We start from the raw sequence: 50,555 nt of genomic DNA on the forward strand, positions 1-50,555 counted from the left end.
GGGGGTCTACAATTTACTTAAATCACCAAGTCATGAGTAATCAATTAACATGAATTTAAGTAATATAAATACATGTTTAAAGTCTCTTGTGCTACACAGCAAAAGTACAGAGATTCACAGAGGAGAATAGCTTCAAGTTCTCCATCTAGTGCACCCTTTCTCATTAATTGCCACTTAGAGTCTTAATAACTCACTCTAAGACATTAGTAGTCGAAAGAATCAAAACAGCAAACTAATAAACTGACTGCTTCCAACAGAATAAAGAAAAGGGAAAGAAAAAAAAAACTCAGAAGAGAGGTGGAACACTCCATGAATTCAGGAGCGAGAGGAAATAATTGGTTAGTGCTGGATAGGTATCTACCAGTCAAACAAATTGTACAGGCAGCATGCGAGGTTCCAATAAAACTCTAACAGATCTCAGAAAGACTTTTCACAGCACCTTAAGTCAATACTTTTGCATGGAAATCAGTTCAGAAATTTGTTCTAAAGTATTGTTCATCCAGGGTTGTGGGTTGCTTCCCAATAGGTCCCCTGGGATGGGTATAAATTGCCATCAGAAAATAGTACTGAGCGAGAGTCATCCCTGTCCAGTTTGTCTTTAACAAAAGTCTTGCATATTAAAAAGAAAAGGGATCCACTGCATATGTTCAGTCCAGCTCTGAATGACTTTTTTAAATGAATGAGCATACAAACTTTAGTGAAAATAATCTGTGCTTTAAAAATAGTCAGATTTGCTTCTGAATATATGTGCATAACATTGGGCTGCACACTATAGGGAGAGAGTCAGAATGTGACATTGGTAATTTGGAAGAGAAGGGTAACTGCCTTCTTAATTTGTCCTAACACAGAAATACTAAATATTTTTATCCCCTGGGGAGGGGCTAAGTCCTATTCTATCATGATCATCTTTTCAATGTATTTCCAATTTCCTCAAATTGTGAAAGGCTCCAGCCGGATGCTGGCTTTGTTTGAATGAAAGAGGACTAGAAACTTGTATTGTTTTTGTAACATGTGTGAGTGAACAGAGTGGTCACAGAGATAATCTGTGAATTTATTTGCAAAAATGCAAAGATGCTTCATGCATCAGCTCCTTTCTCTGAAACTCCCATGAATATTGTATCTCTATTTAATTTGTATTAAAAGGATACAGCTAATAATAAGACCACATTGCTTCCTACAGACTCTCCTACAAGTCACATGGTTCTCCTCTCCCCCGCACACTTTTTCCTTAACAGAACTATTCTCAGAAAGGTCAGCATGACATACCGTATTGGCTGTTATTGTTCTCTACAACAGTGGTTCCCAATATTGGGTAACCTAGGTACAGTATTCTTGGACTGCAGTTCCCAGAAACCTTCATCATCAGTTATGGTGCCTGGGGCTTCTGGGATTTGCAGTCCAAGAACACCTGGATTACCCAAGGCGGGAAACCACTACTCTACAACAACAACAGCTTATTCATGAGGCTGTCAGTCAATCTAGTGCAGGGGTCTCAAACTCAATTTACCTGACAGAGTCAGAGTCTGGGTGAGGCTGGGCCGCATCGGATTTTCCGCCAAGTGGAACAAGAGCCCAAGAAAGCCGCCCAGGAGCTTCTTTAGCCTGGCTGGGGCTCCGAGGAGGAGGAGGAGGAAGCACTGCTGGGTGCTGAGGTGGTCGCTGGCCGAGCTGGTGCTCGGGGTGCCAAGAGAGAAAGAGAGCCAGAGAACCACTTTCCTGGAAGAAGCGAGGTGAGGCTTTTTTTTTTTTTTTTTTTTTACTCTTGACAGCAGAGGACGTGTGGGTGCTTCAGGGGGGCAGGCAAGGCGGGGCCGCAAACTATCATCCGGCGGGCAAATCTTACACAAACACCAATAGGATTCCAAGATTATCAATGCACCCCTATGACTAGGTTGCAGTGTGGCAAAACAGTATGAAGGCCTGTCCTCTCTCCCTGCCACAAATGAATCAAGAGCACATATAAGGCAGGAATGCAAAGACAATCTGGGGTGGATTCACATTCCATTTCCTGTGCATTTAGGAAAAGGGGGGAACCCCCAGCTGTGAATTTATTGACTCTCCCTTAAGAAGCTGTGGAGCAGTAAATTCCACCTTCATGGTGCCTGCTAATTAGACATTTATTTAACTTTGTTGCTTTTTTTAATGACTCACTGCTGTTGTTTGAAGTTCGCTGTCTATTATTTGTAATAAAAACCTTTGTCACTTTTTCGCCTCATTATTCCTAACAAATAGTGCATTTCCCTGGCTGCTCCCCCCCCCACTTCCCTGCCGCCACCACCTCAGACTATGGCTCCCAGAGTTTCAAAGACCAGCTGTTATCATTTTGTCGACGGAGCGCTTTTGAGAAACTTCTGTCGCAGACTCAGGCGCAGCAGGGGCTGCTGAATAAAATATCAGGCCTTCAAAAGGGAATTAAGGCAAAGAAGAAAAGCCACCAGGAGAAGGAAAAGGTGAGAGGCGGCCCAGGCGAGGCTGCAGCTTCCCTCCTTCTCAGCCAGCTGTTTGAGACAGGGAACCCTTCAAGTAGCTCTGAGCTGAGGAAGTGTGTAGTCTTCTACCTCTAAGCGAGTCCTCTAAAAATCACTGGTCTTTACTTCCTTGTAAACATAGTAGGATAATGTTGTGAAATATATATCTTTTATTTTGACCTCTTCAGTGAACTCTTTTTATCTACTCCAAAGCAGCCTGCAATTCCCCCCACCCTTTGATATTGTTTCCTTAAGGCCTCATTGGAAGCTCGATATGTATGCATTTTCTTTCTTCAGAAGAGTAGTTTTAGACAGCCATTTATATTGCCAGTAGCCAGGATTACCACACTTGCTTAGTACTGAATCAGCCAACAGATAAAACAAACTTTCCCTATAACAGTGTATCTTTGTACCAGGAAAAACTGTATTAGTGTGATTTCATCTTCTCAACAGCTGGCAATGATATTGTCCACTATACACCACTGGCTATCCTCAGATGCAAGATGGCAGAGAAATGGCCCCTCTCAGGAGCTCATATTTGTGCCCACTCCATATACATCACCACTGAGGAAAAACAATGACAACAGGAAAAAGGATGCCAAGGTTTACATAGCACAGGACAGCCTAAATGTTGACAACTCCAATGGCAGCAGTCAATATGGTCTACAGGACACCATCGTGTGCTCACTACTATTCACAGAATGGCACCATGCAAGAGAAAATCCCAGAAACTGACTCCTTTTTTCATCAGTTAACCACTTCTCACCCCAAAACTCAGGTATGAGTGGTAGTTAGTGGTCCTGCCTGGCAGGGTCAAAAGTTCAGATCTTGCTTCCCAACTCTCAATGTTTTTGTTTGTGCTAGAACATTCATGTTTATAACCAGTTTATTAAAAAAGCCAGAAAATAAAAAAAATCCCCCTTTGAAATAGCTTTTTTCCCCCCAAAATCAGTATTACAACCCCTGATGCCTGGACTCCTTCCAAATTATTTTTTTTTGAAAAAGTGGCTAAAACTATCCATTTTCTTTTAAGATAAGTTTGTTCTTTTCAGTGTGTTTTAAATCTGCAGACAGAAAAAGTCTCTGGTGTCTATGTCAGGGGAACAGTTTCAATTTTTAAGAATCTTAACTCAAAAAGCATTTGCCAAAACCATCCCAAATTTGGCACAGAGGAAGAGTGGACTGTCCAGTTTCAAAGTTATGCCTCCAGTTTTAGAATTACTTTTTAAGATCCTGATTTGCGCTGTTGCACAATAATTAAATTTCATTTCCATGAAAATGATGGTGGAAAAATGGTAGAGTTGAGTAACTGACAGTTCACTTTCTAATCACAGGGCACTTTTTACCAAGGAGTATCCAACAACTGGGAGAGGGGTGGATTGTGACTCAATTTTTTAATCTTTTTCTGCTTCCTGTTCTAATTAATATGTGGAGAGTGCTTAGATATTAAGCACCACTTAAGTACTTTTAGGACCTCCTGATGCTTCCTGTAATCTGACCTTTTTATAATTTCCCTAGTTCCATCCATCCTTTAGTTCTTTTCTCCATATTTTCCTATAGAATGTATCTCCTTCAATTCAACTGTATTTTATTGGGTACTTGATTCCTATCCCTTCCCCTCAAATCAATGTTTTTCTTAGTATTATTTACCTCTATAGCAAGAATTTCCAAACTTTTCACTGTGATGCCACATAATATATTTTCCACATTGGTGAGGGCTGAAGTAACATGCACATGTGCATATGCACCCACACCAACTCACTCCCACATGCCCACACACACAGGCTGGGAAAAAAAGGCAAGGCGGGCCAGTTGTGGTCCGTGGGCCGTACTTTGGAGACCCCTGCTCTATAGTGTACAAACCTCTGTAAATCCCTGCTACATTCACCTGGGCCTCCTTAATGTACTGATAGGCAATTGAAACTAGTTTCCTAGAACATAAGGACTCAATCCAGTATTAATACAAACTGGGTTTTCTTTGAAACTTAACAGTGGGTTGAGCCACTATAAGATCAAATTTATAGTTCTCATAGAATAAATTTCCAAGCAATTTCTCAAAAGGTGGGGCTCAGTTAGTGACTGTAGCACAGCCATGTAGATGTAGAAACAACTGCAATTGTATTGGTAGTCTGAATAACTATCTTTGCTTGCCCTCCACCAAGGCCCTTAAGGGTGTGTGTGTCAGAGTGAAACGGAAAATGAACGTGAAAGAAATGAAATGAACTTGAAGAAACGGCTTATATGGAACAATTTCTGTCTGATGAGAGAGAGAAGAGATACAAGTACACAGGTAGGGCCACAATACGAACTAGTAGGTTTTGTAGTTACAGAAGAATGTATACTGAGAATTTTTGCTTCAGCCCTTGTCATTCTTCTTGGTTAAATCCTCTGCCCAGGACTTTCAAATGTTATACATTGGGGCAGCCAGTGTAAGTACAGTTTGTCACTACTGCAGATGCTTATGATACAGCTCTTCTTCTTGTGTACCCTGTAGTGTTGTGTTTAGGAGAAAAGTAACATTATTGCCATGCCATAATTTGTACTCCAATTTCCTTAACATTCTATTTCCCCAAGAAAATTCCATCCATTTTTCTGACTCATTCTTAGAGTTGTTTATGACTTCTTTTAGTTATGTTCCTGAGCATATCATAATCCTGCAGTGTTTCCAAGGGTGTTACACTTGGGGTTTTTTCTCTGTCTCTCTCTCTCTGACACCTCCCATTTTGCACAGTTTTCTTCGTTTCCCACCCTTCCTGATCTATAAAAGATAATAAGAATTGTTTGTCAACATTTCTGCCTGGGCTTTGCTTGAAGTGTCGGAAGCTAGGTAGACTGGGATGGATGGCTCCTAAAGAAACACATACCATGAAGAGGCAAGTCACATATGTACATTCTTGAACCACATCATAAACAAGGTAAACACAAGATTCCTGAGCCTTAGTCAGGAAAACCTTTTTCAAATTTCTTCTTTTCAATGGCATCTTCTTTCAAATTGAAAGAGAATATTTGAAATTCTCTGGGACAAATTTGTCACACTACTTTTTTTTTTATTTACTGATTTTCAAATTCACACTGATGAACAGTTTATGATAAAGGCAAGATATGAATTTTACAAATAGATTTTTCTATTGGGGCTACATGACAAGCACATTTCTTGGTTCTGACTCTCTATCAAAGAGAATGTGCCTGTTTACATGATGGCCTTTTCCAATATTTTCTTAGTCCTACAAGCACCAATGCAACACAGAGAGCCCCTACTGCAACTACAAGTATCCACTCCCGTTCTTTTGAGATGATAGGACTAATCCAGTTGGAACCTGCAAGAGAAGATGGTTAGCTTACCAAACTGTTGCATACCTATTTTTCTCTTGGTATTGTTGAGCAAAATATATAAATAGTTTTATAGATCATCTTGCAACCTTTCTGTATAATACCACTTGCCATAAATCAGTTTATCCACCAGTGGCATGCATCACACTTCACTCCATGTCAAGAATGAAGATAAAAGGGTAAATCAGCACAAGCTTTTTTTCCCATCCCACAATACATAAAATATAGCTGATACAGTCTGAACTTGGTGGTAGGCATTAGCCTTTTGGAGTAAGTTTCCTACAGCCAATGTAAAACTCGTCTGTATAACCATAACTAAGGCATTGTCCTTGAAATCTTGCTGCTTAGAAAGTAAAGGTCCATATGCTTTGTTATAGAGCTACACTAAAGATTGGGCATTCCAGTCTACTGTTTGTCCCTTAAATTATTCTTGGTTTTGTACAGCCTGTAGCGAGACACCAGACTAAATAGTTACAAAGGGCAACAGTAAAGATAGTCCTGGATCCAAAGACAATCTCAAAATCTTGCTGGATGACATTGGTAGTAGAATAAAAAGTCATTCAGAAACAGGTACTAGGCAAAGCTGTTTGCTCACAACAAAGAATAAATTAGAATCACAGAATAATTGATTTGGAAGGGGCCTATGAGGCCGTCGAGTCCAATGCCTTGCCTAATGCAGGAATCCAAGTCAAAGCAGATTTGACACATGGTTGTCCAATTTTCTCTTGAATGCCTCCAGTGTTGGAGCACTCAGCACCTCCCAAGATAATTGCTTCCTTTGTCATGCTGCTCTAACAGTTAAAATGTTTTTCATGATATTCATCCAAAATCTGGCTTCCTATAACTTGAGTCCATTATTATGTGTTCTCTACTCTGGGATGATAGAGAACAGATCCTGCCTTTTCTCTTTTTGACTACCTTTAAAGTATTTGAAAGGTGCTATCATATCTCCCCTCAGTCTTCTTGCCTCAAACATGGCCAGTTCCTTCAGTCTTTCCTTACAGGGCTTGGTTTTCTGTCACGTGATCATCCTTTTTTTCCCCTCCTCTGAACTTACTCCAGTTTGCTGGCATCCTTCTTAAAGTGCAATGTCTAGAACTGGACACTGCACCACAGAGGAGGCCTAACCAATGCTGAATGAAGGGGAACTAGTATTTCATGGGACATGCAGATTTCTGTTAATGCATCCTAAAATAAAATTTGCCATTCTTGCAACCAAATCATACTGTTGGCTCATATTTCGCTTTTGATCTACAACAATTCCAAGATCCTTCTCACATGTAGTATTACTGAGACAAGTTTCGCCCATCTTGTAACTGTACTTTTGTGTCCCCTCTCTAGTTGTAGAACTTTGCACTTATCTCTGTTAAATTTCATTCTATTGTTTTCTGCCCAGTGCTCAAGCCTATCAAGATACTTTTGATCTAATATTCCATGTATTCCATGGAAAGAATCATGATGCTTTTTATTCCATTGTAATAGCCAGCCTCACCCCTACTTACCCTTCTGCTCAACGTTGTTTTGTGCTTTACTCATCTGGAAGTCTACAGGTCCCTCTGCTATCACTAGACTCCTTGGAATATGCTCTAGGAACTGATTCTCAGGTGTTCTCTTGGCTGTCGGACAATAGAAGTTACTTTGTAGCTTTTGATACCACTGTCCCTGCTCATCATCTTTTCTAATCCATATAGTTCTCAGCCAGCACTGAGGCAATGAATAGCAATCATCAACAAATAGATTTCCAAAGAATCACTAGCTTACTGAACAGAGACATTAAACTGAACCTCCCACAAGTTAATTGCATAAAGACTAATTCACCATTCTGAGGGAACACTTCCCAATATTTATTTATTTATTGTTTTAATTTGTATGCCATTCTTGTCTCCAAAGAGACCCAGAACAATACACAACACAAAAACAATGCATACGAACATAAAATACTCCATAGAAACAATAGATTATAATAATACCTCGCTACAGCCTAAGCATCTACATACAAAAATGTATGTCATATAAGTAGTGTAACAGCAGTTCCTTGCCTCTGAAGGCCTGTTGAAACAACTCCGCCTTTCATCCACTCCTGAATCTGCAAGGACATCGTGCTTCACGTGGACTCAGGAAGAGAATTCCAGACCATGGAGGGAACAATATGGAAGGATCTTTTATTCTAAATACACTCAAACTGGACTACTTTGATGGCTGGAACCTTTAAAAGGGCAGTTTTGGATGACAGTTGGACAGGGGGTTCATAAAGCTGGTCTTGTAAGTATGTGGGTCGCAAGATGTATAAGACTTTAAAGGTAATAACCAATATCTACTTAGGATGTTTGTGTAAAATAGGATGTTTCACACAGGTGGCTTGTGTGCTTTAAAAGGGGGTATTCATATATGAATATGAATATCTCCACACAGTTGGAAATAACAAGGGTCCGGCCCCATGGGGCCAGACTGTCCATTCACGATTTCACCACTGCCGCTGGTTCCGCGGAGGCTTCCTATCGCATTGTTCTCCACAATGGATTAGCCACTCTCCGACCTAGAAGAGAGGCTTATCATCCCACTTCCTGCCAGGACTGGGTAATCGATTGTGGACAATGGCACAATAGGAAGATCCGACGAGCTCGCATCAGCGATGAAATTGTGAGTGAACAGTCCAGCCTCATGGGGCCAGACCCTCATTGTTTCCATCTGTGTGGGGCTATTCATATTTGTATATCCCCACACAGTTGTCTTCCTCTGTAATTACTGAATGAGGTTCCTCCTCAGCTTAGTCTTAGTCCATCAGCCATTACTGCTGTCTGAATTTGTGCCTTCATTATTGTGGTATTTAGAAATTAGTTATATAAAGAGAGCTGATGTCAATATTTAATAGAAATATAGACTTGGCAAGGGTGGTGAATCTTTGGCACTCAAGATCTTTAAGACTACAACTCCCACAGTATTTTATCATTAGCAATGCAGACTGGAAATTGTGGGAGTTACAGTCCAAAACATTGGAAGTCCCAAAGGTTCACCACCTCTGGACTACACTGTGATGCCCTGCCCTCATGTTACAAATCCACCTCTAACCAAATTCAGCAGTAGGTTTCATGGAAACTAGTCCTTCAGAAGGCCCAACCATTGTCCCATTCTCCCAAATTATTTTCCTTTTAAGCAATGTCTCAAAGAGAAGGAGGTTGCCTAGAAAAAAACTTCCTTTCCCTAAGTATTTAAACACCAATTTGTTAAAGAAGTGTAAGAAACTGCAGAGAAAACAGAGCCCACAGAGGGAAACAAAGAACATTTTCCATATCCCAACTCAACTCAACAAGAGGACATCCAAGGTATTTTATGTCTGTCAGGCCAGCTGGAAGAACAGAAAGGAAATACTAGTCATCATGTCCACCCAGTTCAGGTAATTAAGAAAGCAATTCTTTTTAAGTGCCACCTCTTAAGCAGTGAACATGTTCCTATTTGATTCAACATGTCCTGATGTTTACCAGGAGCTTTGTTTTCTCTGGAGATCCCATTTTCTTGTCATTTCCTCATCTCTGGTTCAACATTGACTGGTGATGACTTATTAAGCCTGCTAGGAGGCAAGCCAAGTAGTATTGTTATGCAATGAGAAAATTCTTCTCTCTCCTTTAAAAGTCTAAATTGGGGGGGGGAGAGAGACATGGGGCCAGAGTATTAGAAATAGAAGCTGAATAATGAGCAAACCATTACCTCTGATCCCAGGACAGTGAATCATACAAGATTCAGTTGCTGATGGAATGCAGGCAGCAGCACTACAGTGGAAATAAACCTGGCAAAATATAGTTAAGTTATACTTTGTACCACATCTATTAAAGTCCAACTATTACGGTTTTCTTTTTCTATGGAGCATCTTAATCCACTGGAACTCTGCCCCCACACCCACATCTAACACCGATAGGATGTTTCTAAATTAAAGAAATAATAGAGGGCTACTGTGACTTTAATAGTTTTGTGAAGGAGAAAAAAATCAGCAGCAGTACTTTCCATGACACACTGCATCTGCTAAGATTCACAACTGTATACTTTCACACTATTAATGGTAGAGGCTTCCTGTTTCCTCTCCCCCACCTCCACACACAACTTTCCAACGCACCTTTTTTGGATCTACTCTAATAGTAGATCCAAGGGTTTTCATTGTTGTGGTTTTTGACATGGTTTTGTTTGAGAGCTTCTCAATCTTTGGAGGAAAGCAGTCATCAAGGTTCCTTTCACTCGCCCCTGCCTTAACTTAGAGGTTGGTTGTCTACTGAAAGAAGAGTGCTAATTAAAGTATTTCATTTCCCATGACAACTTCATTACCTGGCTATTGACAACTTTCTGTCACGAATTGCTTCAGGGCAATCAGCTCAGATTCACTCAGCCAGGAATAGAGGCAGATATTTCCTCCAAGAAACAATGTTGGCTGAGTGCTGTGCTAAAAGTAAGAGATCTGTGTTTATTATTAGCATCATGCCTCAAGGAGGTGTGCTTTCTGGACTTTTTTTTAAATGAGGAACAAATATGCTGGATATGATGCAATTCCCTTTATTTGTCAAAAAAGCATTTATATTTCTGGTCCATCTCAACAGAGCATCCATTCTTCTCCTGCCATTAAAGAATCTCGGGGCGGGGGGGGGGGAAATGGTTACTCTGTTGAGACGTACCTACTACAGTGGACCCTCGACTTACAGACGGCTCAACTTACAGACTTTTCAAGTTACAGACTTCTCTGGCCGCAAAATGTAGATTCGACTTGCAGCCAGAGAATCGACCTACAGACCAGAAAAAAACCAAAATGGAACAAAGACAGCCAGTTACGGGATTAATCGGTTTTCAATGCATTGTATGTCAATGGAGCCTCGACCTACAGACTTTTCAACCTGCAACCACTGTTCCAGTACGGATTAATTCCGTAAGTAGAGGGTCCACTGTATATAGCAGTAAGAAGTTGAGCAGACAGAGTTCCCCTTTTCACCTTCATATTAGTGGAATCCCATGTTTCATTTGTGTGGCAGCTATTAAAGAGACTAAGAGCTGCCGTTCCAAATATAACAATTTATACCTGATCTGCAAAGCTAAAATGGAACTAGAGCAGTGGTTCCCGACCTTGGGTCACTAGATGTTCTTGGATTACAATTCCTAGAAAGCCTGATCAGACTAGCTAGTGTTGAAGGCTCCTGGGAGTTTTAGTCCAAGAACCTCTAGGGGTCCATGGTTGGGAACCAGTTGACTAGAAGCACAGAAGGAATGCAAAGTTGTATATGTTGAATGGACATATGGAATTAATTTAATGCATGGGGTTTTGGTTTTTTTAGATTTATACCCTTGATGGCCTTATAGGCCCTTTACAACCCAGTTATTCTAGGATTCAAGGATAGGGTCACAATAAATCATTCCAGACTTGGCAGCACATAAAAGCAAATGGTAATTCAAACAGGCATGTGTTCCAATGGTCACATAAGTCTATCCTAGGTTATGCAGATGATTTTTGTTCACTGGAAACCTTTGGATCTTGGTTCAAAGCTGAATCCTGAAATATACCCAGACTACTCTCTGAGGAGATTGCGTCATACTCCACCACAGACAGAATCTGCTTTCTTGATCTGCCTTTCAACAAACGAAATAACCTTTGTCTTCTCTAGATTAACTTCCAGTTTGTATTACCTCATCCAGACTATATCAAACATAAGACACTAGTTCTCAATCAGAACATCTTTCTTAGATTTAGATGAAATGGAGGAAGAGAGCAGTGGGTACCATCAGCATAACAGTGTCATCAAACCTCAAGAGGCCAAACAGTTTTTCCCAGTGGCTTCATGTATGTGTTAAATAACATGGGATAAAAGATAAAACCCTGAGGGATGCTACTGGCCAACAGTCATGGCATCAAGCAGGAGTTCTTCATTACCTCCTGAACTAGCCCCTTCTAGGGAAGTCTAAAACTGTTATTAAACAGTGCTTCCATGCTCCATGCATGCACACAAAAGCGCATAGAGTAATTCTGTATTTCTGGGTGAGGACACATACCAAAGATGATACAACACAAGAGGTCCTGCAACTCAAAAGTTTGCACTGGGTGTCATGGAAGGCAATGTGCTCATACTCAGGAACAGTTTTCTCCAGGAAATTTTTTAAGAGGAGATCTTGCTAATATGCATTATTTACATACAGATTACAAATCAAGCAACAGTAGGAGAGGGAGTGAGGGAACTCCCAGTGTTTACTAGAAATGGGGAAAAATGAGCAGTAGGAATTAGCTGTGGAAATATACAGTGTATACTCTAGGTAGCATGACCTGATAGAAAAAAGGGAAGGTGCTTCTGAATATGAACATGCATGTCTTCTTAAGTTATTTCTAAAGTAGAATTTAGAACTGTAAAGTCCCCTTCCAAGGTTATTATGATTTTTTTTTAAAAAAATGAAATAAGGAGGCAGAAAAACTGTTTAGATAAGAAAGGTCACAGTAGACATTCAGGGGAATAAGTCAATGTTGAGGGGAACAAATCTCTACTATGGTGCCTCAACAGTCAGATTGCCAAACTAAACCTGCATTTTCCTTTCAATGATTAATAACAGAAGACAAGTTGAATGTAAGCAAGGAGCATCACAAACAGAAACAAACAACAGGCCTGTTTCACCATTTGAGGGAGCATATCATCTAAGAAGAAGTCAATCAATGTTAGGTACTTTGCCCCAAAAGCTGGTTCAGTAATCTCATTTAGCTATTCTCCTGTACAGCTACAGCATCTGCACAAATCTTACCGGTCCAGTAAGTGCCTGTTGAGAATCAGAGTCCACAAAGGTGAAAGTGCTAACAACAAAGCGTTTATAATGAGAGGGAATTTGTAAGTCCGAATCTGCCCCAGTGAAGACAAACTGTGTCCGGTAGTTGTCACCCCCATACGGACAGCTGCAAAAGACAAAAACAATGCACTTAAACTATAGATCTTCAATAGAGTGGAAGTCCCGAGTTCTCTTGAAGGTCCTACCTTTTCACCAAAATAGGCCATTGTGGCTGCTGCAAAGGATTGGTGCTTGGTGTAGCCCAGCATTCATGAAGAACCAACACAAGGTTTGGGTCTGTTCGTTGCAGGACCCGAACTTCTAGAAAAACAGGATCCTTTAGGAGCTTGACTACAGGATAATCCCTACCAGCATAGTATTCATAGTAGTGTCCATCTGCAGATCAAGATTCCAAAAGGTTGCATGCTATTAAAAATTGTGATTCTCCATTATGGATCAAAGTACAGAAACAAGAAAAGAATGTACATGTTTATGCCCCGCTGTCAGATTTCACATCTGTGGCGTGATTATAGGCAGAATAGACAACATGGTCACCATCACCAGCTCTTAAAGTTGGCCTGCCAAGGCCTTGCAGTATTACTAACAAGCCTCTCTTCTAGTGTATTCTAGTCTGGTGTGGCTTTCCACACACTAGCCAGTGTATTTAATTTCCCCTGAGACAAATGACTTCAGAAGGTATCATGAAGACATGTTTACTGTGTACCACAAACTGTTCTTTTACTTGATTTGCAGAGTTACTTGAAGGAGGATTCACGCCTTTTCCAGTCCCTTTCTATTTTCATCCAGTCTTTGGATGTTATTTTCTCTTTTGGCTTGTTTACATGGATACAGGGAGTTCCTTGACTGTGATTTATATTTCAGAATAAAAATGTGATTGGAAAATAGATCCTACAGAAGACACAGGATTTTACATCATGGATATAGTGATACTTACCAGTGGCAACTCTTAACTCTAAATTCAGTGGACCATACCGAGTGACTGAAGGTGGAGGTGGCAGGGTGAAGACTTGAGCTGTAAGAGGGAGAAAGCCACCTGCTGAGTACCTGCAGCTGACATATAATCTAGTGAGCAGAAAAGAAATAGTTAGATATTTGGGCAGAAGGTGAAGATAACAGTGTGTGTCAGACACCATTACCTGAAAGTGCTGTCTCGTATGATGGATCCTGTGTTCCAGTTTTGGACATCATGGTATGCTACCAGTTCATTGGTATATATGCCTTGATCTTCAGCTCCCTGTTTTTCAGATGTAAGGGTTAGTTCTGAATAACGCAGTTTAGTGCCTTTGTGTGTTGGACAATGGCGAAATAAAACCTAACTAGTTTTAATAATACATGAAATGTGGACTCTTGGATCCTCTAGATTTAGAGGGTTTCAATTTCTCCTGTTTTTGGAAATCCATCAGAATTTCCATTTACTTAGGTACAGTTGCTTTGTAGAAGGTTGTGATCCATAAAAACAAGACAAGGTCCATTTGTGTGATCATGACCTATCTCCATATTGTGGGAGGTAACAGCCGCAGCTGGAAAGCATTAAATAAAAGGTCACTTGGTCACTAGATTATATGAAACTATATTGCATTGTTGTCAAGTTTGTTGTACTTTGTTCAAAAGGAAGATTTAACTGCAAAATACCCCACAACACACACACAGAAAAATTCAAGTAGAATCACATTATACTGGTGATATAGCCAAACAACCTCTGTATTGTACATTGCTGGGGGGTGGGGGCAAATGGTGTGCATAGTTTTAAAAAATAATTTTAATTTAAAGATAAATTATCTTCTGTCGCCACTGTCTGAACATACTTCCATTTGTACAGAAATGTTTTGGAGGGGTAGTCCATGGTAGTCCATTGCAGCAGAAATAGCAAAAAATACTTGTGGAACCTTCTGGATTGACCAGTTGTATTTGGCATAAGCTTTGTATGTATGAAGAATCTTTTCTGTCTTCAGCCTCTAGTACAGTTATGAATCTATAGAATTATTGGCCCACAGTGTTCTGTGAGATTTAGCCTTTCTAATTCCTTTCCCCAGGCCTCCCCATTCATCAAAATAGCCTCAGTTTCTTCCCATGCAATCTTGTGCATGTTTCCTTAGACACTGTGCTCTTCTCCTCCAATTCCCTTATCACCACCTACTGTCAATTGCAGGCTCTTAGGCAGACTAACACAACCCTTGGAAGGTGTCAGGTCCTGAAATTGACATCACTTGAAAAGCTAACATAATTGTTGAAATTGACAAGCATAAGAGAAAGTAATAAGAGCAGGAAAAAGATAAAAATATTGCAGATGAAAGTATTTGAGGACAACTGGTACATGACTGTTGAACTTAGTATTATACAGGAAATCAGCAAAGGGGGAAGGAGACAATGCTTATCATTTCTCCTTGCTGCTATTCCAGGAAATCTGTCTTCATGGGGGTCCAAGAGGCATTTTTTTGCTGGACTAAAAAACTGCCAGAAAAAAAGGATTGCCAAATACTTTTTACATATCTAGCCATTATTGCTTTAACATATATTGATACCTTACACACACCCATTGCTTCCCTCATTGAAAATAATTTAAAATCTGACTTCCATCTGTCTAATTACCCAATGGATCCCTTCCCCACTTCCAGTGTCTTTTAGGAGCAGAGTGCTTTTGCTTATACAAAGACCTCAGAGATCTGCTTTCTCCTCTAACTAGGCATTTGTATGCACTGGGGATCTTTGTGTACTTCCACAGAGCCTTGGTTTATGAAGTGACTCGGCAAGACTAGTTTCTCTGAGCCCGGACTATTAACACAGATTAATGTATTTCGGCATAGATTCCCATGGAAAGCAGTGTAGCACAGTCAGAGGTTAAGATTTATAAAGTAGTCTTACACTAGGAGCTTTCCAGGAAGGTAATTTTGTATTGATTCCTACCTGGAAAGTAGTTCCACAAGCAGAGAGTGGAAACTTGTAGAGAATAAAGGCATTGTTCTTTCCCACTGGAACACAACCCCTACCATGTCCACTGGCCAGATGCACCGAGTCCAGAATTAGTGATGGGGCAGTCACATTCTTAGATATTGCAATGGAGAAGTATCCATCTGGCAGGCACTGTGCAGTCACTGAAAGTAAGTCAACAGCATTAGTAGGGAATTGCCAGTATAGAATTCTCTACATTACTGTTAGGGCTGGTGTGCCATTAAGTGCTGTGAGGAACCAAATCAGGCAACAGACATTGGGGGGCTTGAGGGGCGGTCCTCTAGCTACACCTCCTGAGCTGCCCAACCTTTCTTCTTTCTTGGAAGCAGTTTTGTGTATGCTGCACAGACTGTTCAAGATGGGAGAAACCTACCTTCCACCAAAGTGCCTTCTACCACTTATTACCATGAAGTAGGAATATCAGTGCTAGCATAAAAGATAAATTTGCCTAGTAGAGATGGGTATGAACTGCCAGTTTCAGTAGTTTGTGCCTGTTCAGCCCTCCGGTCACACAGTTATTACGTGGATGCCCAGCCCAGTAAAGTCCAGCAGGCACCCACTCAAAGGCAGCAATGTGGCTTCCCAGCCCTGCCTCCTCTGGTGGGTGTTCAATCTGAGTTGGCACCTGCAGAACAGTTTTGAGGCCAGAGGGGTGAACCAGCACAGACCATGGTTTGTTCACATCTCTATGGCCTAGTATAACCATCCTAGAACTTGAGAAATGCCTCTACCAAAGTCAAACCTTATGGCCAACAATATTCAATCTCATATCCTTGCATTTGTGACAGTTCTAGTTTCCTCCTATCAAGGCATTCACTTAGGAAGAATTTCTTGAATACAAGTTGCTGTTCAAAGTTTTGCAAAATGGTTAATTAGCGCTAAAGGTGCCACTGAGTTGTGGCATGTTGGTGTGAGGGTACGAGATGTCCTCTAGACTGAAGGCCTGTTTCCATGACCTCTCTAGTATTAATCATCTTATCCTCAAGGCAGAACTCAATTTCATAGAGTACCTACTGCACCTCCACTAGAAGAGTGCTTTAAGATATAGTAACATACCTGTATTGCCATAGTAACAAGGGACATGAGGATCTTCTGGGGTATAACAGCAACCTCTTTCTTCGCATTCTTCCGGAGATACAGGTGGAGAGGCACAAGATAGTCTGTCTTGTCTTTGGACTCCCAGGCAAAAAATGTTCCTTGGAACACCTAAACATGAGGGCCAAAGTGTCAGGAATGATGCTACTTCAGCAATCCCCTCAGCATAGAAGCACACCTCTCCTATTGCTGAGCGGAGACATCTTATTCCATGGTAATTATGGTAACCAGCATGTTTAAACACTCAGGTTGCAGAATAGGAACAGTTACTATGGCTCTTGAAAACCATTTATCTCACTTTACACAAGTACTATCCAAGATGTATATAAGTGTTGACGCACACATTGTAACCTGCGGTCCCATGTCAAAGTAAAATTTCTCCAGCCCATTAAGTGTTTCTTTCTGTTAAGTATTCTTAGAACCAGATTCTAGAGCTTAGTGATTCCCCAGAACTATACCTGGCAAATAGATGGGACATTTCAGGTCCATTTCATGGAGGAGAACTCTGCCAGATTCATCTTGTATTTCAATCCTGAGAGTCATTAGGAAATTGTTTCTCTGGATTAACAAAAACAGTGATAGATAACTAGAGATGTCCATTAGGCAAGTCAGGACAGAGAGCATGCAAAACCTACTCACTGCCAAGATTTTCTACTAAAAATCTTAAATGCTAAAAATTCTTACTATGAAAATGGGCACTCCTGCTCAATGTTCTCCAGCATTTCTATGATGGTTATCAACCTCTGAACTGAAACAAATGGAATTGCCTCCTGAATGAATTCTCACAAGTCACCACGCAGATCTAGCCTCAGTTCCTGATATGATGGTCCTTCATAAACTTGCCCACAGTTTTGCTTACATTTCTATAGGTGTTGCTCTTCTTCTTCTTCTTAACTTTTGAAGTGTGGAACATCCTTAGTCCTAAGATTTTATAAAACGACCAGAGGTCTGCTCTAAGACAGTGATTCTCAAACTGGGCTCCTTAGATGTTCTTGGACTGCAATTCCCAGAAGCCTTCACTACTAGCTGTGCTGGCCAGGATTTCTGGGAGTTGCAGTCCAAGAACATCTGGGGACCCAAGGTCAGGCAGCACTGCTCTAAGGTATTTCCATACACAGAATACTACAAATGGGTGCTCAACAATTAAAATGCAGCTACTTGTGGCAAGTAGCTGGAGCAAGATTGAGAATATATTTCTACACAGTTCTTTCTAGCAGCCACATCCCAGTATAAGGGGTAAGTTGCTACCTTTTTAGAGACAAAACATCCCACATAAGGAACAGTAAAAATCGCAGAGCCTTCTTGTTCCCAAGAGACAGAGACACAAGCAGAATTGATGAGGGAACGGAACCGACCTTCTGAATCTAGAGAGGAAATTTGTGCGATTTTAGAATCTTCCAACAATATTTATTGTTTCATTTATACACCACCTGTATCCCGGAACTGGGACCCAGAGCAGCTTACGGGGCATTTTAAAACAATAAAAATTAAATACAGTAAAATCACAAACCTTAACACAGAACTAAATTCAATTATAGGTTCAACCTATACGTTCTTGTCCCCCCCCCCCCGCATATCATTTGTTCTTAAAAGAGTTTACTTGTGAGGTTATGAGTCAATATAGACTTCAGTGATGTATACTGTAGGATCTTTATTCATCTTCTGTAGCCCTCTCCCTCTGAGGTATATAATTCTATTTTTCCATATTCTGTAGGCTAAACTTCACATGCATAGATTCTGGTCACCTCTTTCTCAACCCTCTGCAGGGTCTTGGTTTCTGGATTGCCCAGCAGGGTTTTAGGGCTCCACTGGAGGTTCAGCTATCAAATCTCCTTCTCCTACAATGCTTCTTCCCTGTGTTGTTGTTTCTACTCCAATACTGCCAGAGCAAATTATCATAAACTGGTGGGGTGGCCAGTCCACTTCAAGGACAGTTTGGAGCTTTAAAATAAATAAATAAATAAATAAATAAATAAATAAATAAATAAATAAATAAATAAATAAATAAATAAATGCATACATACATACATACATACATACATACATACATACATACATACATACATACATACATACATACATACATACATACAAGAGAGAGAGAGTGCACAGTTTGGAGTGTCTTACTCCATCCTGTTACTAGCCAACTCCACACACACACACACACAAATACGTGATTCAGTCCATTTGACAGCTTATATCTGAAGACCCTGCACATCCCTAATCTATAAAATGCCAGGAGATTTGTTGTTCTAGTATGGAGATTGCAGTCTGAAGCCTAAATAGCATTGCTGCACTTGAATGACTATGTTCCCAAGTACTACAATACTAGCTAATCTGCTCCTAACAAAACAAAAAACGCAGGAAGCTAAACAAATCTTTTCAGTCATTAAGATAAGTTTGTGCAATCCCTTACTTCCAACTGGGAGAGGAACAATAAAAGGCTGTAGACTTCCCAGATCTTCTTTATTGTTATTCCCCTGTATTGAATAACTACCAGACCACAGGATATCTGCTCCTTTAGTAGTTATAGGCAGAAATTTAAGAGGAGCTTTACCCCTCACTGAACTTGAAACCAAGAGTGACAGGAAAGCCCTGTTCCTCTGAACTACAGCTAGTGCTAAAGGTTCAAAGCTTAGACTCATATAAAAGAGTTGGTATCAAGATATCTCTCAGCAATTTGAGACCACCTACTAGGCAAGTCTAGCTCTTATGCTAGGCCTTCCTCCTCTCTCCGCCTCATGGCTGTTCCACCCTTTGATTTCCTGTAAGTATGTTCGACAGAAGAATCTTATTCTTTCATGCTCTTAAAATAGTTTTCCCATATTCATGTCCCTTTTGGTATAACAAATAGTTTATGCATGTACATTTCTAGTACCAAAGGATATCCCAAGGGAAAAGATCTTTTGCCTGAGTAAGAGCCGTGGAACGAAGGGGGCATGTGCCTGGGAACAGAGTTAAAGATTCACTATAGCTGCTTTTCTGTTTTAATACCAAACTCACACTGGAGCAAGGAAAGCAAGTATTTCAGTGAATATGGACACCTATAATGGCTCCACTGTGACCAAGGCGAAGCACATTTGCAAATGGACCTAGTTTGATGCTCTAGCAGCTTCGTTTGTTTCTGCATTCATGCTTACACAGACTGTATGAGAGGCATCCACATAGGTAGGAATGATGATTCTGCTCTATTGTGTAGGATCCTCTTAGGAAAAGAAAATCCCAAAGGCCTTGAAAGAAAGGACCAAGGGTAGAATGCTATTATCTCAAGTTCAGAATAGCCAAATGGAGCTATGAAATAAGAATACATTTCTTACAAAAACCATAAGCATACATCCTTTTGAGGAACAGCCATGTGGTGCAAAACCCAGCGGGCAATCACTACCGTTAAACTAAAGGGAGGGAAAGCCAAGGGCCAAATTCAATTTCAGCTAACATGTCAAGGACTATATTTCAATAGTTATGCCACCACAGAAAAAAAGGATGGGCATTAAAATGTTGGTGTGTTTTAGCTAAAGCTCTTATTACATGTTAGAAGAAGTGTTTCAATTTAGAAAGGGAAAGAAGCCTTGATGAAACCAGGGTTACCACCAAATAATGGCAAGGAAAGGAGTGTACATCTGATGAGCCCCAAGGACCAGAAAGGAACCCAAGGAGAATTGGATCAAACCCCAAGGCCTGATGTTTTGTACTGCCTATCTTAGGGTTCAGCCCTAACTGGCCAAGATGGCTGAGGTAATGCTAAGCCAGCTGAGTCCAAAATTACTTAGGACTCCATGGCCTCATTTTGTGAGCCCGGGCTGAAGAGGGTTTGGGTCTGTTGTAAGATTGTTCTTACCCCACTCCTTCCCCTTACTCACTTTTCTGCTGGCTGATTTTGGTCAATGGCTGTTGTCCTGGCAGATCCAACGGACCCAATAATAGTTCTATGGTCAGCCAGTTGTGCTAGCCCAGAAGATATCTGCCCATTCGACACTCACTCGTGCCAGGATAGAATTCATTTTGAACTGTACTTCTTGACAGTCCCCACAGTGAGATTCTGCTCCCCAAACCTTACTTACCTTGAACAGTAAACAAAGGAATAATATCTGTGTGGTTTGCAGGTAAGGTAAACTGTAAGCTTTCGCTGCCACAGTACACTAACCTGTGGCTCCACCAACTTGATATATCTTTAAAACTACTGGGGACACCCCAAACTGCAGAAAAAGAGCAACAAAGGACCCAGAGAAATACAGTGCCCGAAGGGGCCTGGAACCACTTTGCTACCACCATGCTGACTTACCAATTGCCACCTTCATCAAAGGAAGTATTTATACAGGCTTAATTAACTTGTCATTGGGCAAAATGAAGGGAAGGTGTGTGGTCTCTTTAGGTCAGGGACCATTCCAACATCCTCTTGAAAACAGCAGAAGGAAATCAATTCACACCTTTCTGTAGCTCCTCAGCTTACATGCCAGCAGCACCTGCTCCACATTTATCCAGTTTTATTTGTTCTGAAATTAGTTTTCTAAATCCATTCATATTTGCCAAGGCAAAATAAACAAAATTCAAAACGGCAATGAAAGAGGCAGCATCTGAAAATCTCTTCTGCTCCTTCATTGGGTCAGAATAATAATAAATTAAATGTGTGAATAAAAGAAAAAAAAACAACCCAAAAAGAGATCACTGTGGGAAAGAAGTAAAATGATGGGTTTGCACACAATCCAACAGCTTCTATTAGCAGCTTATGCAGCGCTGAACAACACAGAATCTTGCTTGTTAAATGATGCAAATGATCTGTATAACTTAGAAGCACATATATTCATTGTATTGTGTTTGAATGGCTATGCTATAGTTCTGATCATTTCATACAAGTTTCTTTGGGAAATAAATGAGCAGTGGAAACAGTCTACCACTTGCAGCTGGATACAAGCTACAGTTAGTTACATTTTAATTCATGGTTTCTTGAAGGGTTTTGAGTGTGATAGTTCTATTTAGGATTGGGTGCCAGGCTCTAATCCAGTGTAAACTTACAGTGCAATCCTAAATCAAAGATACACTGGCAACAGTAAACTTTGAAGGATTAAAGTGTCTTACAATAGCACAACTACCCTTCTGCTGGCAGAACTCCCTGCTGGCGGATCAAAGCTAAGAGGGGATGAAGAAGGGGGCAGGATGAAGGAACCGTAGATTTGTACCAGATCCAAACCTCTTCAACCTAGGGACGCAACCACTATGATGGCAGTCTGAAGAAGGGAATTACAAACTATGTTGGAGCACTCAATACCTAGGAGACCCTGGAAAGCATTGCCACAAGGCAGAATCAACCTGATGGTACATACTTATGAATAGTATTCTCCTGGTCAGGAGAATTTCCAGCATTCCAAGGCTGAGAGAATTCAGCAGAGCTTCAGCTGGCTTAGAGTCAGCTGAGTTGGCCCTTGCCCATCTTGCTTAACTAAGCTCATGCCTTCACATCAGAACAAGGCCTATTGAATTAAATGGGATTTACTTCCATGCAAACATACAATGGCTCAGACTGCAATAGATTTCCACCCAAACTCTTTTCAAAAGGTAGTGCACTTCACTTTTAATGAGTACATTGCATGGCATTGTTTTAGCTTACATAACTTGCACATTTTTTTAGAGCCAAAGGATGCTCATGCTTGGGGTTGCCAACCGACTGAAAGCATGGCCAGGCCCTGTTCTCCTGCTGATGTTTCTTGTTCCTTTACTGTCAGAAGTTGGAAATTATTTTTACTTTGAATGCAATACCTCTACAGAATGATGTTGGGTTTCTTCCAAGGCAGTCTACCGTGTTTCCCCCAAAATAAGACAGGGTCTTATATTAATTGTTGCTCCAAAATGCATTAGGGCTTATTTTCAGGTGATGTTTTAATTTTTTCATGTACAACAATTTACATTTTTTCAAATACAGTAATGTCATCTTCTAGTTGCTGCACAATGGTGGAGGGCGTGGTTTCACTTAGCTAGGGCTTATTTTTGGGGCACAGCTTATATTATGAGCATCCTGAAAAATCCTACTAGGGCTTATTTTCAGGTCAGGTCTTATTTTCAGGGAAATGGGTTACTGCACTTTCCCCATGAGTGATTAATTGTGTCACTGTGCTTTTCATCTCTCATTACATGACTGATGTATTCCAGCCTTCTGTGTTTCATATATTTCTGGACTCCTTTGTTTTTATATATTTCCTTTAGCATTTCTTTGTCACCCTCCCTGTCCACTAAATTTTCAACACGCTGTGATAAATCTCAGAAAGACGAAGAGGAACACTGACTATCAGCAGTCGTCTTGAAAACATCGTTGTCCAAATAAATCCAATGCAATTTTACAAATGTAGGGTATTCAGAGGGTTGACACTTTTTAAAGGGCTGGATATTTTTATGCCAGGTCTTGGGAACATGTGACCCTTTAGATGCTATTGAACTGCAACCCCCATAATCACTAATCAGCATTGCTGGCAGCAAGGCCTGATGGGAGCTGTAGTGCAACAGCATCTAGAAGGTGACCTTCAGCAGGTGAATCACAGACAGCATTTATCAAACCAGTTTTTTCCTGTCTTTCACATGTCATGAGGGGTAAAGCCTTGTCTGATAAATTCTGCTCTTAATTGCATACAGCCTCTATAAATGGGTTACAATCCTAGTCATTGTCACAGTCCTTGTCCTATTCTCTCTCTCTCTCTCTCTTTTATTTTATTTTATTTTATTTTATTTGAGAAGCAAGTGTTACTCATTTCTCTGCAACTTTCTTCCAGGAAAATATACATAGGATCACAGACGTAGCATTTTGAAAAAAAAAAACAAAAAACAAGCAACTGCAATTAGTTAAAACACAATGTAGCTCCCATGTGTATTCATTTATATCTGTGTAAACAATTGACTTTCATATCACCCCCCCCACAAGAAACAAGGTGGGCAAGAGGAGACCAGGTCCCTGAGAAATTATTTCATGTAGCATACCACAGCCATATGTTTTTGTGCCAAAAATATGTATATATGCACATGAAGCAGGAGCCAGACACCTTTGCCAAAGCATATTTGACATTGAGTTGTTGTTGTTGTTTTTAATTCCAGGTGGTACAGGCTGTCAGTCAGGATGGGAGAGATGGGTTGAGAAAGAGGGGAATGCCAAAGTGAAGTGAAAACATCAAGGAAAGCAGCAATGATGCACAGAAGCAAAGGGGAGTGGTGGTACCAGCAATTGCCCAGTAAATCTACTTCATCATGAGTTATGCAGCAAGTCACAAGCTAAGGGGACAGTGCTAATTCCTTCAGGTATACAAATTAAGTTTTGTAGAGAAGAGAGTAAGTCTTGGGGGAGCGGAGAGAAGAGAGATACAGGGGCAGTTCTTTTATTGCCATATGCTTTACCTACCCACCATCCCAAAGCTCATGTTTTCTTGCCTTCCTCAGCACTTGAAGGAAGAGCCGCATGCTACCTCCCTGGTTCTCTGTGATCATGTAAAATTCATCAGTTTCCTTTTCTGTTGTGTTTGGGGGCTCCAAGAGAGAGAGAGAGAGCAGTACAATTCCGTGCTTCTCTAGCACGAAGGCTTGCTGAACATTGCAGTCATTCTCATGCTATCAGAGATGAACATCAGGACAACTATAGCAGAGAGCTATTGGCCACCGTCAAAGTAATCCCACCATCTCAAAATCCCCAGCTGAAAAGTTTTTATTAGTTTCAAGTGATTTAATCCTGTGATGCCGCCTCAAAATTCTATTTATAGTGCTATCTTATTCTTTAATATTAGTTTTTTAAAAAATGTTTCAGGATGCTTAGGGATCACGAGAATGCCAGGATTCTCTGGAAAAGTTAATAATGCTGGGAAAGATGGAAGGCAACAGTAAAAGAGGAAGTCCAAATATGAGATGGAAAAGCTCCCTAAAGGAAGCCACAGGCTTGAGTCTACAGGAGCTGGGCAAGGATGCTGAGGATAGGACATTTTGGAGATCACTCATTCATAGGGTCACCATAAATTGGAAGTGACTTGATGGCATAAAAACAACAACAAAAATGTCAGGATGCTACCACATTTGGCAAATGTTTGTGGGGTTCCTAATATCAGCATTTCACTGCTAATAACATTTGATTTCAATATTTGGTCTCAGGGAATTGTTATCTTGCAAGAGTAATCCTCTCAGTCTTGCTCCTGTTTTGGGTTGGGAGTGGGAATGAGATCACATTTTATACCACAGACACGTCTCACTTCTGAATACTCCTGGACATCCAGATATGGGTGAAACATTTGACAAGCTGATATATATATGAAAAAGAATCCTTCAGGAATAATGAATGGTTTGTATGGGACAGCACAAGCAGTGTCTCACAGTCCAGCAACAGAGAGAGGTGATTTGGACCATTAGATCCATTAGAAGTGATGTATGTGATAAGTGATGAGAGTGCCAGCCCAAGAAGTTTCTTCCACTTGAGGCAAAAGACAACTCCACCCAAACTCAGTATTATGTGATAGGGAAAAGAGGTTTTTTTTTCTTTTTTTGAGGTGTAGTGTCCAGAACTGTACACAATACTCCAGGTGCAGCCTTACCAGCATTTTGTACAATGGCATTATAATATTGGCTGTTTTATTTCAATCCCTTTTTAAATGATCCCTAGAATGGAATTGGCCTTTTTCACTGCCACTGCACACCGGGTTGACACTTTCCATCGAGCTGTCCACCAACACACCAACATCTCTTTCCTGATCCATCACAGACACCTCAGAACCCACTAACTGATAACTAAAGTTTTGACTTTTCACCCCAGTATGGATTACCTTACGTTTTCCTATATTGACACGCATTTGCCATTTTGCCGCCCATTCTTCCAGTTTGGAGAGATCTTTCAGGAGTTCTTCACAATCCCTTCTGGTCTTCTTCACCCAGAAAAGTTTCATGTCATCTGCAAACCTGGCTACCTCACTGCTTATCCCTCTCTCTATGTCATTTACGTATAGGCTGAAAAGCACCGTTCCCAGGACAGATCCATGAGGCGTACTGCTTTTTACCTCTCTCCATTGTGAAAACTGCCCATTGACACCTACTCTGTGTTTCCTGGTTCTCAACCAATTCTCGTCTATAAGGTGACCTGCCCTCTTATCCCCTGACTGTGGAGTTTTCCCAGCAGCCTTTGGTGAGGGACCATGCCAAACACCTTCTGAAAATACAGATAGACAATATCTACTGGTTCACCCACATACACATGCCTGTTGATCTTTTCATCCCTGACAGACGACCATCTGAATTTTTTTTAAACACCTCCATAATGAAAAGCCTACCTTCAAGGTAGGCCATTCTACAGCTCTTACTCTAAGATGCACACACACATACACACACACACACACACACACACACACACACACACACACAAACAAACACAAACACACACACACACACACACACACACACACACACACACACACACACATGATATTTATCCATAATCTTCTTTTTTGTAATTTAACTCCTACCCTATGGAGCAGCAGAAAAGAAGCCTGTTCCCTCTCCCATATACTGTAGTAGTCCTCACTTCATCAGTGGCAAGGGGAGCATCCTGCACTAAAACGTGGCATCAGACTAGTTTAGAGGACTGAGGACAATTCAGGTTTCAGAGAGAAACAGCTGTGGAGTTACAGCCAGCAGACTGCCATTGTTGCCACTTCATGCATTTCCTGCTCGAGGTGATCATCTCACTGTGCCCAGTGGTACAGATGTCCGTGACAGTGGTTGAGACAAATATTTATGAAACTGCCCCAGTAATTCAAGGAGAAATGGTTTCACTATATACTCCTACCCACCCAATTTTGTTTTTCTGATTCATTCCAGTTATTTGTCAACATGTTTACTTGCTAGTAAGATTCATTGAACTCAGTGAGATGGCACTGCATGCTGTGGCTTTATATTTTTAACAAGGCGGCTTCAATCGCTTTGCCTTTCAACAGGACTCTTTCATAGGGCTGCCAGGTCAGCAGGATACCATTCCATGAAGATTCATAGCCCGAACTTCAGACCAAAAGGACAGATTTTGTGATGTCACAGGAGTGGGTTCTTGGGATATCACAGAGGTGACCAGGCAAGGTTTGGGACAGAGGGAAAAACTGCTTCTTGGGTCAGCTGGCTGTGGAAATGGACATGAGGAGAATCTAGGTTAAAAGGCACAGAATCTAGGGGAAATCAAGATAAAACAGTAATATGGCTGGATAGACCATAATCCCATCCGAGAAGTCTCTCCCAGTCGCACAAACCACAGAGAGCATACAAGGGTGCCGACAGCTGCAAAATACAGAAGGGCCTTTTCATGCACACAACTTCATGTCATGCCTTCAGCACTACTCGAGAGTCATTTCAAAGGAATCCTATGACAAAAATCACACAAGCCCATATGGTGAAGGGGTTGAAAAACACTTGCCCATGTGCTATCTTTTTCTCTTTCTATAGAGAGGTGTGCAAAGAGCTAACTTACCCCCTTGTTAGCTAAGAAAATCATTTGTTTGTCCAATTTGTATGTATCTTTTCTCCTTGCAGACTGAGATAAACAGATGATGGTACAGTCAGCTAAATTTTTTAGCAGTAGCAATTAAAATTAGGCCCAATATGATTTTAAAATAGCAAGTTTTCATAGATCTACTTGTTTAATTTTGGTACTGCTGTACTGTATGTGTGTGATGTATATGCATGCATTATTTTGATTTTAATGTGCTGATTTTATATATTTGTACATTTTATATTTATCTTGCTAAGGCCTATGGCTAATGCAAATAAAATGCTATTCTTCTATTCATACGAGGGTACAAATAAAACTCAATCATGATGGACTACAGTTCCTATCAGCTGTAGCCAGCACAGCTGGTGGTGTAGGTTGATTACATTGTTAAATCAGGTGGAGAAAGAGACGCTGAGGCATGGCATCATATTGTCTTTTATACTGAAGAGTGCCTGGACCACAGGCTGGCTAGTGCTAGGAGGCTTTCCACTGCTACTAATAGTGGTGAGTTTGGGACAGCCCCACCAGCTTTCCATGCAGGGAAAAAGGAGCTGTTGGGTGTGCCCCCACCCTAGCAAAAATAACAAGGCCGGCTTTCCACTGATGAAGTGTCTGGGAAGGCTCCATGGCAACGGCCAGGCAGAAATGCTATTCTTTCTTCAGGGACAGCTCCAGCAGCAACTGTTTTGTGGCATTACAAGCCATGACCAGCACGGGGTCAACAGGGACAGAAGCCAATGTGCCCTTTTTAACCACACCAGGGCTTGTGTCAGGTTTACGTGCAAAGAAAGATCTTCTGAGATTACAGTTAAACTGAGAAAGGCAGAGCTATAGAGCAGAAATAGGGAATACATAGTAATTCGGAACTTGTTTGACCACAACTCTAGTCAGACTTCCACTGTCGATGCTGACTAAGGAGTATGAAAGCTGTAGTCCAACAGATATCTGAAGGGCCTCATGCTTCCCACTCCTTTAGAAATAGAAAGTGAATAATTTTTAAGAGGATAACATTGTTTTGGGAGGAGCAAAATGGTATTCAAAATATCAACATTACTTCAGAACTGTCTACTTGTCTACCCAGACATGGAGAAAGCTACTATTGATACTGGAGGGACGTGGTGGCACTGTGGGCTAAACCGCAGAAGCCTGTGCTGCAGGGTCAGAAGACCAAGCAGTCATAAGATCAAATCCACGTGATGGAGTGAGCGCCCGTCACTTGTCCCAGCTCCCGCCAACCTAGCGGTTCGAAAGCATGTAAATGAAAGTAGATTAATAGGTACCACCTCGGTGGGAAGGTAACAGCGTTCCGTGTCTAAGTCGCACTGGCCATGTGACCACGGAAGATTGTCTTCGGACAAAACGCTGGCTCTATGGCTTGGAAATGGGGATGAGCACCGCCCCCTAGAGTTGGACACGACTGGACAAAAATTGTCAAGGGGAACCTTAACCTTTACCTTTACTTTTCTATTGGTATTTCCCAGAATCACTCAAGCAGCACGACTAGTGGCCATACTGGCTGTGGGTTTCTTAGGGCTCTTTTTTTTTTTTTTTTAAGTATCTGTGTATACTATATTCCAATGTTTAAGTCATGCCAGATGCCCGATGGTGCTAGAGGAAGGGTTGGTGCAGGAAGCAGGCAGTTAAACACAACATCACTCTCCTATTATCAGTGGGGACAAGAATGAGGAACATATCAGTCGGTTGTGCCTTTGACTGCTGACACCTACAGTAGACCATGCGATACTATATCACACCAGTTGTCACATTTCTTTCTTCAGGAAGCACTTTTGATATTGATTTTTCTGCTCAAAGGCAGCAGAAGGATCCACAGAACACTGTGATTGTTGGAGAAAAACTTTGAAGTGCTGAATACCTCAGTGGTTTAGATAATCTGGTTGGGAATTCGAATCCCCACTGCGCCTTCTTCAAAATATTCAAAAATTCAAAAATATTCAAACATATTAGGCACAGTCAATCAAATTATAAAAACATTGACTAGTATCATATCACAGATACATATTTTAACCAAAAGACCTAAGTATCTGTTAAATATTGATGTAATATACTGCTCCTAATATTGCCGTTTTTGTAGCTCTGATGGTGTAATTTCCGAGATCTGCAGCTGCTTATAGAACTGTATGAATTTTCTTGATATTGTTGTTGCTGATGATGATAATGATGATGATGCAAAGTCAGACATCCCCCACTTGAATAGATAATATGTATTGAAAAGTTACATGGACAAATAGAGACACACACCCCCAGCGACAACAGCAGCAGCAACAACAACAACCTCTACTAAGAACATACAACCATATGGCTTTCTAATTGCAGAAGGAGTGGTGGACAGGCTGTCTTTCACAGATCCTCTCATTGAGGAACCCCTGACATTGTCGATGACAGCACTCTGATTATGCTTTGGCCATTTATGTGCACAACTGTGTAGATATTTGTCCAGGCCCTGTTCCGTTCCATGTAGCCATTTTTTGTCCCCACTTTTTTTTCTCCCAAAGGCTTCTTTGCTTTCCCTCCACCAAGGCAAGATTATATTAATTTTTTGCTCTACTAGGCAGCAGATTAGAAGAATTACGATGTATGTAGCATAACAATGTTTACTTTTTTATCTGAAAGCTTAAAAAATAATAATAATTGGTGGGGGACAGAAAACAGGGCTGCAGTGACAAACAAGGTTATCTTCCCGCTATTGAGCTGTCTTGCCAGCCTTCCTATTGGCTTGATTTTAATTGTTCCCAGATTTCATGTTTTGCTAAGCCTTTCTCTCCCTTCCTCGCCCCCTCCCTCCCCTGTCCATTGTATCTCTCCTTTCTTCAGAGGTTCTTGTAGCTGTGGCTTCAGATAGACTCAGAATAGGGGGAAATGTATACATTAAAATGCCAAATTATAGCCCAAGTCAGAATGCTGTTAGGTAAAGCGCTAGCATGGTAATAGAGGGTCACATTCAGATGCTCCCAGATTAGCTAAAATGGATGTAAACTGGCACAAATGTCAAGCAAGCCTTTGAACTTTATTTTAGCTGCGATATGAAGGTTATGTGGATGGAGGATGGGATCCCATTCTCTTCTATGATGCTACCCAGGTGTCAGTTTACAAGCAGAGTCAAGGGTGCCACAAAATGTCACCAGATTATTATTATGGTGGTGTTTTACACCCTCTTTGTAAAGGAAGAAATGAAGAGAGATGGAAATAAAGAACTAGAGTTTTTATAGATGTTTCTTCTGTTGGTTGGTTTGCTTTTAACCTGCTCGCTGTATCTTAGCACTTTTCATTTATTTGCTTATTATATATTAAAAGTTTTATATTCCACTTTATATTACAAGATATCTGAGCAAGATACAGATAAAGGAAATTCAAAGCAATTTTTAAAAGCTTTAAAAGGATTCAGGACACCAATTAAAAAAAGGTGTAAAATGTAAAAAAAAAAAATGATTTAAAACTATACACATACAACAAAACTCCACAATGTAAGACCCTTAAATGCCAAAAATGTTTGAGCATCACATTAAAATATGGTCAGTGTTGGTGCCAATCAGTCATGCATGTGGAGTTTGTTCCACTATAGGCGCTATTATGTAAGATATTGTGGGACACCGAGTAGGGCCCTGCTGGTAGATCTCAGCAATGAGGCAGTTATATTTAGGGAGAGGCAATTAAAGATTTAAGGTTCCCGACCACTTAAGTGTCCTCACCAGCACCTTGCTTTGAAACGAGTAGCACATTGAAAGCTGGTCTATTTCCTTTAAAACTAGTGTCATAAAATTGTTGTAACGTCTCTTTATTCACATTGTATGCACCTGTCAAGAGTTGAATTAAAATGCTACCCAGAAGACATTGTGACATTGTGGCTCCTTGTTCAACTGCTAAACCCTATGGCAGCACTGCAGTCAAGACTCTGATCATGACCTGGGTTCAGTCCCAGTAGGCTCAGGTAATCAGCTCAAGGTTGACTTGGCCTTCTATCCAAGGCTGGCAAATTGAGTACCCAGCACATGGCGGGGGAGGGGGCATAATGTGTACCCTGCATAAGTAAATTGTAAACTGGCCAGAGACTGTTTTAATGTAGGAGGAGAAGAATGAGCTGATGCAGTTTCAAAACTTCTTGACAAGCCTCATCACGATGAAACTTGGAAAAATCTCCATTTTCCTCCCATCTCCTACATTTTGCCTTTAAAAAGCAAAGCAAAGTGTGCTGCTTACATACTGTCCCATATCACTTGAAGCACTCTCTGGTCAGTTTCCAATTGCTGACAGAGGAGAATTGCAAAACAAGAACAGGAGGAGGAGGAAGAGGAGGAGCAAATAATACTGGTTTCTTTTCTTGTAAGAGAGAAAGAGAGAGAACATGTGTGCACATGTGTGCATGTACACTGCTTGTGAAGGAAGAGACAAGAGGCAAGGTGCTTTGCATGTGTGTGCATCCACTTGATGACAGCCTTCCATTGTACATCAGCTTACAAAAGCATAAGGTTGACTTTTTAAAAGTAGAAGGTCTCTGCTGTAGAGGAAATACTATGGATTGAGGGTGTGCATTGATTCGCATTTCCTATTGTGTCATGTGATCAAAGGGAAAGGGTTTCATCCTCAAACCCATATAATTTCCTGTATTTTTCCCTGTGGAGTCTGAATGTTAGAAATATTCACTTTAGAGGTACAGCCACAATGGGAGAGCCAAAAGTTGTTGGTGGAGGGGAAAAGATACCTCCCTGCTTGCTTTGGAAAGTGGTTTTGTGGGAGGCAAGAAAACAAAACACTCTGGCTATTGACAAACTTGTTGTTTTTGGCAATATTAGGCACATCAAATGCTCTAAGTGTTGGAGTTTTTACATGCTGCCTTTAGTTTGTTTGACTGGGAAGGACTTTTCTGGTATGGTGTGACTGTTAATCTATCCAGCACTTATCAATAATTGTCTCCCACCTCTGAATTCAAAGAGGGCCTTGCCTTTCTGTAGTATGTCTGTTTCCCTCTCTTTAGTCTGTTGGAAGTTTGTTTTCTGTTGAGCTGTTCACAATTGCAAGTAATGAAAAGTTTTTGTTCTTTCTCTTACAAATGTCTCAGAGTGAGTTATTGAGACCATAAGAGCCAGTTAATGAGAAAAGGGCAGTTAATGAGAAAAGGGTGGACTATCTGGGAAACATGTAGCTATTCTCCTCTTTGAGTCTCTGTACTTCTACAAAAGGAATTGACCAGAAATTCAAAACTCTGCAGCTCTAAGTTAGAGTATAACTTTCTAGACCACAGAGTAGTATATAGGGTGCCCTGTGTGCCTCTTGCATATTGCATGTTCCGGGCAAGGAGGCCAGACAATAACACAGTATGACACAGGAAGGCAGAGTGTCCATAAGCAGACATGTACAGCCAGCAGCTCTTACCCAAATATGCCGCTAATGAATATACAAGCACCATATAACGTATACTGCTCATATTCATGGGGGAATCCGGGAGCTGTAGTTCCCTAAAAGTAACATTTCCAACTTCTAATTAAGTATGCTACAAGCACTGAAAAACATTTTCCCTCCACACAAGCTGTCCACATGCAAGGAGGGGCTAACAGAATTTATGACATGCGGGGGAAGTGGTGGTGCTGCGGGTCAAACCACAGAAGCCTCTGTGCTGCAAGGTCAGAAGACCAGCAATCGTAAGATCAAATTCATGCGACTGACTGAGCCCTCATCGCTTGTCCCAGCTCCCACCAACCTAGCAGTTCGAAAGCATGCAAAATGCAAAAATACGAGTATATAAATAGGTACCACCACAGTGGGAAGGTAACAGCGTTCTGTGTCTAAGTCGTGCTGGCCACATGACCACAGAGGATTGTCTGCAGACAAACGCTAGCTCTATGGGATGGAAACAGAGATGAGCACCTCCCCTAGAGATGAACAAGACTGGACAAATTGTCAAGGGGAACCTTTACCTTTACCTTTAAGCTGAACACAGGCTAACAATTGCAAATGTTTTGAGACGCCTTCTGTTTTTGCTGCCTGCCTGAGACTGCAAAACCAGGAGAGGAGTGGAGCATTTGAAAGGATTTATTGTTATACTGTCAAGTTGAAACTGACTTTTAGTTACCCTAATAGGACTTTCGAGGTAAGTGAGACCTTTAAGGAGTGGGTTTACCCATTCCACACCCCCAGTGAGTTCCATGGCTAAGAGGAGATTCAGACCCAGGCCTCCTGATTCCTAGTCCATCACTCTATTTACTACACCACACTGGGTACCCGAAAGAATCTGTAAGATAAGATTTATGAGCTAGGTTTTGCCTCCCCTTCCTGACCAGAGGGAGAGAGGTTTGCTTGTACGTTCAGGAATAAAATGACCTTTCTTGAAAGGCCAGTTGTGAAATGCATGGTCCAGAGTAGGAAAGGAGAACATATAACCTCTAGGGGTGGAAAATTAAAAACAGAATAGATAAGTTACTAAAAATGATGCCACCATGTTCTAGAGTGGCTGCATCATCATTCCTTTATTTCTGAATGGCTCTATCAGTAATTTGAATACATGGGAAACAATCGGGGAATGTTAAACCTTGAAGGCATGTGTTGTTAAGCAAAACAATTAGCATACTGTTTTATTAGATCCCAAAAATGAACGTAAGAACATACGAAGCTGCTTTAGAATACATTGGACTGTTTGTTTAAGAAGCCCAGGACTGACTTCTTTGACCAGCAGGATATCAGCTGGACGCTTTGCCATCACATGGTACTTGTGGCCAGTCCAAGATACATTTCCACCCAAGGCAAATGTGAAGATGATGTTTCTTTCCCTATTACCCTACCAATGCCATTATTTCCCCCACACACACTTTAAATATTCAATTAGCCTCTTTTGCCACACCTGTCCCTTTTAGCCCCACCCTCTGGGATGCAGCGTTTGGCTACAGGCAAATCTGAAAGAGGACTGTCTGCCACACTGAGACAAATTGTCCTGCACCTGGCATTATGGGAGGGGCTGCTTTTTCATTCCTTTACCTAGAGATGAAGGAGGCACTATGATCATTTTCCATGCTATAAGGAGGGTTGGGTTGGTCATACCGCTTGAAAAATGTCCTAAGCACTGTGTAATATGGTCAATAGCCAATGCCATTATTTACCCAAGTGTAATTCACAATCCAATCACTGAATTTTTAGTCTCTGCCTATAGACTATAATTCGTTTTATTCTCTGAGCCAAAAATGTAAAATGTCGACTTTCTCGTGTGTAACCAAGGGGTCATTTTGCAAGACTGGGGCTGGAATGCTGAGCACACTTACAAGAGAGTGAGCCCTGTTACATGCAGTGGCATTTTCTTCCCAATAAATGTGTACTGTGAGCTTCTAAGCCTGTACTTACCTTCCATTACCTATTGAAAATGAAGGAAATATCCTATTTAAATGTAATCTGTATGAGAGGCATGAAAGCCAACAACAAAAAACAAAAACAAAATCAGTGTGTTTGTGAATGTCAAACGTGATAGATGGAGGCTGAAATAAGCAAGCCATTTCTCAAGAATACAAGCAATGCACTGTGCTCCCTGGTTTACTTATGTTTAAATAAGAGTAGAGAACCATTAACCCCACAATCAATTCTGGGGTTTGATATTATAATGGTAAAAACAGCTCACAATCTAGAAGCCTAGAGATACATCTCTGGCTGCTGTTGATAGTCTTCCCGCCATAACTTTAGAATTGTTCAAGCATGCAAAAGGCAGAAATTGCACACATGTGACTTGTTACGATTCTCAAATTCATGCACTCTACCCTTAAGCTTGCTATATGGCCCACTCCCACACAGCCCTGCTCTCAAATCATGTCAGTTCATATATAGGAGCCAATCTTCAATAATGTGTGTGGGCCATACTATCCCTCAGGTGGCAGGAACCCAAATTGAAATGCCCCATATTATAAGAATCCACAGCTTTTGCTATTATGTACTGTCTACAAAAGGGACGTGGTGGCACTGTGGGCTAAACTGCAGAAGCCTGTGCTGCAGGGTCAGAAGACCAGCAGTCGTAAGATCGAATCCACGCGATGGAGTGAGCTCCCATTGCTTTGTCCCAGGTCCTCGCCAACCTAGCAGTTTGAAAGCATGCAAGTGCAAGTAGATAAATAGGTACCACCTCGGTGGGAAGGTAAAACGGTGTTCCCTAGTCATGCTGGCCACGTGACAATGGAAACTGTCTTTGGACAAGCACTGGCTCTACGGCTTGAGACGTACACGACTGGACTAAGAATGTCAAGGGGAACCTTTACCTTTATCTTACTGTCTACAAAGGTTGAGATGAGGGAGAGGTGGGTTGTGTACAATGCTGAGCAGGTCATTTCAGGCTCTTTTGTGACCACATATGGACAGTCAAATCTGAGAACCAAAAATGTCTTATCTGGGCAGAAAGAAAAAATCTTTCCAAAATCTTGCTGTTTGCATCACTTTTGGTATGGCTTGGTTCAAATCAAATTATGGCGTCCACACATGTTTTGACTTAGTGCTCCATCCTGCCCCTTTTTGGAATTATCCTGCTCCTTTCTGGCACAGCATTAGGGACCCTGTGTGTATGTTTTTTTAGCATAATTCAGTGCATTCCTAATTATCCCATTGTATAGTAGCCTATGCGGATGGTGGGCAGTCTTATCTGAGGTGTCAACCCTCAGATATATTAGGTAGGTGTTAACATTTTAATGGAAGATGGGAAACTCCCTGCTTTATTTTCATTGTCTCTACAGTTTTATTTTCTAAAATATTTCCCTGTTGATGCAGTGATATTCCAGATAAATGAGACACATTTGTGGTATTATGTGAACTATGCTAAGTAGATGCATTGCTGTTTTGCTATGTCACAAACTTTATTTAACGAGAGAGAGAGAGAGAGAAAGAGAGAGAGAGGAAAGTCACCACAGCCCACTGGATGCCAGCTTCAGGAAAAGGAAGAAGGGCTATGTCAACTCTCCTCCCCCAAAATTCATCAACAAATGATAGCATTTCTCCCTTCCTGTATTACTTTTGCCTTAATGGTAGCTTGTGGGGGGAGGTGATATGTGAAAAGTAAATAAAAGCAACCACTAGAGAAACTAGTTGGATTGAAGACTGGCTACCCTCAACCACCATCACCTACTGTGGTGATCACCCTGCTTTGGCTCAAGTAGGATGTTATTTGCATACACCAATGGTAGTTGCTGGGAGGTGGGGCCAGAGAAACTAGAAGGGAGGGGTGAGGCAGAGAAGAGGGGAGTTTTGTCAGTGCGTGAGTCAGTTTGTTTCAGTCAGGAATGAGAGCCTGAAGTAGAAGTTAGTCTGTGGGGGTTAAAGAGTGTGGTAGAGTGAGGAGTTAAGGGAGGCAGTTAAGAGTGTGGAACTTATAGAGAGTTAAGAGTGAAACAAGTTATTACAAACCTAGAGAATACTTTAAAGTCTTTGAAAAACCTGTTTAAGTGAACTGTATCCAATAAACCTGTTTTTGTTAAACTTTACACTCAGCATGGACCTCAGTCTTTCTAATTGAACATTGTTGACAAAGATCAACTGGTGACAGCATAAAGGAGGGAACATGTTGTGGGTCTTAGGCTAGTGAAATAATCTGGGGACATGCTGGGTAATGTCACACCTACAAACCCTCTTGAAGAATAAAGTGCTGATCTTTGGGTCACGTGTCCAGGGTTCTAGAGCCTGCTAGTAAAGACACCACTGCTTCCATAGTGCCATGGGCTCCATCCCCACAAGGAAGCACAGACCCAGAGGAGTCTGGCTGACAAAAAAGAAAAGGGAGGCAGACTCCATTCCATCTCCCCAAGCTTCACTCCTCTGTTTTCACCTCCTGTCAGTATTATTGCCATGAGCATGCCCTCCCGCCTCTTCAAGTAAACCAGGTAAAACCTTATTCGTGAATAAAAGTAAACCATACTAATGAATAAACCAGTGATCCAAAGACGTCTCTGGACCCTCCTCACAGGGGAATAACCATCTCCAGTGTGAACTACAGGATCACTGAAGTGTGAGATAAACTAGATCACAATGAAGATAAGAAACTTTTACACCTGATCCAGATTGCTTCAAAGTGTTGTCTGATTTCAAAGCTACAGTACTGTCATCAGCTTCAAGGAACTCTGCCAAAGTAATATAATATAGGAACACCAGAGTCTGTGAGATGCTTGTATGGTCCCAAAGAATTTCCCCATTCCCTCAGGCTACCATTTATATTGTCTTATCACTGGTAAACTGTCCTCTTCATGGTAGGTAAGTATTCCCAGCAGGTCACACCATTGAGGTTTCTCTCTCCAAAATCAATGGCTGTTTTCTCTTTAACAATATTGACCTTCTATTTATAGGCACTTTTACCCAGAGGCTAAGTATCTTAAGTGTGTATTTTACAGAGATACCTATGCACTTTCCCGAAAATTACATTACAAGCCTGTTAATTTGACAGATCTGTAAAGACGGAGGTGTCTCCATGAGGTCATGGAAAGTAAACACAATGGAACTCAACAGAAGAACTCCAAAGGAGGTCAAGACGGGATGTATCTATCGCTGATAGGAAACAGGCAGGGGAGGGGAAGACAGTGTGATACTATAACAGACTATCTTAATCAAGGTGCTTCAAGATTGATCTCATTCCAACACAGCCAATGGCTCTGCCAGTTAAGAATGTTGGAAGTTGGAGTCCAGCACACACAAACAGTACAGATATGGTGATGGCTGGTTTAGAGTATGGTTTTAATGTAATATTTATATTACATTTTGAAAGAAGTCTTGTGACAATGATTTTGATTCTGTATGCTGTGGCTCCTTTACCTGCGTTCAGGGGAACACTACTGCTCTATTCATGTCTCATGTAATAAAAAGGCAAAGAGGAGGGGCTTGTTAGCCCCACCCCTGACACTGATCCAAAAACTGCTCACCAGGAGACCAATTTCCTGACAAGGAGAATTTCCTATATGCATGAAGGTTCTCCATGTTATCTAGAACACGAGAGAATCAGTGTGCTGAACCGAGAGAAGAGTTCCCTTGCATAAAGGAAGAAGCTTTAATCTTTGGAAAATCACTTTGAGAGCAACAGAATTGGTGTACTGATTTCATAACATCTGGTATTAGATCCTGGTGCTTTATTAGAATTCAAACCGTTTGGATTAGTGAAATGGAGGGAAGCCTATATGGGGAGCTCATGAATATCTGTTTGCCTGAAGGGAAATGTTTGCCATTCCAGATATTATATTTTTCAATGGTATATCAGACAAAACAGTGAAGAATCGGGAAAAGCTAAACAACAGCTGCTAATCGGACAAACCCATAGGTTTGGCTTTAATACACATCCTCATATGTCTGTTGTGAAGTATGTCTCATCTTCAAATCTCAATGAAATATTAAAGATTTCTTATTATTGAAATGTGTGGATAAGGATGCAAAGGAAGAGTTTTAGATTATTCTATAACAACTTAGTAGTCGTGCACAACAGGCAAGAAGGGAGAAGAGAAAGGAATAGCTTTAAAAATAGATAAGTTGAACTTAAAGCCAGGCTTTGTGGTTCTACAACACACAATTAGCACCATTAAGCAGTATATGAAGTGGAGTAAATTGTTGTGTTTTGTTGCTCTTTTACATTTAACAAATAACTGTAAAAGCAGGAACACAAATGAGGAACAGGAAATCTGAACCATGTAGTGGGCTCACAGATGGTGTCACACCTCCATCCTCAGCATCCTGACACACTCCAGCCCTCTTCTCCCTCTTTTTGGCCTTGCCAAAAAGAGCAGAAGCATCTAGAGTGGGCTTCTACTCACATTCCCTTTCTTAAGGTTTCAGATTTCATGAAGAATTCTACTGCCATGTAAGCATGTTTGAGATCTCCTTCACACATCTTTTAAGGTTGCGTGTAGGACTAGGACCAAAGGCTGGCATAATTTAGCATTGGTTGAGAGCTTACCTGTATATCCCAACAGGTCCCCACTGATCGCCTTCCCTTAGACCTGTCCTTTTTCTTCACTGTTGGGTCTGTCTCATGATCTGTCTCCCTGGCCATCACTTTGGTTCTAGGAATGATGGGAAAGAGGATGAAAAGCAGCAGTAGCTGATGGCAACGCTGGTGAAAGGAGACTATTTCCGTTGAGGGTTTGTTGCCCATGGTCCATTAAAAATCTGGTATGCATATGGAGTCAGATTTCTTGTTCAGACTGAACAGCTGTAATCCTGTTGGTGACCTGTAAGATGTATGTATCTTGCCATGGCTAATTGCAGCTAACTGATAAGGTGGTGGGCCGCGTCTCAGTCATATGCTCAGTTGTGCAATGGAGATGCATCCCAGTAGCTCGTCTATTAACCACAATCAGTCACAGCAAGTTATGCAAACTTTACGCAACCAGCAATAGGATTCTGGACAGTGTCTGAACATGGCTGAAAACAAATTTTCAGTAAAACAAATAAAAGTAAAGTACCAGTGATGTGACCACTGAATACAACTGGTATCAGGAGGACTAACCCAAGAACTGAGTATAGTAAAGAAGAGATTGCAGGGCAGGACTTTAGTCTCCCCGTATGCTCTAGATATTTACAGCCCTTCTTACTTGGATCCTTTCCCCCCAGTTAAACGCTTTCCTCTTTTATCTCTGCTCTGACTTTGGGTAAGGTGTCGAGCATCTATAATAAATCTGATTGGGAAGAAGCAGAATGGGGGGGGGGCTGTACATCTCTGTACATTACTGCTTTCTTTCTCTATCTGCATACCAGACAGAATATGACAAAGTTGAAGCTATTTTGTTATAAATGCAGGCAGATCCTTTATTATGATATGGAACATTTTACTCAATGACCTTAAGTTGTTTTTAGTTTTTTTTTCTTCCCAAAGTAATCTTTTGTCAGTTTAATTAACACACAGGAACCTTGGGGAAAAAACCTTCATGAATGTACAAGGACAGATGAAGTTTTCACTGACAGTAATCCTTACAGGAAGAAGAGGGCATCACAAAGGAACCCAACTATCTATATTTTCATCTCAAAAACACTGGCAGTCAAGTCCTTCTAATACAGAAAGGATGCATGAAGCAAAGGAAGAATGGGCTTGATGCAAAACATAGTTTATTCAATCACGGCATATGCCGTTCTTCTGAATTAGAGACATTTGGTTAGGAATCCAAAACAAAGACAATCAAAATTTGAGATTGGAAGTTGAATCCAGTTTGTGAAATCTAGGGCATTTTCAGAAGTATTTTCTGTATTTGCAACACTGTCTTTCTCTTGAAAGTTGCTAAAGCAATTCATTTCTAATCCAGATATTGTATCATAAAAAACAATTATTGTACCCCAGGAAATGTATCTCAGGGAATCACATTTTATTTGCATGTTACTTATCTGAGGATATGTTGATGCCACAAATTAATCTTGATCCAGTGAGGGAAAATCCACGGCCAGTATGCACTGTTCCATATTTAGCTTTTCCTTTTAAGCAAGAAAGCAGTAATACATACCCAAGAACTGTAAAGAAGGAAACCCAGTTCAAGGATTCACAAAGGTAACATTAGTTATCATCTGCATTTCTTCTTCAGGGCAGTTATTTCCTCATGCTATTTGCATAATTGCTGTGGTCAGTGAAATAATATAAAAGGAAAGGAAGAAGAAAATGGTGCCTGGATAGAAGACAAAACTATTATGTCTTGAGCAAAGGAAGGCCACATCAACTCCAAGATGATAAGAACCAAGGTCAGTAAAGATCACTGTGCCACAGCACTGCATTCATTCAAATAATGGAAATGGGATTGACACTCATCTCTCACTTCTCCAGACACTCATTATTAAGTTTAATTTCTAGTATTCCTCCCATCTAGCAGCTGCCTCTCTCTGGACTTTATATCTCTTTGCTACAGTCTTCCTTAACAGGGAAGTTTAATAGTGAAGCTTAATAGGTGAATGAAGGCCAGAATAGAGTTCATGGGAACACTTCAGAGGATCTAGCTGAGAAGAGTTTTTACTTAGAGGTAGCCACCATTTCAAGTTCACTGCTAGGAAAACCCTTTCCCCATACAATTTGGTAGCAGTGATAAAAGTTAATGTCGGAAAGAATTATTTTTTTAAAAAATGCACAAAATGGAGGTGGATTAAACCAAACCCCACTCTTAACAGGAAACAGAAACAAGTATAATTATTTTGACAGAATTTCTTTTAGTAACTTATGATGATTTAAAGTTTAAAGTATATTTACATGAATAAAAGAAAGGTAAGTGTCAACATACCTACCAGGATTCACTTCTCGCCATCATTTCTTGTGCCCCACTTTAAAAAAAGAGCAAAGTTTGCTTCTTATATACCACCACATACCACTTAAAACACTCTCTGGGTGGTTTACAAGTTAATTATGCAGACTACACATTGCCCCCCAAACCCAGCTAACTAGGTACTCATTTTACCAACCTCTGAAGGATAGAAGGCTGAGTCAACCTTGAGCTGGCTACCTGGGATTGAACCCTGAGTCATGAGCACAATTTTGGCTGCAGTACAACAGTTTAACCACTGCAATATGAGGTAAAAAAAACTACTCTAAAAATCTGTTATCATCATAAATAATGAGGAGCTACAGTTAAATAATCAGTTTAGGTAAGCTTCACTGAGTGTGCAAAAGAGTTTATCAACAGACTTTTATTTTTTTTTCATTGCAGCAGTTTCTTTTTAACAAAGGACACATTTAGCAAGCAATAAATAATATATTTTAATACAGAAGGGATTTTGAGGCATCCTAAATTATATTTTCTTCATAGCTGACCCAGGATTTCTCAGGATCAAATTAGCCATTAATGAAACATACATTTCCCTATGGTTTATCTATATTCTCTCCCACAGTGGGATCGTCTTGGAGAAATGTGTTTCAGCAATCATACAGTGGACCCTTGACTTACAGACGGCTTGACTTACAGACTTTTTGAGTTACAGACTTCTCTGGCCGCAAAATTTAGGTTTGACTTGCAGACTGAGATTTGACTTACAGACCAGAAAAAAACCAAAATGGAACAAAAACGGCCTGTTACGGGATTAATCGGTTTTCAGTGCACTGTAGGTCAATGGAGACTTGACTTACAGACTTTTTGACTTGAGAACCGCCTTCCAATACGGATTAAGTTCTCAAGTCAAGACCCCACTGTATTTGCATATTAAAGTTGTGCTTATTGTTCAGTGACCAATCAAAAAACAAAGCAAGCTAATAGAAACCATGTGGGCAAACAAAAGCACATGACAATCAGATATCTTTCGCTGCTCAGGGGAGTATCCCCACCAGGATAAATTGTCCAGTTTGACCCACAGAAAAACAATTATGAAAAAAAGTGAGATTTTTCTTTTCTTATTCATATTCCTGGAATAAGGAATTCTATCGCTATTTAACAGAATTTCTTCTGAATCTCGAAGACTGTTTTATGGTTGCTGCCAAATCACATGACATACTGTAACTATCAGTGAGGCTATGTGTGGTATATTGTGAAGGATTCAAAGTGCTGGCCAGGATATCAATATAGTTGCTGCTGTTGCCACTTGCATTAAGAAGTTCAGTAGCAACAGGAAGAGAAAATACTTAGGAGAAAAGAATTTCCATCTTCAACTGCCACTGTTAATGGCGAGCCTGACTCCACTGTTGGAGAATTTCTCCCCACCCTGGAGATATTAGGTGAACTGCCCCCATTCCCCTCTTTATCTGCCCATAAGTAGGGAAGAGAATTTTAAGAGATGAACTGTGCAAAGCTCTGTCTTCAGTAGAGGACAGGCTGTAACATGTCTGCTGAGAATTAGGCAGGAATTCTTGAAGTAATAACTTAATGTAGGGCATCTGTACATGGAGCTTCATGATGGGTGCCGGTGACTGGTACAGATGCTCCAGCTCCACACAGATAAGCAACCTGGAAGCACCACAGTACCTAATGCGCCTTTCTTGGTAACAACCAGACACTCATGAAACTTGTTGAATTCAGTGGCTCACCAGCTATTCAAAAGCCAAAGATGTATCTTATTTTCTTCAGAGGATTCTTCTAATATGGTAGGTTTAATGTGACCATGGAAGAATACACTGATAATGTGGTAAGATGGTTTCTGTTGGTATCATAGATTCAGTTAATCACACAGAAGAACAAAATAAATTTTGCATGACAGGATTTCAAAAAAGATTGAGGGGTGGGGAGCATAACCATTCAGTAAAAACAAATATCTATGTTCTTCGCATGCTACAGTATTTGTGGAATATAATTGCCTTAAAGGTGTCTTGAGTTGATTCTAATCCATCAGTCAAGGGTGTTCCTCTCAAACATCTTCTCTCTATCAGGAACAAATGCCCAAACACACCTTGTGCCTAACAGTTTGGACTAACTCAAAGGGGGAAATATGAGGAAATAACAAACTTGAGTAGAGTGTGTCCAGTTTAGTCCTTGATAATCATAATCCTGAATAAGTTCAGTTCCTCCTGATAACAACTGCAAATTCCCAGCTGAGTGTAGCATTTGGATCTGATACAAAATGGTAAAACCATGACTCAGTCTGGTCAGAAAAGGCTCCTGTTCTTGTGGTCATGAATTGGGCACTCCCAGGTATGTATTAAATATATGAACTGGAGAAGGTCATTTTTAATTTACAGGCAGCATGAAGACTGCTATAAGGTTCTGGCCCTGTATATACAACTTATTGAGCTGGTTTAATTTAGTGTATGAAGAATCCGAAAGGAAGAGCATCCGTTATTTCGTGTTGGTTAGAAAGTGGCAGAAAGCTGAAAAGGAAGGAAGCTCCTCTTTCTCAAGAAACAGAAAATTAGGCCTTAGTTATCCTGGATTTAAATTATGGACCTACTGATGTACACTGTAGCGGATGGAAGGACAAGTATGTTCTAGTGTTACTAGGTATTTTGTGTTCATTTTTCGTATATTTTTAATAAGGCTTGCTAATTCCTTTACTATCCAATGGGACATATGGTTTTTGTTGGTTTAAGGTCAAACATTACTTGAATGGGTTCACACCATCTGTATATTAAATGCAGGTTCCTCCTGAAATGAAATTGGTATGGTCAAAGATGAGTATAGTCCATAATCCATTATGAAGCTGGTCCCTCCTCACCATTAACATGGTAATTTTGTGACCCATCCAAGAAACAGAAAATGCATTTTTAATCTTAAAGTTTGACACTTTTAGCCCAAACAATGCTAACTCTGACAGTCCCACCCCTGCTCATAATTGTTCTTGTGTATACAAGGGTCAAACTATAATGCGTTCAGAGGTCAAAATGACCCTTAGCCACTTCCAGGCCAATCCTTTAAAAGGCTGAACTTCTAGCTTTAAGTGCTTCACAACAAGACCAGATCAGTAACCCCAGTGTTTTAAATATATGTGAGATCAAATGGTTGTTGCCACAGAGGTAAACTGTTTTTAAATGCAATATTGTCTCTTCAATCACCTACTAAACTTTTGTCTTTCAGCATAACTAGAGAGGGATGACAACAGTGAAACAAATCAAAAACAGAGGACTGCAGCACTTTTCAAGACTCAAATTTCTTTCAGTTTGAGCTTGTGTGGTTACAGTCCTCTTCTTCAGACAAAAGGTGGTGAGGAGCAAGAAGATAAGTAGAAGTAGGTGAATTATCCAAACATCGCCAAGAACTGAGAATCAGTCTCCTGCCTAGATTCATGGCCTGCTTCCATTTCCAAAAGCTGTCTCTGGCAAGCTCCCACCCATCCGAATGCTTCTTTTCCATCCCACATCTTGAAGCTGAGGCAGCTGGAAGAGCAGCAAAAGCCTATGGTTACACAAGAGTCCAAGGTCAAGCTATCCTTTTTGCACAAGTCATCTTCCTGTTTGTCATTTCAAACTTTCGCATTGAGTTGCAAGTGGTTTTAATATTATTTCACTTACATTCCAGATGAGATAGAAGAAAAAAAAAACCTGAATGTTGAAAAAGCAGTCATTGTGAGAGAAGGAATGGAGAACAGTTCCCTTTGAGAGCCTGTCCTTACTGCCTCTTCAATTTTGAAATTCTAAAAACTCAACAACGGGAAAACTCCAATGATCACATAGGGAAACAGATTGTCATTTGGCCAGTACAGTCTATTTCCCATCAATCACATGATGTATGGGGAACTGCACTGACCCATGCCCCTTTTGGCCCAACTGTAGGGCTTTTCCTTTTGAGGACCAGGCTGGGGCAATTCCCCAGCAAACGGGGCAAATTAAGGGAGATCACTCCCTGCAAAGTTACTCTTCCTGGTATGATCAGGTGTGTGCCTTGTGACTCTCTGATCACATCCTAACTTAGATTAGATGAGGTACACTGCATTATATTTGCACATCACTGCTACAATTAAGATAAGCAAGTTCACAAATATAAGCAGAAATGAGAAGTTTTGTTGTCCTTTCTCTGCCGAAACAATACTGTATGTTTTATCCTTGTTTTATAAGCAGGCACAGCTAATTCTCTAACCTCTGTGTTGATCACTAGCATAATATTCTACAGCACTGCAAACTTTTCAGTCATCAAGCAAAGCATAGCCTCCTGCTTGGTAACTCTAGGAAACAAATGGTAACACAGATTAGTTACAGGGAGGAAGCAAGTGGGTACTGAATCCAAGGGAATAAGTAAAACAGAGGGAAACGGATTGCAAGGAGAAGTTGGATCACATTTCCTGGAAGGCAGGGCAGCAGTTCTCACTGTCTTCTGTATTAGTGCTATATAATTTGATCTGAGAAAACCCATGCCAGAGATTCTGCAAATAAATTCCCCATACACACAAAAATTTGTAGAAATGCTTTCAGGACTTCATTGAATCACAGAACAGTAAAGGTGGAAGGGAACCCTGATATGTAGCCATCTAACATGCTTTTTTCTACTTTTCCTGGGAAATTCGCCTCTCCTTCTGTTTCTAATACACAACCTTGCCTATCACAGCTTATCTGCACGCCAGTCCAACTTTTCTTTCTCATAGGAATTGTTTGCAATCCACGTCTCACTCTTTAGAATGTCTGACCCATCATGGACTCCTTTTTCAAAAGTATATCTGACCACAGGATAGGCCCAATAGTTCCTTAAGCTTATTGAACTCAACTTTCCTAAAGTCCAGAGTGCTTATTATACCATTCCAAGCTTTCCTTTTAAAGAATAACAGATTCCAAGAAGGTACTGCCATTTCCACCCAAAGTTCTCAATATTTCCACTCACTGAATCGTTCTTCCTTGTTATTTTTATACCCGATCCAAGACAGTTGATCCTGTTGCAATTTTTTCAACCTTCTGGAAGATGGAATGATTAGCAAGGAAAAACAAGGAATTTGTTGGATTCTAGAGTTTTGGCAGAGTTGGACTTACGATAAATACTTGTAGCTGCTCCTTCAACATCCGTGTCTCTTGTCCTGCATTGTTACACCCTGACACCACACCCATGCAAAATATCCTCTTTGCTGTTCTTAAACTCAAGGTCCTGGCTGCAAGGTCCCAGGCATCTTACTATAAACTGGTAGTTGCTAGCTCTCCCCTCAAACAAGTCAAGGATTCACTTTCTCTTAGTTGCAGCCCCTCCTGCTAGCATCATGTGCTTGGAGCAAGCACATGGCTACAATTATATAAGGGCTACAAATAAGCAAACTTCTGAGCAGCTCAGACAAACAGTTAGCCTCAAACTAATAGACAATTCATGTTTTATTGCTTTCTTAGATTGCATCACAATACTTTTTGAGAAGGTATTAAGTGTTGGTAGTTCCTGTGTCTGGAAGACAGGCTTGCTAACTGATCAAGATAGGGTTGCATCTTTAAAAGGAGGTTCGTTGATTAAAAGCAGGTTCGTTGATTAAAGATAAGCCACTGCCATCTTTGTTTCAGAAATATTATCTTGGGAGCCCGGAATGTTTTTTTTATGTCTCCATCTAACATGCAAGTTACAGATTATCCACACAGAGAGGATATAGCTCACAATGGTGCTTCAAATGTAGTTAGCTTTATGGATCATCGTCGTTTAGTTGTGCCTGACTCTTCGTGACCCCATGGACCAGAGCACGCCAGGCTCTCCTATCTTCCACCGCCTCCCGGAGTTGTGTCAAATTCATTCTGGTAGCTTCGATGACATTGTCCAACCATCTCATCCTCTGTCGTCCCTTTCTCCTCTTGCCTTCACACTTTCCCAACATCAAGGTCTTTTCCAAGGAGCTTTAAGGATAGATTACTGCAATAAGATGGATGGGAGGGGCTGCCCTTAAGGCTGGTCCAGAACATGCAGCTAGTGCCAAATGCCACTTCCCACTGTTATTGGATACTATTGCATGCTACAATGTGATGGCTTTGCTGAAGGCTATGAGCATGTTGCACATTTCCTACTATTCCAGGATCAACATTTTGGTATTAGGACCCAAAGCTGTTTCACTAAAGGTATCCTGGTCTGAAACTGCACACCTACTGTATAATTTAAGACCAAGATAGCTCAAAGAACACCTTCTCTTCTTCCAATATGCCTGACTGTTCATATTTGCCTTCTGCAATGGCATCCCTGGTGGTTCCATGTGGTTCTGAGGTCTGCTTGGAGTGTGCCAGGAATAGGATTTTGTGAATATTTGTCGTCATCATAGGGAAGAGCCTTCCAGTGAAGCTTAAGGATACACCTATGCACCTTATGATTTTTTCAGTTTCAGTGATGACCTTAACCAACCAATATGTTCTAGCCACAGTTGTATTGCTGTATTTCCTTTTATTGTATATTCATGTTGCTTTTTTAATTTATTGTATAGTACTCTAAAAACCTTACAATTTGGAAATGCTGCAAATAAACTTTAAAAATTTTATTCCATGCATTGTAACTAAAGAACTCTGTATCTGGTCAAACAGAATGTCACCTCCCATGGCCTTGCTGAAAAGCAGCTGAGAAGGAGGGGGGACTTCCTCTCCTAGAGTGGGGAGAGGTGGAATCAGGGTGCAATGCAGTCACATCACACTAATGTCAGGTGCTGGGGCAGGGCAAGGAGCTTATATAGCAAGCCCCACCCCAGAGCTGGTCCTTTTCGAATAGGTACTTCTGCACTTCTTCCTGGTGTCTTCCTGTGTTCCTTACTATGCTGGAGCTTCTGGTCCAAACCTTTGTAAGGAGAAAATCTTCTGCTGTGATTTTAAATGCTAACAGACCACACTTCAGTTCAGAGATTTAAATAGTCAATAAAGTTGTGGCCGGAGTTTGAACCTATCAAGCGTGTCTTGCCACTTTATTTACTGGTTGAGTATGGAGGGAAGCTATTCTGTGATCTAGCTTGCTTTTAACAACTTGACCTCAAATATTTTGTTAAACTCATGGAATTTATAGTAGCTACTGAGTAGTACAGGCAGGAGCTGGGAATTTAGGAATCAGAATTCAATAATTAAGCCATATATTTCTTTTCTACAGTAGTTGCTGAATTTGATTATCCAAATGTCTAACGATTTGGACGTAAAATAAATAGCACAGGGGTCAGGGAACTTTTTTACCTTTTACCTCCTAAAAAAATTATATACGGCAACATTACCCCCTTGATTTGAAAGGAAGGATCTCGGTCACACATGGCCAGTTGAGTGCCGCCACCCGCACCCGGGCTGCCCACGCCAGGGCCACTGCCTCCTCCACTGCAGCCACCTGGCGGGGGGCGTGCTCAGTCCCTGGCCCCACGGGGGCAGCTGCCTTTCTCCGCTGGTGGGTGGCTCCTGGGCAGCTGTCGAAGAGCAGCAGGTGGCTCACCCACCGGGGACACCCGACACCGACACCTGCTCCAGCACCAGCTCCTCGCTGGGGTGGCCACGTTGGGCCTTGGCATCAAGGCTCCTGCGGGCCTTCCCATCGAAGCGACATGACAGCTACCGCACAGAAGGCGAGAGGCTCTGCCAGGCCCAGCCGGCCAACACGGAGGCGCCACCGAAGGAAGCTGCACGGTCAGGCGAGTGCCGCTGCTGCCCGATGGGCTCCTCCGGGAATGGGGATGGGGCATGGGGTGGTGGCGGCCCGGTGCTGGGAAGCTGAGCCTTGTACAGGATGCCATCATGGCTATGCCCTCCCCCCTCTGTCATGATCCACCTCCCTAGCCACTGGAAGGAAGGGCACTCCGGCCACTCACTCCACCATGGCTGGCCCGGCTACCACCTCGGCTGCTGTACACTGCCAGCCAGGGTCCATCACCAGCCGCCAGCTGCCTTGGTTCGGTTGCAGCTGGGCCGGAGAAGGGGGTGGGAAGGGGGCGATCGGGCAGCCGGGGACCCTCCCCTCCAGGCAGGAGAGGAGGAGGAGGAGGAGGAGGGAAGGGGTTAGGGTTGCATCCTCATTACCACCAGGATTTTCATTTTTACTCCATTTGGGGTAATTTACCCCTGTTCCCTGACCACTGAAATAGCACATTCAATGGTGGCAGCAACCTTAGACAATCTTACTCTTTCTTACATTCCACTGAAACCAATGTGACTTAAATTAATTGCAGATAACCTTTCCCTTTGTTTTCAATGGCAAATAAGAGCAAATTTCCCTGGATGAGAGTCAGGGTAGAATGCCCCGTCTCCACCACAGAATATGTCTTTTATGTGCATATTTCCAAATGTAACTTTAAAATGTTAGAGATATTTCCTATAAATAAGAAATAACCAGAATCCTTTTACAAGTTTCCAATATTTTTAGGAACTTCCATGATTTTTCTTAACATTACAAGATATAAACAGCTCTGCCAACTATAACTCTTTTATCACTTTATCTGAAAACAAGGGAATGAAAATTGACTGTATGTGCTAGTAAGATGAGCTGGCAAGCAGTGGGGGATCTTAAAAGAACTCACTCAGTTGCTCTCTGGGGAGAACATTCTCTTTCTTTTAATTTGCTGTTTCCTTTGTTGCTGACCAGGAAGGAAGAAAAAAACAGGGAGCACAAGCTTTCTAATCTTTCAAGTAATATGTCCTTCTGGATACGAGAGGGAGAGAGGAAAATATATCTCACGTCAATTTAGAGCTGACAGAAGAAAAGAAAGGTCAAGTCACTCTTTGCATACCTGATATTTACTTTCATGTACCCGCCAAGGCATTCTCACTCCAGGAATGCAAAATAAACGGATTATATTAGAAGATATAATAAGCATTGCAAGAAGAGTTGTGGATCTTGCCAAATTAAACAGCTGATCCAGGCAGGGCAGAATGAATTAGCAAGTTGTGCTAAAGACACTGCCTCGTACCTAATTGCAACCACTAGCTCATGAAAAGGTGAGCAGTGGCCATAACTAATTGAGCAGAAAGGTAAAGTAATTGGCAAGTGTGTTACTTCTCAAATTACACCTATGTGTATGTGTGTTTTCTCCAGAATAGACATGGAGTTCCAGGTTAATGCCACCCTTCCCCACTCCGTTCGCGGAACACCTTCAATTAGTATTTTCTGACCGATAATAATATAAATCTCTTTCATACATACAGGCCAGAATCCTATCTATTACTTATGCTGGTTGAAGTGCAATGGTATAAATTG

At 41.1% G+C, this 50,555-nt stretch overlaps 1 protein-coding gene across 2 annotated transcripts; it reads right to left on the reverse strand.

Moving 5' to 3' along the window:
* Positions 1–3,410: 3,410 nt before the first annotated feature.
* Positions 3,411–41,962, reverse strand: LOC110074007 (zona pellucida sperm-binding protein 4). 2 transcript variants are annotated; one of them, XM_072993806.2, is made up of 12 exons: positions 20,702–41,962; positions 17,889–18,004; positions 17,099–17,198; positions 16,602–16,751; positions 15,501–15,688; positions 13,733–13,830; positions 13,531–13,658; positions 12,782–12,971; positions 12,555–12,702; positions 9,504–9,582; positions 7,301–7,414; positions 3,411–4,956 (listed from the first exon to the last, which is right to left on the reverse strand). In XM_072993806.2, the coding sequence occupies exons 1-12, from the start codon at positions 20,910–20,912 to the stop codon at positions 4,928–4,930; spliced, it is 1,551 nt and encodes a 516-aa protein (XP_072849907.2). In that variant the 5' UTR covers positions 20,913–41,962; the 3' UTR covers positions 3,411–4,927. The 2 variants fall into 2 exon arrangements, with proteins under 2 accessions (XP_072849907.2, XP_020639451.3); XM_020783792.3 differs by lacking the exon at positions 3,411–4,956 and adding an exon at positions 5,552–5,785.
* Between the last annotated feature and the right edge of the window lie 8,593 nt (positions 41,963–50,555).

The sequence above is a fragment of the Pogona vitticeps genome, chromosome 3 (genome assembly GCF_051106095.1).
Source record: "Pogona vitticeps strain Pit_001003342236 chromosome 3, PviZW2.1, whole genome shotgun sequence".
Lineage (NCBI taxonomy): Eukaryota > Metazoa > Chordata > Lepidosauria > Squamata > Agamidae > Pogona > Pogona vitticeps.

What these genes read in the sequence shown, in the direction of transcription:
- LOC110074007 (XM_020783792.3), bottom strand. Translation starts at nt 20,912, where the DNA reads ATGGTGGTAGCAAAGTGGTTCCAGGCCCCTTCGGGCACTGTATTTCTC. An exon ending in GATGTTTTGTCTCTAAAAAG is followed by an intron (nt 17,199 to 17,888) that starts GTAGCAACTTAC and finishes TTGTTAATCCAG; the next exon opens with AGAAACAATTTCCTAATGAC. An exon ending in AGAGTTAAGAGTTGCCACTG is followed by an intron (nt 12,972 to 13,530) that starts GTAAGTATCACT and finishes CTTGATCTGCAG; the next exon opens with ATGGACACTACTATGAATAC.